Source organism: Triticum aestivum, chromosome 1D, assembly GCF_018294505.1.
Source record: "Triticum aestivum cultivar Chinese Spring chromosome 1D, IWGSC CS RefSeq v2.1, whole genome shotgun sequence".
Classification (NCBI taxonomy): domain Eukaryota; kingdom Viridiplantae; phylum Streptophyta; class Magnoliopsida; order Poales; family Poaceae; genus Triticum; species Triticum aestivum.
In genome coordinates, this window is record NC_057796.1 from 85,431,162 (window position 1) to 85,503,250 (window position 72,089).

The 72,089-nt window shown below is 44.7% G+C and overlaps 1 long non-coding RNA gene across 3 annotated transcripts; it reads left to right on the top strand.

Annotated features, from left to right (window-relative positions):
* The first annotated feature begins 25,605 nt into the window (after positions 1 to 25,605).
* On the top strand, positions 25,606 to 55,945 carry LOC123180486 (uncharacterized). 3 transcript variants are annotated; one of them, XR_006491070.1, is made up of 6 exons: positions 25,606 to 26,154; positions 28,151 to 28,249; positions 28,340 to 28,425; positions 41,273 to 54,250; positions 55,111 to 55,580; positions 55,762 to 55,945. It is a non-coding gene; the product is annotated as an uncharacterized lncRNA (long non-coding RNA). The 3 variants fall into 3 exon arrangements; XR_006491071.1 differs by having other exon boundaries at positions 41,273 to 55,580; XR_006491069.1 differs by lacking the exon at positions 41,273 to 54,250.
* The last annotated feature ends 16,144 nt before the right edge of the window (positions 55,946 to 72,089 follow it).

Here is a 72,089-nt window from a genome sequence, read left to right on the forward strand (position 1 = left end):
TATGAGATTATGCAACTCCCGGATACCGGAGGAATGCCTTGTGTGCTATCAAACGTCACAACGTAACTGGGCGATTATAAATATGCTCTACAGGTGTCTCTGATAGTGTTTCTTGAGTTGGCATAGATCGAGATTAGGATTTGCCACTCCGATTGTCGGAGAGGTATCTCTGGGCCCTCTCGGTAATGCACATCACTATAAGCCTTGCAAGCAATGTGACTAATGAGTTAGTTGCGGGATGATGCATTACGGAACGAGTAAAGAGACTTGCCGGTAACGAGATTGAACTAGATATGATGATACCGACGATCGAATCTCGGGCAAGTAACATATCGATGACAAAGGGAACAACGTATGTTGTTATGCGGTTTGACCGATAAAGATCTTTGTAGAATATGTAGGAGCCAATATGAGCATCCAGGTTCAGCTATTGGTTATTGACCGGAGTTATGTATTATGAGTTATGTGATTTGATATACCGAAGGTTGTTCGGAGTCCTGGATGAGATCACGGACATGACGAGGAGTCTTGAAATGGTCGAGACGTAAAGATCAATATATTGGAAGGCTATATTCGGACATCGGAATGGTTCCGAGTGATTCGGGTATTTTTCGAAGTACTGGAGAGTTACGGGAATTCGCCGGGGGAAGTAGTGGGCCTTAATGGGCCATACGGGAAAGGAGAGAAGGGCCTCAAGGGGTGGCCATGCCCCCCCCATGGCAAGTCCGAATTGGACTAGGGAGGGGGCGGCGCCCCTCTCTCTTTCCTTCTCCCTCTCCTACTCCTTCCATCTCTCCCCTCTTGGAAAAGGAAGGGGACTCCAACTAGGATTGGGAATCCTAGTTGGACTCCCCCTATAGGCGCGCCCCTCCTAGGCCGGCCTCCTCCTCCTTCCTTTATATATGTGGCCAGGGGGCACCCCAATAACACAACAGACAATCTCTTAGCCATGTGCGGTGCCCCCCTCCATAGTTACACACCTCGGTCATGTTGTCGTAGTGCTTAGGCAAAGCCCTACGCCGGTAACTTCATCATCACCGCCACCACGCCGTCGTGCTGACGGAACTCTCTCTCGGCCTCAACTGGATCAAGAGTTCGAGGGACGTCACCGAGCTGAACGTGTGCTGAACACGGAGGTGCCGTACATTCGGTGCTTGGATCGGTTGGATCGCGAAGACGTTCGACTACATCAACCGCGTTACTAAACGCTTCCGCTTTCGGTCTACGAGGGTACGTGGACACACTCTCCCCGCTTGTTGCTATGCTTCTCCTAGATATATCTTGCGTGATCGTAGGTAATTTTTTTAAATACTACATTCCCCAACAGTGGCATCCGATCCAGGTCTATGCGTAGATGTTATATGCACAAGTAGAACACAAAGAGTTGTGGGCAATAATAGTCATACTGCTTACTAGCATGTCATACTTTGATTTGGCGGTATTGTTGGATGAAGCGGCCCAGACCAACATTACATGACCGCGTTCATGAGATTGGTTCTACCGCCGTGCTTCGCACACAGGTGGCTAGTGGGTGTCTATTTCTCCAACTTAGTTGAATCGAGTGTGACTATGCCTGGTCCTTGTTGAAGGTTAAAACAACACACTTGACGAAAAATCATTGTGGTTTTGATGCGTAGGTAAGAACGGCTCTTGCTAGAAGCCCGTAGCAGCCACGTAAAACTTGCAACAACAAAGTAGAGGACGTCTAACTTGTTTTTGCAGGGCTTGCTGTGATGTGATATGGTCAAGACGTGATGATATATAAATTGTTGTATGAGATGATCATGTTTTGTTAAAGTTATCGGCAACTGGCAGGAGCCTTCTGGTTTTCTCTTTATTGCATAAGATGCAAGCGCCATATAATTGCTTTACTTTATCGCTATGCGATAGCAGTAGTTGCAAAAGTTATAGTTGGCGAGACAACCATGTAATGACACGTTGATAGAGATCAAGATGATGGAGATCATGGTGTCATGCCGGTGGCGATGGAGATCATGAGGGTACTTTGGAGATGGAGATCAAAGGAACAAGATGATGATGGCCATATCATGTCACATATTTTGATTGCATGTGATGTTTATCTTTTATACATCTTATTTTGCTTAGTTCAGCGGTAGCTTTATAAGATGATGATTGCATGTGATGTTTATCTTTTATACATCTTATTTTGCTTAGTTCGGCGGTATCTTTATAAGATGATCCCTTACTAAAATTTCAAGGTATAAGTGTTCTCCCTGAGTATGCACCATTGCGACAGTTCTTCGTGCTGAGACACCACGTGATGATCAGGTGTGATAAGCTCTACGTTCACATACAACGGGTGCAAGCCAGTTTTGCACACGCATAATACTCGGGTTAAACTTGACGAGCCTAGCATATGCAGATATGGCCTCGGAACACTGAGGCCGAAAGGTCGAGCGTGAATCATATAGTAGATATGATCAGCATAGTGATGTCCACCATTGAAAACTACTCCATCTCACGTGATGATCAGACATGGTTTAGTTGATTTGGATCACGTGATCACTTAGATGATTAGAGGGATGTCTATCTAAGTGGGAGTTCTTAAGTAATATGATTAATTGAACTTTAATTTATCATGAACTTAGTCCTGGTAGTATTAGCATATATATGTTGTAGATCAATAGCTCGCGATGTAGCTCCCAGTTTATTTTCTATATGTTCCTAGAGAAATATAAGTTGAAAGATGATAGTAGCAATGATGCGGACTTGGTCCGTGATCTGAGGATTTTCCTCATTGCTGCACAGAAAAATTATGTCCTTGATGCACCGCTAGGTGACAGAACTATTGCAGGAGCAGATGCAGACGTTATGAACGTTTTGACAAGCTCGGTATGATGACTACTTGATGGTTTAGTGCACCATGCTTTACGGCTTAGAACCGGGACTTAAAAAAAGTTTTGAACGCCACGGAGCATATAAGATGTTCCAAGAGTTGAAATTGGTATTTCATACTCATGCCCGTGTCAAGAGGTATGAGACCTCTGATAGTACTTTGCCTACAAGATGGAGGAGAATAGCTCAACCAGTGAGCATGTGCTCAGATTGTCTGGGTACTACAATTGCTTGAATCAAGTGGGAGTTAATCTTCCAGATAAGATAGTAATTGACAAAGTTCTCTGGTCACTATCACCAAGTTACTAGAACTTCGTGATGAACTATAATATGCAAGGGATAACGAAAACAATTCCCAAGCTCTTCGCGATGCTAAAATCGGCGAAGGTAGAAATCAAGAAAAGCATCAAGTGTTGATGGTTAACAAGACCACTAGTTTCAAGAAAAGGGCAAAGGGATAGAAAGGGAACTTCAAGAAGAATGATAAACAAGTTGTCACTCCCATGAAGAAACCCAAAGCTGGACCCAAGCTTGAAACTGAGTGCTTCTCCTGCAAAGGAAATGGTCACTGGAAGCGAAACTGCCCCTAGATACTTGGCGGATAAGAAGGATGGCAAAGTGAACAAAGGTATATTTGATATACATGTTATTGATGTGTACTTTACTAGTGTTTATAGCAACCCCTCGGTATTTGATTGTAGTTCAGTTGCTAAGAGTAGTAACTCGAAATGGGAGTTGCAAAATAAACATAGACTAGTTAAGGGCGAGGTGATCATGTGTGTTGGAAGTAATTCCAAGGTTGATAATATCACCATCGCACACTCCCTTTACCTTTGGGTTTAGTGTTGAACCTAAAATAAATGTTATTTGGTGTTTGCGTTGAGCATGAATATGATTGGATCATGTTTATTGCAATACAGTTATTCATTTAAGTCAAAGAATAATTGTTGTTCTGTTTACATGAATAAAACCTTCTATGGTCATACACTTAATATAAATGGTTTATTGAATCTCGATCGTAGTGATACACATAATATTGATGCCAAAAGTTGCAAAGTTGATAATGATAGTGCAACATACTTGTGGCACTGTTGTTTAGGTCATATTGGTGTAAAGCGCATGAAGAAACTCCATGCGGATGGACTTTTGGAATCACTTAAGTATGAATCATTTGATGCTTGCGAACCATGCCTCATGGCCAAGATGACTAAGACTCCGTTCTCCGGAACAATGGAGCGAGCTTATTGGAAATAATACATACTGATGTATGCGGTCCGATGAGTGTTGAGGCTCGCGGCGGGTATCGTTATTTTCTAACCTTCACAGATGATTTGAGCAGATATGGGTATATCTACTTGATGAAACATAAGTCTGAAACATTTGAAAAGTTCAAAGAATTTCAAAGTGAAGTGGAAAATCATCGTAACAAGAAAATAAAGTTTCTACGATCTGATCGCGGAGGCGAATATTTGAGTTACGATTTTGGTCTTCATTTGAAACAATGTGGAATAAGTTTCGCAACTCACGCCACCTAGAATACCACAGCGTAATGGTGTGTCCGAACATCGTAACCGTACTTTATTAGATATGGTGCAATCTATGATGTCTCTTACCGATTTACCACTATCATTTTTGGGGTTATGCATTAGAGACAGCTGCATTCACGTTAAAAAGGGCACCACCTAAATCCGTTGAGATGACACCGTATGAACTATGGTTTAGCAAGAAACTTAAGCTGTCATTTCTTAAAATTTGGGGTTGCGATGCTTATGTGAAAAAGTTTCATCCTGATAAGCTCAAACCCAAATCGGAGAAGTGCGTCTTCATACGATACCCAAAAGTAACTGTTGGGTACACCTTCTATCACAGATCCGAAGGCAAGATATTCGTTGCTAAGAATGGATCCTTTCTAGAGAAGGAGTTTCTCTCAAAAGAAGTGAGTGGGAGGAAAGTAGAACTTGATAAGGTAATTGTACCTTCTCCCGAATTGGAAAGTAGTTCATCACAGAAATCAGTTCCAGTGATGCCTACACCGATTAGTGAGGAAGTTAATGATGATGATCATGAAACTTCAGATCAAGTCACTACCGAACCTCGTAGGTCAACCAGAATACGTTTCGCACCAAAGTGGTACGGTAATCCTGTTCTGGAAATCATGTTACTAGACCATGACAAACCTACGAACTATGAGGAAGCGATGATGAGCCCCAGATTCCGCAAAATGGCTTGAGGCCATGAAATCTGAGATGGGATCCATGTATGAGAACAAAGTATGGACTTTGCTTGACTTGCCCATTGAACGGCAAGCAATAGAAAATAAATGGATCTTCAAGAGGAAGACGGACGCTGATAGTAGTGTTACTATCTACAAAGCTAGACTTGTTGAAAAAGGTTTTTGACAAGTTCAAGGTGTTGACTATGATGAGATTTTCTCACTCGTGGCGATGCTTAAGTCTGTCCGAATCATGTTAGCAATTGCCACGAATCTGGCAAATGGATGTCAAAACTACATTTCTTAATGGATTTCTTAAAGAAGAGTTGTATATGATGCAACCAAAAAGGTTTTGTCAATCCTAAAGGTGCTAACAAAATGTGCAAGCTCTAGCGATCCATCTATGGACTGGTGCAAGCATCTCGGAGTTGGAATATATGCTTTGATGAGTTGATCAAAGCATATAGTTTCATACAGACTTGCGGTGAAGCCTGTATTTACAAGAAAGTGAGTGGGAGCACTATAGCCTTTCTGATAAGTATATGTGAATGACATATTGTTGATCAGAAATGATGTAGAATTTTTTTCTAGAAAGCATAAAGGAGTGTTTGAAAGGAGTGTTTCGAAGAAAGACCTCGGTGAAGCTGCTTACATATTGAGCTTCAAGATCTATAGAGATAGATCAAGACGCTTCATAAGATTTTTTCAGTGAGTACATACCTTGACAAGATTTTGAAGTAGTTCAAAATGGAACAGTCAAAGAAGGAGTTCTTGCCTGTGTTGCAAGGTGTGAAGTTGAGTAAGACTCAAAACCCGACCACGGCAGAAAATAGAAAGAGAATGAAAATCATTCCCTATGCCTCAGTCATAGTTTCTATAAAGTATGCTATGCTGTGTACCAAACCTATTGTGTACCTCACCATGAGTTTGACAAGAGGGTACAATAGTGATCCAGGAGTGGATCACTGGATAGCGGTCAAAATTATCCTTAGTGGTATAAGGATATGTTTCTCGGTTATGGAGGTGACAAAGAGTTCGTCGTAAAGGGTTACGTCGATGCAAGTTTTGACACTGATCCAGATGACTCTGAGTCTCAATCTCGATGCATATTGAAAGTGGGAGCGATCAGCTAGAGTAGCTCCGTGCAAAGCATTGTAGACATAGAAATTTTCAAAATACATACGGATCTGAATGTGGCAGACCCGTTGACTAAACTTCTCTCACAAGCAAAACATGATCACACCTTAGTAATCTTTGGGTGTTAAATCACATGGCGATGTGAACTAGATTATTGAATCTAGTAAACCTTTTGATTATTGGTCACATGGCGATGTGAACTATGGGTATTAATCACATAAAGATGTGAACTGTTGGTGTTAAATCACATGGCGATGTGGACTAGATTATTGACTCGAGTGCAAGTGGGAGACTGAAGGAAATATGCCCTATAGGCAATAATAAAGTTGTTATTTATATTTCCTTATATCATGATAAATGTTTATTATTCATGCTAGAATTGTATTAACCGGAAACTTGACACATGTGTGAATACATAGACAAAACAAAGTGTCCCTAGTATGCCTCTACTAGACTAGCTCGTTAATCAAAGATGGTTAAGTTTCCTGACCATAGACATGTGTTGTCATTTGATGAACGGGATCACATCATTAGAGAATGATGTGATGGACAAGACCCATCCGTTATCTTAGCATTATGATCGTTGAGTTTTATTGCTATTGCTTTCTTCATGACTTATACATGTTCCTATGACTACGAGATTATGCAACTCCCGGATACCGGAGGAACACCTTGTGTGCTATCAAATGTCACAACGTAACTAGGTGATTATAAAGATGCTCTACAGGTGTCTCCGATAGTGTTTGTTGAGTTGGCATAGATCGAGATTAGGATTTGTCACTCCGATTGTCGGAGAGGTATCTCTGGGCCCTCTCGGTAATGCACATCACTATAAGCCTTACAAGCAATGTGACTAATGAGTTAGTTGCAGGATGATGCATTACAGAACGAGTAAAGAGACTTGCCGGTAACGAGATTGAACTAGGTACGATGATACCGACGATCGAATCTCGGGCAAGTAACATACCGATGACAAAGGGAACAACGTATGTTGTTATACGGTTTGACCGATAAAGATCTTCATAGAATATGTAGGAGCCAATATGAGCATCCAGGTTCCGCTATTGTTTATTGACCGGAGATGTGTCTCGGTCATGTCTACATAGTTCTCGAACCCGTAGGGTCCGCACGCTTAACGTTCGATGACGATTTGTATTATGAGTTATGTGATTTGATGTACCAAAGGTTGTTCGGAGTCCCGGATGAGATCACGGACATGACGAGGAGTCTAGAAATGGTCGAGACGTAAAGATCGATATATTGGAAGGCTATATTCGGACATCGAAAAGGTTCCGAGTGATTCGGGTATTTTTCGGAGTGCTGGAGAGTTACGGGAATTCGCCGGGGGAAGTAGTGGGCCTTAATGGGTCATACAGGAAAGGAGAGAAGGGACTCGAGGGGTGGCCACGCGCCCCCCATGGCAAGTCCGAATTGGGCTAGGGAGGGGGCGGCGCCCCCCTCTCTTTCCTTCTCCCTCTCCTACTCCTTCCCTCTCTCCCCTCTTGGAAAAGGAAGGGGACTCCAACTAGGATTGGGAATCCTAGTTGGACTCCCCCTATAGGCGCGCCCCTCCTAGACCGGCCTCCTCTTCCTCCCTCCTTTATATACGTGGCTAGGGGTCACCCCAATAACACAACAGACAATCTCTTAGCTGTGTGCGGTGCCCTCCTCCACAGTTACACACCTCGGTCATATCGTCATAGTGCTTAGGCGAAGCCCTGCGCCGGTAACTTCATCATCACCGTCACCACGCGTCGTGCTGATGGAACTCTCCCTCGGCCTCAACTGGATCAAGAGTTCGAAGGACGTCACTGAGCTGAACGTGTGCTCAACGCGGAGGTGTCGTACGTTCGGTGCTTGGATCAGTTGGATCACGAAGACATTCGACTACATCAACCGCGTTACTAAACGCTTCCGCTTTCGGTCTACGAGGGTACGTGGACACACTCTCCCCACTCGTTGCTATGCTTCTCCTAGATAGATCTTGCGTGATCATAGGTTTTGTTTTTGAAATACTACGTTCCCCAACAGCTTCAACCTGATAAGCTCGAACCCAAATCGGAGAAATGTGTCTTCATAGGATACCCAGAGGAGACTGTTGGGTGCACCTTCTATCACAGATCCGAAGGCAAGATATTCGTTGCTAAGAATGGATCCTTTCTAGAGAAGGAGTTTCTCTCGAAAGAAGTGAGTGGGAGGAAAGTAGAACTTGATGAGGTAATTGTACCTTCTCCCGAATTGGAAAGTAGTTCATCACAGAAATCAGTTCCACTGATTCCTACACCAATTAGTGAGGAAGGTAATGATAGTGATCATGAAACTTCAGATCAAGTTACTACTGAACCTCGTAGGTCAATCAGAGTAAGATCCGCACCAGAGTGGTACGGTAATCCTGTTATGGACGTCATGTTACTAGACTATAACGAACCTACGAACTATGAGGAAGCGATTATGAGCCCAGATTCCGTAAAATGGCTTGACACTACTGGAATCAGGATCTTTGTCGTCGGCCAGGTCTTTGCCGTCAGCTAGCTGATGGCAAAGATGGTCTTTGCCATCAGTATACAAAAAGCTGACGGTAAAGAAGGAGCTGACGGCAAAGAGCACGTTTGCCGTCAGCCAGCGGATGGCATACAAACTTTGCCATCAGCCAGCGGGCGGCAAAGAGGCAGGGTGGCCCACTAGTGAGAACCACCTAACGGCCACTTTCTTTGCCGTCAGCTAGCAGACGGCAAAGAAAGTGCTTAAACTGGCGTCCTGCAGGTAGGCTCTTTGCCGTCTGCTAGCGGACGACAAAGAACCGTGCCCTAACTAAAAATCAAACCCGCCCGCGCCCGACCACTCTCTCTCTCTCTAGTCCCCTTTCTCCTCCCCGAGCCCGAGCCGCCGCCGCCCCGCGCCACCCCCGTCGCCGGCCGCCCCGCCCCCGTGCCACCCCCGTCGTCGGCCGCCCCGCCCCCGTGCCGCCGCCGCCCCGCGCCAGCCGCATCGTCGCGCCGCCCCGGCGACCCCCTCTCCGCCCCGCGCCACTACCGTCGCCAGTCGCCCTGCCCCCGTGCCGCCGCCGCCCCGCGCCACCCACATCGCCGCGTCGCCCCCGCCCCCGTGTCGCCGCCCTGCGCCACCCACATCACCGCGCATCCCCAGCGACCCCCTCTCCGCCCTGCGCCAACCCCGTCGCCGCGCCGCCCCCGCCGCCCCTGTGACCCCGACCTCGACCGCTCCTCGCCCTCAAGTAAGTGTGCCCGATCTTCATGGTGCCCCAATTGCACTTTTGATGCATTGATTTGGTCACTGTCTCCGCCTAGGTTTCAAAATCTGTAAGCCTGCCCTAGGTTATCTCAATATCTTAGAAGAATATGCCCTATTTTGACATATGGTACAGTGCTAACAACTCTATGAACCATGAGCTCGAGAAGAACATATAATAGAAGAATGCATCGAGCTTTAACTATCAGTGCGCTACAACAATTCAATCCTATTGTTGAACATTGCTAAAATGCCAGTCAAGTTTCTAGTTTTCAAAGCAAGGGTTCACTGCACAAGTTCTAGTTAGTTTTTGTTTTTGGTTCAGATTGAATGCTCCCTCTTGATTGTAGTTGAAGATCCGCATCGGTAGTAATAAGTGCGAGAAACATAGAAGATCTGGTGGCTGTCATATAGGTTCAGAAATTAACAAATTCAGAGTAGTTTCAGACTTGTTTCAAAATTTTAGAGTATATTTCCATGTCAAGTTTTTTAGCTGTTAAGAGTTATGGTCTCGTTGAGGGTGAATACAGTACACCGGGCATAGTCGTGTATATGTTGTTCTTATTTTCATGGCCCTCAAGAAACCATGCTTTATTATTACAGTCAATCTCCACCACTCTTAGATCCTCATATCGTGGTTGTTCTCATGATCTCAAAGCAAATCATCTTGGTTGTGATGACTGACCGAAACTAAAACTTTCAGGTGATTGTGTGTTAGCAGTTCTGTAAGATACTAGATTATAGTGGGCACCCTGTTTTTGCTTTCCTTTCTTTTTGGTAACTCATTCTTGTACTGGGATCTCTCAACCAACACTCCTAGTTTCTTTCTTTTCTTTAGTTGAATGTTTTTATACTGTTAGTTGCCTAGGTTGTTGACCGAAAGAAGTTAAAATAGTTATTATACGAAATTCAACTAAAGTCAACATTTTTGTGTCTAGCCCGTGCGAAGGCACGGGTTGACGACTAGTGCTACTAATAAATCTTGTGCTCAGCTCTAGTATGTCAACCTAGAGCCATCATATGTCCACAAGAGCATTGCTGTTTGAATGTGAAATGATAACTTCGTGTAGTTGATTATCTTCTGCTCAAAACTTCTACTGCTATAATGTTGTATGATAATGTTGTAAGGGTAGTAATTGGTCTCTTCTGCTGCTTATCAGAGATGGGGGGAAGCCGCCACCGCAGGCTCCGCTCTGCCACACCGGAGTACGAGTTGGATGCTTTTGAGTTCTTCACTATCAAACTTGGGACTTCCTCCAAGAGGCAGGTATATAAAAGGAGAGATCTCCCCTTCACCCATCTCATTATGATAACTCTGCTGTTTGCTACATCACTCCTTGTCCCAAACTACAGAGGTTGCCTGACACTTTTATGACGATGCTGCACGGCCATCGGCCAAAGAATGTGAAGCTGCGACAGGCCGGCAGCGGGCTTCGCAGGCTTTGGGACGTGGAGTTGGTGATCAGGTACGGCCACATGTACCTATGTCGTGGCTGGGAGCAGTTTTACCGTGCCTACGACCTGCGGCACGGGTACTTCCTTCTCTTCAGGTACGACGGCGACGCCATGCTCACCGTGAAGTTGTTCAACACGACTATGTGTCGCATGCGCTACCAGGAGGACGATGATGCCAGTATGTTCTACCTCTTCTTCCTCTACATTTGGCTTTGTCTCACATCGATTGTTAACGGTCAATGTTGCATTTGCTCAGGCAATGGGAGCAGCAGCAGCGACTCTGGCTACACCCAAAGTAGTAGCGACTCTGGCTGCAGCAAAAGCAGCAGCGAGGATGATCCGGAATGGAGTGGGGAAGAAGAGGAGCAGAGTGGGGATGAGGAGGTGCAGGCTGATGTTGGGCAACAGATGGTGGTGGCTGAGGATGACCTAGCGATGGTCGTGGCTGACGATGGGCAAGAGATGGTGGTGGCTGAGGATGACCTAGCGATGGTGCTGCCTGAAGATGGCCTCGCGATGGTGGTGGTGCCTGATAATGACCTCGCGATGGTGGTGGCGCCGGTGATCCCATAGCCGGGCGACATGACCATGCCAATTGTGGTAGAAGACTACATCCCACTGCCTCCACCGCCTCGCCGCTCTTGGCGCATCAGGATGAGGAAGGAGAAGGAGAACGAGAATGAGGAGTGAACTATGTCAGGTATGTTAGATCTCCAAAATTATCTATATATACTTAGCTTTGTTTCCTCCGAAATGACATAAGTTAGCTCTAATATGCTTAGTTTCCTATGTTTGCTCAATAATGACATACACTTGGCTTACTTGTGTAAAAAATGGCATAATTATGCTTAGTTAACTCAAAAATGGCATAATTAGTTAAGTTAGCTCCAAAATGACCCATTTAACCTAAGTTAGCTCCAATATGATCCATTTTAGCTAGGTTAGCTCCAAAATGACCAAGTTTACCTAGGTTAGCTCCAATATGATCCATTTTAGCTAGGTTAGCTCCAAAATGACCAAGTTTACCTAGGTTAGCTCCAAAATTACCAAGTTTACCTAGGTTAGCTCCAATATGATCCACTTTAGCTAGGTTAGCTCCAAAATTACTTATGTTAGCACAAAAATGACCTATACTTACCTTATTTTCCTCCAAATTGACATAATAAGCTTAGTTAGCTAAAAATCGGCATAACTACCTATGTAAGCTCTAAAATGACACAAATAAGGAATAAGAAGAAGAAAAACAAGGAAGAGGAGAAAAAGAAAGAATAGAAGAAGAAAGAGAAGAAAAAGAAAGAATAAAAGAAGAAGAATGAGAAGGAAAAGGGTAAAAACCTTCTTCTTCTTCTTCTAGTCTTGTTCTTCTTCTTCTAGTCTTCTTCTTCTTCTTCTTCTAGTCTTCTTCTTCTTCTTCTTCTCCAAAATGACCTAAGTTAGCTCTAATATGCTTATTTACCTAGGTTAGCTCAATAAAGACCTATACTTAGCTGCTTTATATCAAAATGGCATAATATGCTTAGTTCACTCAAAGATGGCATAATTAGCTAGGTTAGCTCCATTTTACCTAAGTATGCTTACTTCTTCTTCTAGTCTTCTTCTTCTTAATTTTCTTCTTCTTCTTATAACTTTCTTATTTCCCATTTTGCAGATTTCATTTAATTCACGGAAGCTTGCATGGATGGAGTGCTTCTTTTCCCTTTCTACTTTTATTTTGTATCGATGAACTTGCATGGATGGAACTTGTTATATGGATGGATGGATAATGGTGTTGGATGAACAATGTGAAACTTTTGTAATATGTATGGATGGAACTATGTGTTGGTTATGTATGTATATATGATGAAACTTGTGTGTTGCATATGTCTTTTGTGAAATTTGTGTGTTAAAACTTGTGTGTTCAAATTGAATGAATTTAAGAAAAAACAGGGGCTATACAGGATCTTTACCGTCAGCTGGCGGACGGCAAAGATATTTGCCATAAGCCAGCAGACGGCAAAGATGCCACATGGCAGCTACCTGTACAACCTGGGGTCTGGCCTATTTGGTTACTTTGCCGGCTAGCTGACAGCAAAGGTGCAATGTTCTTTGTCGTCCGCTGGCGGACGGCAAAGCGCACCGTTAGCCCCCTAACGGACGTAAGCTACCACATGTGCCGTCCAGGACCTTTGCCATCAGGCGGCTGACGGAAAAGACCATTTCATCTTTGGCGTCCGCCAGCGGACGGAACAGAAGCCTTCGCCGTAGCCTATTCAGCCGGACCTGTTGGCGGACGGCAAAGGCCTTTGCCGTCCGTCAGGTATGCCTTTGCCGTCACCCATGGTGGACGGCAAAGTGCCTGATTCCTATAGTGTGAGGCCATGAAATCTGAGATGGGATCCATGTATGAGAACAAAGTGTGGAGGTTGACTTGCCCGATGATCCGCAAGCCATCAAGAATAAATGAATCTTCAAGAAGATGACTGACGCTGACGGTAATGTTACTGTCTACAAAGCTCGACTTGTTGCGAAAGGTTTTCGACAAGTTCAAGGAGTTGACTACGATGAGACTTCCTCACCCGTAACGATGCTTAAGTCTGACTGAATCATGTTAGCAATTGCCGCATTTTATGAATATGAAATTTGGCAAATGGATGTCAAAACCGCATTCCTGAATGGATTTCTGGAAGAAGAGTTGTATATGATGCAACCAGAAGGTTTTGTCGATCCAAAGAATGCTAACAAAATGTGCAAGCTCCAGCGATCCATTTATGGACTGGTGCAAGCCTCTCGGAGTTGGAATAAACGTTTTGATAGTGTGATCAAAGCATATGGTTTTATACAGACTTTTGGAGAAGCTTGTATTTACAAGAAAGTGAGTGGGAGCTCTGTAGCATTTCTAATATTATATGTGGATGACATATTGTTGATTGGAAATGATATAGAATTTCTGGATAGCATAAAAGGATACTTGAATAAAAGTTTTTCAATGAAAGACCTCGGTGAAGCTGCTTATATATTGGGCATCAAGATCTATAGAGATAGATCAAGACGCTTAATTGGACTTTCACAAAGCACATACCTTGATAAGATTTTGAAGAAGTTCAAAATGGAACAGTCAAAGAAAGGGTTCTTGCCTGTATTACAAGGTGTGAAGTTGAGTGAGACTCAATGCCCGACCACTTCAGAAGATAGAGAGAAAATGAAAGTCATTCTCTATGCTTCAGCCATAGGTTCTATCATGTATGCAATGTTGTGTACCAGACCTGATGTGTGCCTTGCTATAAGTATAGTAGGGAGGTACCAAAGTAATCCAGGAGTGGATCCCTGGACAGTGGTCAAGAACATCCTGAAATACCTGAAAAGGACTAAGGATATGTTTCTCGTTTATGGAGGTGACAAAGAGCTCGTCGTAAAAGTTTACGTCGATGCAAGCTTTGACACTGATCCGGATGACTCTATACGTGTTTATAATTAACGGTGGAGCTATCAGTTGGTGCAGTTCTAAGCAGAGCGTCGTGGCGGGATCTACGTGTGAAGCAGAATACATAGCTGCTTCGGAAGCAGCAAATGAAGGAGTTTGGATGAAGGAGTTCATATCCGATATTGGTGTCATACCTAGTGCATCGGATCCAAGAAAAATCTATTGTGACAATACTGGAGCAATTGCCTTGGCGAAGGAATCCAGATTTCACAAGAGAACCAAGCACATCAAGAGACGCTTCGATTCCATCCGTCATCAAGTGTCGGAAGGAGACATAGAGATTTGCAAGATACATACAGATCTGAATGTTGCAGACCCGTTGACTAAGCCTCTCTCACGAGCAAAACATGATCAACACCAAGACTCCATGGGTGTTAGAATCATTACAATGTAATCTAGGTCATTGACTCTAGTGCAAGTGGGAGACTGAAGGAAATATGCCCTAGAGGCAATAATAAAGTTGTTATTTATATTTCCTTATATCATGATAAATGTTTATTATTCATGCTAGAATTGTATTAACCGGAAACTTAGTACATGTGTGAATACATAGACAAAATAGAGTGTCACTACTATGCCTCTACTTGACTAGCTCGTTAATCAAAGATGGTTAAGTTTCCTAGCCATAGACATGAGTTGTCATTTGATTAATGGGATCACATCATTAGAGAATGATGTGATTGACTTGACCCATCCGTTAGCTTAACAATATGATCGTTTAGTTTATTGATATTGCTTTCTTCATGACTTATACATGTTCCTATGACTATGAGATTATGCAACTCCCGAATACCGGAGGAACACTTAGTGTGCTATCAAACGTCACAACGTAACTGGGTGATTATAAAGATGCTCTGCAGGTGTCTCCGATGGTGTTTGTTGGGTTGGCATGGATCGAGATTAGGATTTGTCACTCCGTGTTTCGGAGAGGTATCTATGGGCCCTCTCGGTAATGCACATCACTATAAGCCTTGAAAGCAATGTGACTAAATGAGTTAGTTGCGGGATGATGCATTACAGAACGAGTAAAGAGACTTGCCGGTAATGAGATTGAACTAGGTATTGAGATACCGACGATCGAATCTCGGGCAAGTAACATACCGATGACAAAGGGAACAACGTATGTTGTTATGCGGTTTGACCGACAAAGATCTTCATAGAATATGTGGGAGCCAATATGAGCATCCAGGTTCCGCTATTGGTTATTGACCAGAGATAAGTCTCGGTCATGTATACATAGTTCTCGAACCCGTAGGGTCCGCACGCTTAACGTTCGATGACGATTGGTATTATGAGTTTATGTGTTTTGATGAACCGAAGGTTGTTCGGAGTCCCGGATGTGATCACGGACATGACGAGGAGTCTCGAAATGGTCGAGACATAAAGATTGATATATTGGACGATGTTATTCGGACACCGAATGAGTTCCGGGGGTCACCGAATAAATGTTGGAGTGCCGGGGGGTTATCGGAACCCCCGGGGGAACTAATGGGCCAACATGGGCCTTAGTGGAGAGAGAGGAGGGCAGGCCGCGCCCCCCTCCCCTTGGAGTCCGAATAGGACAAGGGAAGGGGGGGCGGCGCCCCCCTTTCCTTCTCCCTCTCTCCCTCTCCTTCCTTCCCCCTCTATTCCCTTGTTGGAAACCTACTAGGAATAAGATTCCTAGTAGGAATCCTACTTGGGCCGCGCCCCAGGAGGGCCGGCCGGCCTCCCCCTTGCTCCTTTATATACAGGGGCAGGGGGCACCCTAGAAGACACAAGTTGACAGTTGTCTTAGCCGTGTGCGGTGCCCCCCTCCACAGATTTCCAACTCGGTCATATCGTTGCAGTGCTTAGGCGAAGCCCTGCGCCGGTAACTTCATCATCACCGTCACCACGCCATCATGCTAACGAAACTCTCCCTCGGCCTCAGCTAGATCAAGAGTACGAGGGATGTCACCGAGCTGAACGTGTGCAGATCGCGGAGGTGCCGTGCGTTCGGTACTTGATCGGTTATATCGCGAAGACGTTCGACTACATCAACCGCGTTACTTAACGTTTCCGCTTTCGGTCTACGAGGGTACGTGGACACACTCTCCCACTCGTTGCTATGCATCTCCTAGATAGATCTTGCGTGATCGTAGGAAATTATTTGATATACTGTGTTTCCCAACAAAAGAGAGCATAAATTTGTAGCAAATTTACCTATCACCTTGAGCAAAATATTGGTTCTATTATGTTTATACTTCTTACAAAACCTATCATCCCTATAAGGCATGTCTTCACAAAGTCTTTGCACTCCACAAAAATTGACATGCTTATAAGAAACATTTTTTTCATGACTAGTATTAGCATTTTGGATATTTATAGAATTCATACTAACGATATTGCAATCATGCTCATCATTCATGCCAAACATTTTATTGAATTCTTCTTCTATCAATTGAGCACAATTTTCCTTTCCATCATTTTCAAGAAAGACATGGTAAAGACGAATAACATGAGACCACCTCAAATCTATTTTTTGTACTTTTCTTTTTATAGACCAAACTAGTGATAAAACAAGAAACTAAAAGATTCGATTGCAAGATCTAAAGATATACCTTCATGCACTCACCTCCCCGACAACGGCGCCAGAAAAGAGCTTCTTTGACGGGGTGTGAGTGCCGCTTACCTAGCCTCCCCGGCAACGACGCCAGAAAAGCGCTTGATGTCTACTACGCAACTTTATACTTGTAGACTCGTGTTAGCCCTCCAAGCACAGATTTTTGTAGGACAGTAGCAATTTTTCCTCAAGTGGATGGCCTAAGGTTTATCAATTCTTGGGAGGCGTAGGATGAAGATGGTCTCTCTCAAACAACCCTGCAACCAAATAACAAAAAGTCTCTTGTGTCCCCAACACACCAAATACAATGGTAAATTGTATAGGTGCACTAGTTCGGCGAAGAGATGGTGATATAAGTGTAGTAATGATAGTAGATAATGGTTTTTGTAATAGCAACAATAAAAAACAGCAAGGTAGCAAGTAACAAAAGTGAGCACAAACGGTATTGCAATGCTTGAGAATGAGGCCTAGGGTCCGTACTTTCTCTAGTGCAATCTCCCAACAATGCTAATATAATTGGATCATATAACCATCCCTCAACGTGCGATGAAGAATCACTCCAAAGTTCTTATCTAGCGAAGAACATAACAATAAATTGTTTGTAGGGTATGAAACCACCTTAAAGTTATTCTTTCCGTTCGATCTATTCAAGAGTTCGTACTAAAATAACACAAACTTATTCTTTCCGTTCGATCTATCCAAGAGTTCATACTAAAATAACACCATATGACACGCATCAACCAACTCTAATGTCACCTAGATACTCCAGTGTCACCACAAGTATCCGTGAGTTAATTATACGATACACATCAAACAATTTCAGATTCATAATACTCAATCCAACACAAAGAACCTCAAAGAGTGCCCCAAGATTTCTACCGGAGAAACAAAGACGAGAACATGCATCACCCCCTATGCATAGATTACCCCAATGTCACCTCGGGAATCCGCGAGTTGAGTGCCAAAATATATATCAAGTGAATCAAATAATACCCCATTGTCACCACGGGTATTCATATGCAAGACATATATCAAGTGCTCTCAAATCCATAACAGTATTCAATCCGATAAGAACGAAATCTCAAAGGGAAAACTCAATTCATCACAACAAGATAAAGAGGGAGAAACGGCATATGATTGAACTATATTAACAAAGCCCCTGATATACCAAGATCGTGCCATCAAGAACACGAGAGAGAGAGAGAGAGAGAGAGAGATTAAACACATAGCTACTGGTACAAACCCTCAGACCCGAGGGTGGACTACTCCCTCCTCATCATGGTGGCCCCGGGATGATGAAGATGGACACCAATGATGATTTCCCCCTCCGGCGGAGTGCCGGAATGGGGTCTAGATTGATTTTTCATGGCTACAGAGGCTTGCAGCGGCGGAACTTCTGATCTAGGGTTATTTCTGGGGGTTTTGGTATTTATAGGATTTTTCAGCGTTGGAATCACGCGAAGATGGGCCACGAGGAGGGCACAACCCACCAGGGCGCGCCTGGGCCCCCTGGCGTGCCCCGGTCTTGTGCCCTACTCTTTCATCTTTTGATCCTTCCACGAAGCTTCGGGGGCCTCTTTTGTTCCAAAAAATCGTCAAAAAGTTTTAGCTCATTTGGAGAACTTTCATTTCTGCACAAAAAACAACACCACGGTAGTTCTGTTGAAAACAGCGTCAGTCCGGGTTAGTTCCATGCAAATCATACCAAAACCATATAAAATTGTTGTAAACATGGCATGAATACTTCATAAATTATAGATACGTTGGAGATGTATCACGGTGTGCCTGACCGCCCGTGTGGGGTGCGACGTGTATGCGACAGGCGTGTTGTAATTGTATTGCCTTTTGTTTTGAACTTGTAAATTGTAACATTTGGTTTTGCTCCTTGGCGTGATCTACCGATAGAATTCCCGGTTGAAAAGAACGGGGTGCGGGAGTTTAGCCTATTATCCAGACCACTATATATAGTGTCAAAATAACTTTGAATATTGGTTGTTGGATGAAATGGATCCAACGGTGGAAAAGTGGTAAATTCGAATGGTATTGGTCATTATCCTTCATTACATCAGATTTTGCCACGAGTACTATCTAGAATATTCCACTCGAGATGAGGGAAAGTCATAATATAAACAAACCTCAAAGCAAAGACACTTCTCGTTTGTTCTAGATTATTCCTTATTTTAATTCTCCAACTGTTTCAATTGAGAGAATCACCATTCATTTTTGTTATAGAGTATCATTTAAATTATAGAATATGCACAAAATACAACCACTTCTCATTTGGTCTATGCCGAGAGAGGTTGGAGCTAAGGGAAACCCTCCAAAACCTTGGTTCGAACACTTGGGGCCCTTTCCGCTACCTAGCAACCTGACAATGACCTTGGCGAGACTATGGATGAGCAGAGCACAACGGGGATGCACGCGAGGCACGACAGGGACACGAGGAGCTACCCAGGTTCGGGGCACTGAGCGGTGTAAAACCCTACTCCTGCTTGTCCGGGATTGCTCTGGGATGGTACACTAGTGTTACAAGGTAGGTGAAGGTGAAGTCCACCTCTAAGGTAGTAGCGTTGCCCCTTATATAGCTGCCTTGGTCCTCTTCCCCCAAAATATTGGCGGGAAGGGTTGCCACACAATGGCAATTCAAAGGAGGACAAGCGCTCAACCCTATCCTGACAAAAGCGGTCTTCGCCTGAAAAGACGCCATCCATGACGCGCCAGTGGGCTCGCCGATGACATCTGCCCTAGCGCGCCGTGTCATCATGGTCTTCTTGCACTGAAGTGGTAAGCTTTGGAACTTGCTTTGGGGGAGACAATCGCCACTACTCCTTTATCACCGAAAGTGGAAACCTTTCCTAACCGCACCTGCTGGCACGACCCCTGCCATTGTCGTCTTGGGTAGGCACGTCACCAACATGGTGGGCACGCAGCTACATGGCCAGTGCTGCATAGCTTCCCCGTGCAGAGAGCCTCGCAGGAGGCCGCCTCACGAGAGAGGCCTCGCGAGGCTTCTTGATGTAGGAGATGGTCCTTGGTAGATCTTCCTTCGCGGAGGGGGTCCTCGCGAGGCCTGGCCCTCGCGAGGTGTCTTATGTCCCGGCTCCCATGGCCGAGTCACCTCTTGAGCCCTTCTCCAGCTGTCGCTTCTTGGGCCGCAGGCAGAAGGCCCATGGTACCCTGGCTCCTACTAGGCCGACAGTCTAAACTCGTCTTCTAGTTTTTATCTTGCAAAGTACTTGGCATGTTTTTTTATGTTTTGATTTAAAGACACCAGAACATCTTCCTAGAGTCCAATACCATATATTATCCAAAAAATTGTAGTCATAATTTGATTTTTAATGTAATGAACGTTGATACTTAAACCTATATATTATATTTCCTTTTTGTTCTAAGAAAACTTTCGGTCTATTTATCATCTACGAAGGTAATACCATAAGTGAAAATTACATCAAGGTTCGTATATCACCTAGTGACGACTACAAGCATTCTGCGAGCCGAAGGTATGCCACCATCATCACACCTCCCTCATCAGCGTCGGGTAAACATTGTTATAGCACATAGTCGGGAAATCATCGTGTTAAGGCCCCGTATGACCAACACACAACGACAACAATTGTCGTTGATGAAGAGAAGTGTAGATTAGAAGGATCCAATCTGCGCACACACATACGCGGACAAACGAAGATCTGATCCAAGCGGATCCACCAAAGATAAACGCCGACCAAATCCCACGAGAACCATGGACGCCGCATCCGTCTGTGTGGGACTAGTACGTGGACACTAATTCGGGAGCTGAAGTCCAAAGCTAGCCATAGATGTCCAGTTACACTTCGTACGAAATTTGATGAAAGTGAACCAATTTGACGCAAATTTAAACAAACTAGATGATGTCCATTGATACTTGGATAATTTTTACATAAAAATGGATTATATTTCGTCCAGTGAGCTCAAACCCCTAAAAAAGACCAACTGCCCTATACATGATGGTGACCTCGTATATATAGTGTATGTGGATTTCCAAATCATGTTTCACACGAATTTGCAAGTTCAAAACGTGTCTTCTAGATATGAATTACGAAAGCCATGCATGGTTCCCAATTCAAATATTAGGGCTCTTTGATTCACAGGATTATGAAAATACATGAATAGGAAAAGTATAGGATTGGAGTGGCATATCCATTTAAATCCAATAGGATTAGCAAGGAGTGTTTTATGCCACGGGAAAAAAGGTAGGAATTTTAAAAAGACATCAAATGCCCGGCAAAACCCGCAAGCTTCCTTTTGACCGGCGGACATATTTCCTACCTATCTGCTTCATCATGTGTCGCGGTGCCGCACACCCAGAAAGTGCCACCACCGAGGAGACTGCGGGGTTGGCTGTGTCGCCGCCGGATGATATCGAGAAGGATGCGTCCAACAAGTGGAGGCGGGTCGAGCCAGAACCGCAAGAGCCTCCGGCGAGCCTGTGCTTCATCAGCAACCTCCTCGATGAGATGTTGCTCATCATCATCTCCCTCCTCCCCTTCAAATCTGGCATGCGGACAACTGTCCTGTTCTGACGGTGGCGCCCCCTCTAGCACTGCATCCCCCTCAACCTCATCTATGACACTGAGCTCCCCGACGGGGATGACGAACGTATGGATGCATTGTCCCAGATCATCACCACGCACGCTGGCCCAGCCAGATGCCTTGTCATCGATTGCTTCCATTCCAATTGCTAGGTCAAAGCCAAGTTTGACGAGTGGTTCAGATCTCTTGCCCTAGATCAACTCCAGGATCTCCGTTTTGCAACTGGACATCAGCGCTTGTTGACGTCGTCCGTGCTCCACACTCCCGCCGATGCTACGCCGCGCCAGGTTTATGTCCTATTGTTTCCCTGAGATTAATGTCGCACCTGCTCTTCTTCTCCCTCAACTCAAGCAGCTCAAGCTCTTCGAGTTCCGAATCTCGAATGAGGCTATTGAGCACCTACTCTGTTGTTGTACTACCCTTGAGTGCCTTCGTCTTGGGGAGATCCACGGGTTCAGTAGCCTCCACATCCCCTTGATGAATCTTCAATCGATTTGTTTGTCTTGCTGGTGCGGAAACGATATGGTCATTGAGCATGCGCCTTTCCTAGAGATTGGTTGTACTTTGTGAATAAGTCCATCAATACTCAGGGTCATTGGCGGCGCACCGAAATTACAGTCGATAGGTGTTTTTTCTTTGGATTCATTTGTACTAGTTTTCCACAATACCTAGAGGAAATAGAATTAAGTGTTACCATGTTATTTTATCTAGTTGAGCAAGAGCTTTGAGCTGAATATCTTTGCCTCATTAACACTTGCATAATAACCATGCCACCGCTACAACTATACTAAGTTTACATGTCAAGAAGAGGAGGGCTATCTAGGTGTACCGATCGTAAGTGAACCAAAACCTTCTCGTTATTTCATTTTAAACAACTGAGTTCCTATGATTTGGATTTGTCTCTATGTTGCTCGAGGACGATCATGTTTAAACTTCAGGGAGGTGATAAGTATTATTTTTACACTCCTCTAACCTGAGTTTAAAACGAAATATTTCATTAAAGCCGATATATTCGTATCAATATTGCCACTAATAACCAACGAACGCGAAGGATTCCAAATATCCAATCTTTATTTTGTTCCCCATGAAAAGGGCTATTTATGGACGAAATCAAGCCAATACACGGAAATGAGTAAAGTAAGGATAAAGGAGATCAAGTGGGAGGTGCAGCAGAGGCGCTAGAGAACAAGATGGTGTTCCATACGACCGCGCCTACTTGTATAGGCGGTCGTATGGAATGCCAACGGAGGCGTCGGATCCACCTGAACAACCTTTATAAAGGGCCCGACGCCAAATGAACAACATAACATAGGAGAACATCGTCATCTTCACATAAACCACCTCCATCAACCCTAGCCACCGCCATTTCCCATCTCCATAGCCACCACCTTCATCACCACCATACTTCTTAGCCATCTAGCCATACTTTTAATCATGCATCGCATTTGACACCTATTGTAAGGCATATTACCAATCAATCAATCTTTATGATGTGTTCTTCAATGAGTTCTTCATGTTAGCTGATCTCCATGTGTGAGTAGTTCGGAAAGGTCATGGGTTGAGGAAAGGGACTTTCAACCCGATGTATTTGTTGGAGGGATCAATGGAAGTACTTTGAATTAACATCATGTATGTGTAGCATAAAGTTATTCTGTAGTTTTATCTTGTCTCGTTCGCGTTCTTCATCCATGCACGTACCCAGGATCATGGAGAGCGAGCCACTGAAAGGCTAAGGGCAGGGAGACCGTGATGTGTTATTCTGAACACTAGTGACAGAGAAGTTTAGGGCTAGTTCTTTTGGTGGCTTTTTTGGGCTTCTAGAATAAGCTCCCCACATAAAGGTCTAGGGCCATTTCTTTTGGTGGCTTTTTTGGGCTTCTAGAATAAGCTCCCCAACCCAGCTTATTCTAGAAGCCCAACCAAAAATATTTTTTAGAAGCCTACTAGTCAAGTCTTAATGAGTAGGATTTTAAAATATAAATTTGGTTGGGCTTATCGAATAAGCTGGGTATAGGGGCGTCTTATTTCAGCTTATTCTAGAATGCAACGAAAGAACTAGCCCTTAATACGGTAACATGGATCCTATCTCTAGGGATACAAGAGGTGTAGTCCTTAAACGACCAATGATTTTGTTTAATTATTTCTATCTTAATTACCGGGGCAACACCGCGCGGGGGATAAGGCCTTCAGTTGGACAACTGACTCTTGATGAAGGACGTGTGTCGGTCAAGACGTAATTTGCACACGCCCCTCACTTCCATACATAGCGAGCACATCTCGATGGATGACTTATAGGGCACAATTTAATATCATAATGATCCCGACACAAACATATGGTTGTAAGCATAAGTTCTCATACCCATGCCTATTTTTATTATAAGTGTTTTCAGTGTCAGCTTGATTTACGATCTAGTCGAAAGCTACATTTAATCTTTTGCAAAAGTTTGTTAGAAACCCTTGCTTAAAGGGCACTGCCCTCGCGTGGGTTCGATAAATCAGGGTCACCTCTGGGAAAAATCCAAGAATCATTTATGCTCCTTTATCGGATCACTAAAGGGGCTAATCAAATGGAAGGTCCTCAGTAAGCAACAGGAGCGCGACACTATCAATGACTTATCAGTTAGATTCACTCTCTTGCTCAGTGTCTGATGCCACAACCTTCTTCGAATCCGGATTAGTGTACCCTCTATTTTAACTTATGTGTGTGGGTTTATTATTGAGCTGGTGCCCCCAGCAGACTTGATGTTGGTGTATTTGTACCTTTATTGTGTTTGAACTTGGTTGTTTGACATTGACTTTATCTATAAAGCGGGGCGAAAGCCTATATTCCAAAAAGATCTAGATCCCGCATCATGGCGTCATGTTTTTCCTTTTCTGACAATTCAAACAATAAAGCCCAATCATTCGGTGCCATGAGAGTAGCTACCGCGATCAATCTTACCCAAGATCGAATAAACCCGCTGACTTCCCTCATAATCCAAACCATAGCTCAGAAAGGCCGGAAGTCAAAGGAGAGTACGAGACCACCCCTTGGTCAGCCCGAATAAGACCGCAAATGAGAGGAGAAGAGATAAACACAAATGCCGACAAGAGCGATGAGAGAAGAGACAAACCCTAGCGAGAGGGAAAAGGCGACACCAATGAGTACTTATTTCGTTATCGTTCGACTGAGCTTGCGTAACAATCGGGGAGCTCCTAATTGACACCTTGACTGGGCCGACCCATTGGCGTGCACGCTCGTTCGCCTTGCTGGTACTGTAGTGCAACCCTTGGTCAGCCCGAACAGGACCGTGGATGGAAGGAGAAAAGATAAACTAAAACGCTGGCGGAGCAACGAGAGAAGAGACAAACCCTAGAGAGAGGGAAAAGGCGACACCAACGGCCACTTTTTTCGTTGTTGTTCGACAGAGCTTGCATTACAACTGGGGAGTTCCTATTTGACCCCTCGACTGGGCCGACAAATTGGCGTGCACGCCCGTTGGACCTGTTGGTACTGTAGCGCAACGAAAATTCACAAAAAGCAGTGCACGCACAAGGAATCAAACTATAGACCTCTCACTGGTTAAGGACTGTCCCTAGCCAAAGTTTGAAATTTCAAAATTTTGTTCATGTTGTTCAAGAAATGTTCGGCTTTTCAAACATTATTTGTCTTTTGAAAATTGTTCATGATTTCCAAGAAATTTTCGAAAAAAATATTTGAACCACGTGGATTTTGAAAATGCATGAACAATTTTTGAAAAAGTAATCATTTTAAAATTGTTTTTCTTAATTTTTAATTTTTTGAAACTGTGAATAATTTTTACAATTCTAAACTAAATTTAAGTATTGAGCATTTTTATTAAAAAGTGAAGATTTTTTGAAATACTCTTTTTAAAAAGTGATCATATTTAAAAAATACGAACGACCGTCATATAGGAAACTCCTTACAATTGGTCGTCCGCTGCGGTTGTCGCTTGGTTGGGCCTGCGATTCACTTGGGCCTCCTCTCGTGTCTACTAGCTGCTGTAAATCGGCCCGGTTTTCTGCTAGGTCGATTTTCTGTAAAGGAAACCGTCGGAGCCCACAACGCAGGATTCTACTCCTGAGTTGTTCCCCTCCTTCCTCCCAGTCCCCACCGCCACCACGAACTCTGCTCCGACACGAACTCTGCTCAAGCCCGCTTCCATGATTCCGGTCATCGGCACCTCTCGCATGTTGCGGAAGCCGAAGGCACCACCTATAGAAAGGACTCGAGTCCCTCGATCGAAATCCCTGATCAGACAGGATTGCGGCGGCGCCACGACAGGTTGCCGGCCTGCAGTCCTTCTCACGGGACAAACTGCATTCGTGGTGCGCTCTCGCTGCCTGCCGGCTTCGACGGTGTGGGCCGGGGCGCCACCCTTCGGCAGATCCGCAATCGAGTCGCGCGTCCGATCTGCCGCCTCCCCTCGACGTCCACGGCTCCGTGCTCTTCCGTGTTCTCTCCTAGCGCAGGCTGTGGGGGCGCTACACCGCTATCTGCCAGCTCCTCATACAAGAGCGATGGACAAACTGAGCCCTGTGGGAAACAATCGCATCAGCTCAGCGACGTCCAGCGTTTCTCCCCGTTGTTTCTTTGCACGCCTATCTCCAAGCACGAAGCCACGACGAGATGTAAGTTTCATCATCATTGATCTGTTTTCTTGGTCATGACTTGATTCCCTCTTTTGATCTGGATATTCTGATTACTGCATGCCATTGCTCTAAATTTCTTGATTACTGCATGCCGCTGGAGTTGCTGTGTATAGGTGGTGATCCAGAATACATGTGTGTTATGCCTTCCACATGTTTGACGTAATGCCCGACCGAATTGCGCACACAAAATTCGATGAAAACAGAAAGCAGCATGGCTTCCAGCTGTCAATCTTCGAGTTTCTATAAATTTTAAGCCCAAAATGTTCCTCTATGTCCCCGTTTCTTACCTCCTCACTCACCGAGCAGATCAAGAAGCAGCACCGAAGTCCCCCTGATGTTCCAATCTCCCATCTTTCCATGTTTGTCTCTCCATCTCTCTGAAAAAATTAACAAGAACTAGTCCTCTCTATCTTTCTTTCTCTACATAAGGTCCAGTGCACTATTGAAGGATACATGTCTTGACGGAGAGATAAAACTCACATTATGCGTTGTAATTCAAATTATTAGTTATTTTTATTAGGTGGGTCATCAGCCTAAGGAAACAAGCCAAGAATCTTGAGGGGAGAGAATTTGACATCACAAATGATTATCTCTAGTAAGACCTTTTTCCTTACATGTTTTTTGTCAATTATATTTCAACCTGCACCTTTCAAATATTATTTCTCTGTGTCCTTACTCCTTATACTAAGTCTACAAAAACAAAATACTAAGTCTAGCAAATCTAAGTATGCTCCTGAAGGTGCCTACACTAAATTTCTCCAAGATTTCTAAAGAAAGCAAAAATAAGAAAATATTTGCCCTAAGATTTCTCCAAGAGATGCATACCACGAGCAAAATTAATATATTGATGTAGATGACTTTAATCTTCATGTAAGGTGGATCAACTGCCATACAGGAGGGTCCAGGTACATGCTCATAAACTTGGCTCATGTTGCCGTGGCTAATCTAGCCTTATTTCTTGCTGCCGGTTTCTATGAACAAGAAACCAACAAAACTAAAGTTCACTTTAATATAAAGTTTTAGCTGCAGCCAGAAAGAATTGCCAAGCTCTTGTATGTTTAGTCGGTGGACTTTAAAGAAAAATCATGGATAAATGAAGAAGCTGGATCTGGCCATATAGTGCAAGAAACAAGTAGTGAGTGAGTCAAAAGCTTAGTGATGAGAAAATAATACATTGGTATTGAAGACAAATACCAGGGAAGCCTTAACAAATCGACTCTCACCCTTTCGGCGTCCGCCCAAGCAGGGACCATGAGAACTCCAAGAACCTCGCTTGAACCCATGGCTCATGTACAACTGGAGTAGTTGCTGCACCTTGAGTCCTGCCACGGTGCCTCTGTTCGATACGTTGGGAAAGAAGGTGGAGATGAAGGTTGTACGTGACATAGAAGATGGCGAGCTACATCTTGCATCTACAAACGAGGGCGACCTAGGCTCGTGTTCAACACTGCAGTTTTTGGTTGGTGTGTCAGATAGCAACCCGGGCAGCGGTGTGAGGCGGCAACGGCTGGACCCGATAGTAACCCTAGCTGTGGTCGCGCTCGCTCTTAACGAGAGAGGAGGAAGAAATCAGATCGGGGCTAGCGGGTTGATGAGGCAGGGAAGAGAGCTGGCGGGTCCACTCGTCGACGAGTATTTGTTTGAGAGAGGAGGCGAGGAAGCGACACACGAACATGCGAATCGACGTACCACAACCTACCATCACAACCGCACTCCCCTTTAATAGTAAAGATAGTAGGAATAACAATAGTTTCTTCCTTCAGAGGTTCATGAGCTCATCAACAAGTGAAGGATTTCTATTGCTGGTTCTTTAAAGACCGTTGGCTAATATCCTTTATTTTCATACCGTGGGATGGTACTTCCAATCGGTACAATGATTGTTGGATTTGATGGAACTGCGAGTGGCCCTTTGACATATGTTAGTGTCATTAAGCAGTACTTAGGTCTATGTCTAACAATTCTGCTCTTTCTCTAGGGTCTGGTCTTGGTATTATGTTGATAGTGAGGGTGCAAGGCTGAAGGGAAGCAGCTGGTTCTGTAGTTCTTTGTATGCTTATGGTATCTTGGATGAGGGGTATGTTTTTTTATACCTTTATATGTTGCTTTGCTCACAGTTCATATTATCTTGAAGTTGCATCCCTTATGTTTGTGCTTTACATTTCAGTTACAAATTCAGCTGCTGAGTTAGCATGGCGGGCTTTTATCACGCAATATTCTGTGACAGAGCTAGTGGTGGCTGTGTTCCTGGTGGTATGCATTCTGTTTCTTAGTTTCTATCCTGATATTTGTTTTGTTCACACTCAATAAGCACGATACAACATGCATGCAGATTTGTGAACATTGTTTTAGAATCCACGACCATTTTTTGAATTCGATGCGAACATTTTAACAATTTTTCGTATTCATGTACTTTATTTGAATTCATGAACTTGTTTAAATACATGAACTTTTTTTAATATGTGATCATTTTATTAATACGTGGACATTTTTGGAATTCACAAAAAAATTTAATCCGTGAACTTTCTTTGAATACGTGAACTTTTTTGGAATTGGCAAACATTTTTCGAATTCGCAAACATATTTTTTGAATTTGTGAACATTTGATTCGCAAACTCTTTTTTTTTCAAATTTGCCTTAGATGTTAGTAGATTCGAAGGATATGGTGTGATGTATAAAGAATTATGGTCAATGCTATATTTAGTGTTTGGGTCATTATTATTTGGAAGCAGGGTAAAAAAAGAAGATTATCATTTGGGCTTGATAGAGTATGATTATATCCCACTCAAACGCGTGTCCCACCTTGGTAGAATACACCAACCATTTTGGTAGGGGGCCTATAACTAAAAAAAAGGCAGCCCGGTGCATGTAGCTCCCACTTGAGCAGGGTCCGACCACTTTGGGCGAGCCTATAACTCATCTCTACAATTCTGTTTAGGCCTTGTTCCGCTAATACGCTAGGCATCATCTCCTTTCCCGTATTTCTTTTAGTCTCACTCCCAAACACTTCACGATCCAACAGAGGGAATGACAACATCCATGGTGACATTGTCCCCTTTGGTCGTTCATGCCACTTGAGAGGATGAAGGCTCTAGCAACATCATGCGAGAGGCATCAGCGCTAGTGATTTTGCCACCATCCTGGCCACGACGACAATGCCGCAGAGCATATAGTGGAAGGTAGAGTAGGAAAGTGGAGCGACGGCGCCGCGGGAAGAGGTGCACTCGAACGGGGGGCACTGCAGTTTGTTTCTTCTACCGGGCGAGTGTCAGTCAGATAGACAAGACTCCCAACAAAATGTTGATAAAGCGTTAGATTAGACAATGGATCAACATCAGTAGTAGGGAGGTGAACATTGAGCTCCATGGGAGCCTCAACAGTGCGCTCATCAGTAAGAGCAACACGAGTAAGAAGATCCTGGATTATTATTTTTGAGCAAGAAGGGACCTCAGTTCCAAGAAAGTAGTAGAGAGGGCCAAGATAAGACATAAGAAACTGCATAACATGCCTTCACAAAGGCAATATGCTCACGGTCTGCGTCGATGATGATCATGTCATCAACATGAAGAAGATTCCTACCAAGAGCAGAAAGGAGGGCAAACAACGTCGGATCTTGAGCACTCGCTGAAAACCAACAACATCCACCATCAAGGCAAAACGCTCAAACCAGGCGCGGGAGGCTTGCTTAAAGCCATAGAGAGCGATGAAGACGACTAAGCATGTCATAAGGAGTAGAATACCCAGGTGGTGGTTGTATGTAAACCTCCTCACGCAGCTCACTATTAAGAAAGGCATTCTTAACATCAAGCCTAGACATGAACTGGTGGCGAACAAAGGCCACAAGCATATGGTTTTGCAGGAGCAAGAGTCTCATCGTAATCAGGATCAAGCTCCTGATGAAAGCCATGACCCACAAGTTTTTCTAATGCTCAAGAGAACCATCAGAGTGAGTCCTAACCTTGTAGACCCACCAAGTGATGGGACGAACACGAGGAGGAACAGAAACAATATCCCACGTGCTGATGCACTCAAGAGCAACAATCTCCTGTGTCATCACAAGGTGCCATTTGGTATGAACAACATCACAACAAGAAGTCAGCTCAAGAATAGCAGCGCCAACGCTTGGAAGACCAAGGCGGTCATCAGGCCGAAGCGGACGAGGACGCAAGCCATAAGTAGGCCAAGACGGGGAAGATGGCACATCAGTAGACGCATCGACAACACGCAGACGACCTATCTAGAAGTTAGGATTTTTTTTTGGAAGAATACGAGCTGGAATCATCGAGGGATAAACTCAGGTGATGGAGACAAGGAAACCACCGGTGATGAAGGTGTAGAATCATGTGATAAGCGAGGTGAGGAAATCATAGGAGATGATGACGTTGGTTCTACAATAATCAGAGAAGCATGAGCAGTACGACGATTGGATAAGGGTTCAATAGGAGTGGTAGGAGTGTCGGGAAAATTGTGAGAAGAGATATACTCCACTTAAAAGGCCAAAGAAGATGGACGTGGGTAGAAGGGAGGAGACTCTACAAAAGTCATATCCTAAGAAATAGGCATTCGACGACCAACATGATCCCAACAATGATATCCCTTATGCTCATCGTTGTATCCTAAGAAGACACACTCAACAAACTGAGAAGTCAGTTTGGTGCATTCACGAGGGGCAAGAAGGACATAGCAAACACAACAAAAAAATTGAAGCGCCGAATAAACGATCAAATAGACGGTTCGAAAGGAGCGTCACCCTGCAGAGCAGTGGATTGCTGAAGGTTGATGAGATAGATGGGAGTGGAGACAGACTCGACCCAAAAGTGCGGTGAAAGAGAGGCGGTGACCATCAATGGACGAGCCGTCTCAAGAAGGTGATGATGCTTGCGCTCAGCCACGCCATTTTAAGCATGAGCACCAGGATAAGAGAACCAAAGTCTGCTCAGCAAGGATTCCACGCAACAGCTTGGAGATATACTCTCCACCAGAGTCACCATAGAACACATGAAATAGGCGTAGAGAATTGAGTGTGAACCATGGCAGCAAAAGGCTTATAGATAAGACCACACTACGAGAAGAAATAAAGTATATATCCAAGTGTGTTGAGAGAAGTCACTAGCGGAGGCAAAGGGAGATGATCTCTCGAGATCAGAGTGAACAAGGTCTAAAGGATGCTGAGACACTGTCTCGCTATGAGTACAAGGTAACTGGACCACGTATTAGAGACATCATCGGAGACGGATCCAAGAAGACACGTCGAACTAAGGATGAGAGATCATAAGATCATAAGTGACCCAAGGTGATGATGCCACTCTTGAACATATCTGGTAGACAAGGCAGAGATTGGCGGCACTGGCGGTAGAGGGACTTTGATCCGATATCCCACTTGCATGTCCACTCTTCGTACCCCGCTGATCTGGCTGGGTGTTCCTTTCATGTTTGCGGGTTGTGTGCCACGTGCTTGATTAAGCACCCCAGGTTCTCCTACTGTGCGCCCTTGGCCTCGACTTTAGGTAGCGCCTGTCCTCGGCTCGTCCCGTGTATAATCCAGGTACGCGTCGACTGTCCGAGCTCCTGCTCACCATTGGTGGTGCTCGAGCATGCGGTTATGGTGTCACACATAAAGGGAACACGGGATGTGGGATTGAGACAGTGCTTGTAGCAACCCGCAGCAAGGCAAAGGATGCCATCCAGACTGGCAGGGAGCGGAGGTGGTCACAAAGGTGGGCGTTGACTCCATAGGAGTCTCAACAGTGCGCTCATCAGTAAGAGTAGCACGAGTAAGAAGATCCTGGACATACTTCTCTTAGAAAATAAAGAAGTCATTAGAGGTAGAAGTACCGAAGAGGACCAAGATCGGACATAAGAAATTCACTATGATGAGCCTTCACCAAGGATGCACTTAGTCATTGCAAGTGATGATCGACATGCAGAAGAAGTGTTCGGCACGAGTTGAATGGTGGACCGAAAGTGTAGGCTAATGAGCACTCGTCAAAAACTAGCCACAATCACTATTGAGACGAAGCGCTCAAACCAAGCACGAGGGGTTTGCTTAGGGCCATATAGACAACGGCGAAGACAACAAACCATGCCATTAGGAAGAGAACCTAGGTGGTGCCTACTTGTAGGCATTCTTGACATCAAGTTGAGAGACAGACTAGCGGTGAATAGAAGCCACATTGAGAAATGTGCGAAGAGTGGTCAAGTGGGCCATATATATAGGATAAATGTCTCTTCGTAGTCATGACCATGTTCTCACCACTAAACGAGCTTTGTAACGCTCAAGAGTATCATGAATCTTAACCTTGTAGAGTCTTAACCTTGTAGACCTACTTACAAGTGATGAGACGAGCATGAGGAGGAAGAGAAATGAGATTCCACGTGCCGATGCGGGCAAGAGCATCAATCTTCGATGCCATCACATGCGGCCATTTGGGATGAACAACCTCACGGCAAGAAGTCGTGTCGGGAAGAGCTGCGCAGTAAACATAGCGGTCAATAGGCAGAAGTGAGCGAGCTCGGAAGCCATAAGTAGGCTAAGCTGGACGCGGTGCGTTGCCAACGAAAGAAGATATAATAGTTGAGGGAGATGGCTTATCATAAGAATCCACAACACGCGGACCACCACTGTAGTAAAGTTGAGGAACATGAGCAAAAGAAGGAACATATAAAAAGTCAAAGTGAGTCATAACATTCCCACCAAGTGATGTGAACACGAGGAGGAAGAGAACAATATCCCATGTGCCGATGTGCTCAAGAGTAACAATCTCCTTTGCCATCGCAAGGTGCCATTTGGTATGAATAACATCACGATAAGAAGTCGGTTCAAGAACACCAGCGCCAACGCTTGGAAGACCAAGGCGGTCAACAGGCGGAAGCGGAGAAGGAAGCAAGCCATAAGTAGGCCGAGAGGGGAAGTGACACATAAGTAGACACATTCAGAACATGCGGACGATGTATATAAAAGTGAGGAAAAGATGGAAGAATACGAGAAGAAATCATCGGGATAAACTCAAGTGATTGAGACAAGGAATCCACAACTCCACAACTGATGAAGGTGTAGAGTCGTGTGATAAGCGAGGTGAGGAAATCATAGGAGATGATGGCATTGGATTTGCAATTATCGGAGAAGCGGGAGCAATACAACGAATGGATAAGGGAGTGATAGTAGTGTTGGATTTTAAAAAAAGAGAGATTTCCTCCATTGAAATGGTCGAGGAAGATGGACGCGGGTAGAAGGGATGACACTCATCAAAAGTCATATCCCTAGAAATAGGCATCTGACGCCCAACATGATCCCAATAATGATATTCCTTATGCTCATCGTTGTATCCTAAGAAGACACTCAACAGACTGAGCAATCAGTTTGGTGCGTTCACCTGGGCATGAACGGCATAGCAAGCACAACCAAACAATTAAAGCGAAAGCATCAAATAGACGCTCGAAAGGAGCGCCACCCTGCAGAGCAATATATTGCTGAAGGTTGATGAGATAGATGGAAGTGGAGACAGACTCGGCCCAAAAGTGCAGTGAAGGAGAGGTGGTGACCATCAATGGAGGAGCCGTCTTAAGAAGGTGACGATGCTTGCGTTCAGCCACACCATTTTGAGCATGAGCACCAGGATAAGAGAACCAGAGTCTGCTCAGCAAAGATTGCACGCAACAGCTTGGAGATATACTCTCCATCAGAGTCACCATAGAACACATGAATAGGCGTAGAGAAATGAGTGTAAACCATTGCAGCAAAAGGCTTATAGATAAGACCTCACTATGAGAAGAAATAAAGTATATATCCAGGTGTGTTGAGAGAAGTCACTGGCGGAGGCAAAGGGAGATGATCTCTCGAGATCAGAGTGAACAAGGTCTAAAGGATGCTGAGACATTGTCTCGCTATGAGTATAAGGTAACTGGACCATGTATTAGAGATATCATCGGAGACGGATCCAAGAAGATCACGTTGAACTAAGGATGAGAGATCACAAGTGACCCAAGGCGATGATGCCACTCTTGAACATATCTGGTAGACAAGGCAGAGATTGGCGGCACTGGCAGTAGAGGGACTTGATCCGACATCCCACTTGCCTGTCCACTCTTCGTACCCCGCTGATCTGGCTGGGTGTTCATTTCCTGTTTGCGGGTTGTGTGCCACGTGCTTGATTAAGTACCCCAGGTTCTCCTACTATGTGCCCTTGGCCTCGACTTTAGGTAGCTGTCTTCGGCTCGTCCCGTGCATAATCCAGGTACGCGTCGACTGTCCGAGCTCCTGCTCACCATAGGTGGTGCTCAAGCGTGCGGTTATGGTGTCACATAAAGGGAACATGGGATGTGGGATTGAGACAATGCTCGTAGCAACCCGCAGCAAGGCAAATGATGCCCATCCAGACTGGTAGGGAGCGGAGGTGGTCAGACTCCATAGGAGTCTCAACAGTGCGCTCGTCAGAAAGAGTAGCACGAGTAAGATCCTCGACATACTTCTCTTACAAAATAAAGAAGTCATTATAGGTAGAAGATACCTCAATCTCAAGGAAGTACCAAAGAGGACCAAGATCGGACATAAGAAATTCACTATGACGAGCCTTCACCAAGGCAATGTACTTAAGAGTCATTGCCAGTGATGATCGACATGTAGAAGAAGTGTTCGACCACAAGTTTTATGGTGGGCCGAAACTGTAGGATAATGAGCACTCGCGCAATCACCATTGAGACGAAGCGCTCAAACCAGGCACGAGGGGTTTGCTTAGGGCCATATTGACAACGACAAAGACGACAAACCATGCCATTAAGAAGAGAACCTAGGTGGTGGCTACTTGTAGGCATTCTTGACATCAAGCTGAGAGACAGACTAGCGACGAATAGAAGCCACATTGAGAAGTGTGCGAAGAGTGGTCACGTGGGTTACATATATAAGAGCAGATGTCTCTTCGTAGTCATGACCATGCTCTCACCACTAAACGAGCTTTGTGTAACGCTCAAGAGGATCATTAACCTTGTAGACCCACTTACAAGTGATGAAACGAGCACGGGAGGAAGGGAAATGAAATTTCACGTGCCGATGCGGGCAAGTGCATCAATCTTCGATGCCATCACATGCAGCCATTTGGAATGAGCAAGCTCACGGCAAGAAGTCGTCTCGTCAAGAGCTGCGCAGTAACCATAGCAGTCAATAGGCAGAAGCGGGCGAGCTCGAAAGCCATAAGTAGGCTAAGCTGGAGGCGGTGCGTTGCCAACGGAAGAAGATATAATAGTCGAGGGAGATGGCTTATCAGAAGAACCCACAACACGTGGACCACGTGTGTAGTAAAGTCGAGGAACATGAGCAAAAGAAGGAACATATAAAAAGTTAAAGTGAGTCGTAACATTCCCACCAAGTAATGGGACGAACACGAGGAGGAAGAGAAACAATATCCCACGTGTCGATGCGCTCAAGAGCAACAATCTCCTCTGCCATCGTAAGGTGCCATTTGGTATGAATAACATCATGATAAGAAGTCGGCTCAAGAACTTCAGCACCAACGCTTGGAAGATCAAGGCGGTCAACAGGTGGAAGCAGATGAGGAAGCAAGCCATAAGTAGGCCGAGAGGGGAAGTGGCACATCAGTAGACACATTCACAACACGTGGACTATGTATATAAAAGTGAGGAAAAGATCGAAGAATACGAGTAGAAATCATCGGGATAAACTCAGGTGATGGAGACAAGGAAGCCACAACTGATGAAGGTGTAGAATCCTATGATAAGCGAGGTGAGGAAATCATAGGAGATGATGGCATTGGATCTGCAATTATCTAAGAAGCTGGAGCAGTACAACGAATGGATATGGGAGTGATAGGAGTGTTGGATTAATGAAAAAGAGATTTCCTCCATTGAAAAGGTCGAGGAAGATGGACGCGGAGGGATGAGACTCATCAAAAGTCATATCCTGAGAAACAGGCATCTGACGCCCAACATGATCTCAATAATGATATCCCTTATGCTCATCGTTGTATCCTAAGAAGACACTCAACGGACTAAGCAGTCGGTCTGGTGCGTTCACGTGGGCAAGAAGGACATGGCAAACACAACCAAACAATTGAAGCGCCGAATAATTGGGAGGGAATCAAATAGACGCTCGAAAGGAGCGCCACCCTGCAGAGCAATGGATTGATGAAGGTTGATGAGATAGATGGAAGTGGAGACAGACTCGGCCCAAAAGTGCGACGACCTTCTTTCGACGCAAAGGAAGATGGACCCTCGACATTGTCTCGCTATGAGTATAAGGTAACTGGACCTGTTTATGATGGCGACAACCTTGATGGTTTAGAGACATCGTCAGAGAAGGATCCAAGAAGGCCACATCGAACTAAGGATGAGAGATTTCAAGTGAACCAAGGCGATGATGCCACTACTGAAAATAGTTGGTAGGCAAGGCAACAAAGTCTGAGATCGGGGCGGTGGCAACAAAGGGACTTGATCCAACATCCCACGTGCCTGTGCACTCTTCGTACCCTGCCGATTTGGCTTGGTGTTCTCCTGTTTGCGGGTTGTGTGCCACGCACTTGATTAAGCACCCTAGGTTCTCCTACTATGCTCCCTTGGTCCCGGGTTTAGGTAGCGCCTTGTCCTTGGCTCGTCCCGTCCATAATCCAGGTACACCTCGACTGTTCGAGCTCTTGCTCACATTGGTGGTGCTCGAGCGTGTGGTTATGGTGTCGCGCAACAAGGGAACACAGGATGTGAGATTGAGATAGTGCTCATAGCAACCCGCAGCAAGGCGAAGGACACCCATCCAGACTGACATGGAGCGAAGGTGGGCACAAAGATGGACGTTGACTCCATATCCATAGGAGTCTCAACAGTGCGCTCATTAGTAAGTGCAGCACGAGCAAGAATCTTGGATATACTTCTCTTAGGCAATAATGAACAATCTCAAGGAAGTAGCGAAAAGGATCTAAGATCAGACATACGAAATTCACTATGACGAGCCTTCACAAAGGCATTGTACTTAAGAGTCGTCGCCAGTGATGATTGACATGTAGAAGAAGTGTTCAACCACGAGTTGAATGGTGGATTGGAAGTGCAGGATCATGATCACTCGCCAAAAACCAGCCGCAATCACCATTGAGAAAAAGAGCTCAAACCAGGCACGAGGGGTTTGCTCAGGGCCATATAGACAGTGACGAAGACGACAAACCATGCCATCAGGAAGAGAACCCGGGTGGTGGCTACTTGTAGGCATTCTTGACATCAAGCTGAGAGACAGACTAGCGGCGAATAGAAGCCACATTGAGAAGTGTGCGAAGAGTGGTCGTGTGGGCCATATATATAGGAGCAAATGTCTCATTGTAGTCATGACCATGTCCTCACCACTAAACAAGCTTTGTAACACTCAAGAGTATCATAAGTCTTAACCTTATAGACCCACTTACAAGTGATGAGACAACCACGAGGAGGAAGGGAAATGAGATTCCACGTGCCGATGCGGGCAAGAGCATCAATCTTCGATGCCATCACATGCAGCCATTTGATATGAACGACCTCACGGTAAGAAGTCGTCTCGGGAAGAGCTGCGTAGTAACAATAGCGGTCAATAGGCAGAAGTGGGCGAGCTGGAAAGCCATACGTAGGGTGAGCTGGAGGAAGTGTGTTGCCAACAAAAGAAGATATAATTGTCGAGGGAGATGATTCATTAGAAGAATCCACAACATGCGGACCACAAGTGTAGTGAAGTCGAGGAACATGAAAAGTCAAAGTGCCAAAGAGTGCCTTTACTTTCTACTAGGAGGGAAGTACCATCAGCAGTAAGAACATGGATAGGAGAATCTGGATGTGGATTGGAGGACAAATTGGAAGAATCATAAGTTGTATGACCAAGGATACATGGAGGTGTACCAGATATTGTAAAGTGGTCTCTTGGTACCATTAGAGTAAGTAGCAAAACCTTGAAAACCTGTCAATGGAGAACCAAAAGAAGCAGCTACCAGACACTGACGTCGTATAATCTCTAGCGTAGTCAGGGCTCAATTGAAGAGGTCGATGAAGAAGCATTAATTTTCTAGAAGCGGACGGGGATTGGGGATCGTTCCAACCAGTTTTTTAGTTTAATCTTTTATCTGTTTTTCTCTATCTTTTTGTTTTTTTGTGTTCGTTTTTCCTTTTTAATTTTGTTGAACCTTCTTCAAATTTGTGAACAATTTTCTATCCATGAACTTTAAAATTCGTGAACAATTTTTTAGTGTTTTTCGCATTTGTGATTTTTGATTTTTTTTAAAATTCCCTATTTGTGAAGATTTTTTTTGAAGATGTGAACATTTTTTGAACACGTGACGTTTTTGGAATTTGCATACATTTTTTAGAATCCATGCACAATTTTTGAATTCACCATGAACAATTTTTGAATTCGTGAACATTTTGGAGTTTACAATTGTCTTGAATACGTAAACATTTTTCGAATATGTGAACTTTTTGGAATTTGCGAAAGTTGTTTTAGAATCCACATATATTTTTTGAAATTGACTTGAGCATTTTATGAATTCACAATATTCTTCAATATGTGAACAATTTTTCGTATTCATGTACTTTTTTGGATTTGACGAACTTGATTTGAATACATGAACATTTTTTCACAAACTTTTTTTGGAATCCGTGAACAATTTTTAATTTGTGAGCATTTTTTAATTCACAAACTATTTTTTGAATACGTGAACATTTTTGGAATTGGTGAACAATTTTTGATTTTGCAAACACATTTTTTGAATTTATGAACATTTATTTAATTCGTAAACATATGTTTTGAATTTGTGAACATTTATTGAATTCGCAAACTCTTTTTTGAAATTTGCCTTGCATGTTAGTTGATTCTAAGGACATGGTGTGATGTATAAAGAATTGTGGTCAATGCTCTGTTCGGTGTTTGGGTCAAATTATTATTAGGAAGTAGGGGTTAACGTTTGCCAAAAAAGTAGGAGTATGACTATCCCACTCGCTCCTGTTTGCATGGCCCGCTTTGGAGAAGAATACACCAACCATTTTGGCAGCGGGCCTATAACTCATCTCATCAATTTAGTATAGGCCTCATTCGTCTAATATGCCAGTCATCGAGTCCTTTCCCGTATTTCTCTTAGTCTCACTCCCAACCACTTCATGATCCGAGAGAGGCAAAACGCTCAAACTAGGCACGAGGGGATTGCTTAAAGTCATAGAGAGAGCAATGAAGGGCAAAAAGCATGTCGTCAGGAGTACACTACCCAGGTGGTGGCTGCATGTAAACCTCCTCATGCAGCTCACCATTAAAAAAGACATTCTTAACATCAAGCCGAGACAGACTTATGGCGAACAGAGGCCATAAAAGAAGTGTGCAAGAAGTGGTCATATGGTTTGCAGGAGCAAAAAGTCTCATCGTAATCAGGACTCGTAATCAGAACCATGCTCCTGCTGAAAGCCACGAGCCGCAAGACGAGGTTTGTAATGCTCAAGAGAACCATCAGAGCGAGTCTTAACTTTATAGACCCACCAAGTGATGGGACGAACATGAGGAGGAAGAGGAACAATATCCCACGTGCCAATGTGCTCAAAGAGCAGCAATCTCTGCCATGGCAAGGTGCCATTTGGTATGAACAACATTACTATAAGAAGTTGGCTCAAGAACAACAGCACCAACGCTTGGAAGATTAAGGCGATCAACGGTTCGAAGCGGAGGAGGAAGGTAGCCATAAGTAGGCTGAGACGAGGAAGATGGTACATCTGTAGACGCATCCACAACACATAGACGACGTGTATAAAAGTGAGAAAAAGATGGAAGAATACGAGCAGGAATCATCGGGATAAACTCATGTGATAGAGACAAGGAAGTCACTGGTGGTGAAGGTGTAGAATCATGTGATAAGCGAGGTGAGGAAATCATAGGAGATGATGGCACTGGATCTGCAATAATCGAAGAAGCAGGAGCAGTACAATGAATGGATAAGGGCTCAATAGGAGTGTCAGGAAATTTTTAAAGAAGAGATATCCTCCACTGGAAAGGTAGAAGGAAGAGACTCATCAAAAGTCATACCCCAAGAAATAGGCATCTGAGGACCAACATGATCCCAACAACGATATCCCTTGTGCTCATCGTTGTATCCTAAGAAGACACACTCTACAGACTGAGCAGTCAGTTTAGTGCATTCATGTGGGGCAAGAATGACATAGCAAACATAACCAAACAATTGAAGTGCCGAATAACCAGGAAACAATCAAATAGACGCTTGAAAGGAGTGCCACCCCGCAGAGCAGTGGATTGCTGAAGATTGATGAGATAGATGGAAGTGGAGACAGAGTCGGCCCAAAAGTGCGGCGGAAGAGAGGTAGTGACTATCAACGGACGAGCCGTCTCAAGAAGGTGACGATGCTTGCACTCAGCCATGCCATTCTGAGCATGTGCACCAGGACAAGAGAACTGAGCAAGATTACCTTGCTCAGCAAGGACTACACGTAACAGCTTGGAGATATATTTTCTCGAGCAAAGTCAGCATAAAACACATGAATAGGCGTAGAGAACCGAGTGTGAACCATGGCAGCAAAACACATATCTAGATAAGACCTCACTACGGGAGAAATAAAGTATATCAATGTGTGTCAAGATAAATCATCTATATATATTCTCCAGTAGAGTCAGCATAGAACACACGAATAGGCGTAGAGAACTGAGTGTGGACGATGGTAACAAAATGCTTATATATAGATAAGACCTCACTATGGGAGAAATCAGGGCCGGGCAAGCAAAATCAGAGTCCCTGTGCGAAACTCATCCCCGCAGTCTATATCTATATCTATACCTACTAATAAAGCAAGGTGATATTCTTGGTTTCGTCCCGCTTAAACAATATTTTCCTACTTGAGGTGGTACTAAAAATTCGTCCATCTAGAATAAGCCGTAAGTTGTTTTCGTGACGCTCAAGCTGGGCAGATTTTGGGCCTAGCAACGAGCGAGGCAAGTGGGCTTTCTACTGAAGTTTTTTTAATGGGTCGTGAGCACGTGAGTGGACTTTTCAAAATCGGTGTACATGAGTTGTTTGAACCGAACTCACGAGCTTTCGTCCTGTCTCACCTCGCTTCTTTGGATATAATTTTGCCGGTTCATATACGTAAGCTGTTTGGAGGATCAACAAGCAGGAAGGAGGCGAAAAAGAATTAACCCCAACACGGAACGAAGGAACACCAGAATCGATCGAAAGGAGCAACCGCCGGATCCGGGGGAATCCTGCCCGTTCCGCGAGTGAGTGGACGGCGGACGCGTGGCGGCGGCGGCGCTGGCGCCATTCCGGCGAGGCGAGCTGGCAGTGGGATTGGGCGCTCGGGCGCGGGAGTGAGTGGATGGGGGACGCGGGGCGGCGGCAGCACTCCGACGAGGCGAGCTGGTGGCGGGATTGGGTGCTCAGGCACGCGATCTCCCACGAATCCACTGGGCCTGCCCCATCATCCGCGCCGCAGCGCGACTCCACCGGCATGGAGGCCCGTGCCTGGGCAGCCGCCGCCTCGGCGTTTCGTCTCCTCCGGAGGCACTGCGAAGGGGGCCATTGATCTCGGTGTAGCTTCACTTTATGCATTTCGGGTGGAGTTTCTCTACAAGAGGTCGGATAAGTACTTGGCAGTTGGCATGGCGGCGTGTCAGGCTGGTTGCAGCGGTGCGGAGGGAGACCTTGACCTTCGCCGCTGGCTGATCTGGGGCGGTGCAGAAGGAGAGTTCAAAAGCAGCTCGCGGCTGCACTACGGCTGGCCAGAGGGAGCTGGGCAAGAGATACTGAGGGGCTCTACTGCCTCGAGCATGGCATACAACCCGATGGCATCATGCCAAGTTAGCTTTTTTATCTTTCAATTCTTTCACTTGTTTGTCTTTTACTTTCAGAGCTTACAAAATCTTAGATGTTGCTTACAAAAAATTCAGATACAATATTTTGATTGCAGACTGCATATATTCAGCAAGTAGATGCCTTCTCGACTGAATTGTAAGCCATGATCGAAGTTTAGTGGTATTGAAACAGAAAGGCAGATGACGATTAATTTTGTTATTGCCAGTCTCAACTTTAATCTCAGAATCTAGCCGGTCAGTGTTTGTGTCCAGCTTGGGCTAGCTAAACTCAATAGTGTTTGTCCGGCTTGGGCTGAAATTTTAATCAGTCTAGCTAGCTCTTGCTACGTACTTGATCCAGCGTACGGATCAATTAAGGCATTTCTCTGAATTAATTTTGCATCCACCGCAAAGCAATTCACTTGATGTGTTTCTTCGTCCAAAAGTACCGACTGCTAGGATCACACATCGTGCTCGTCAAAACGTATACTACGTGTTCAGGTGTGCGCCAACACTAACCAAACACATACGACAACACCGACGCCACCTTGTAAGATTCGAGGACCCGGTGAAATCAAGCGGACAAAATGGGGCGGCCATGTCAAATGAAGTCCAGCATGACTTGGTTCATTGTGTACGTGTGCATCTACTCACCAAAAAAATAAGGTTGCTCGGCATACTAGCTAGCAAGCCTCTCAGAAATTTCATCCATTTTGCCTTCTTCCAAAATCATGTACACGTGTGTACATTGTTGTGGCCAAAAACATCGACCAGCAAGTTTGTCCGGGATACTTCGGTACACAACGACATTCGGGGCATCACCAACATGGCAAACAAGCAAATCCTGAACTTCTTTGAACAACAAAGGGGCTATATTGAGGAGGTGTGGTGCGAAGGCCACACACGATAAGTGCGGGGAGCTGCGGGGGCACACAGCAGAGAGGTTGAGGAAGAGCTCGTGGAACGAATATGTTGATAGGGTAGGCAAACACACAACGCGCTTCACCTCTTCCACGAGACCTTGCGGTTTCTACTCTAGCCGGGGCTCCACGCCGATATTTTCGAGTTGAGGTCAGCATCATGGACAACTGTGGTCATGTGACTGTTAGAAATACTATCCTGCTCACTCTGTCAACCGCATAGCCTCGCCGCGGGTCGAGATTGTAATTGCCACTTTGAGGTCGAGACATCTATTTTGTATCTGGGAAAAAGGATGAAGCCACGATAATGATTGGACGTCGTGTTGATCTCCCGTGGCAACGCACGGGCATGTTTACTAGTAGAAAATTAAAACATGTGTAGTGTATATATCATAGTGTCTTACATAGCAAGGAATATATTCAAGAATCATACCTATTCGAAGCTTGGTTGCATAGTCTTTACTTGAATAACAACATTCTTTTAGTGTTCTTTGAAATGAAATCTTCAATATCCTCGTAATCAATGTTCTCCAACACTTCACTCTCAAGTGCTATTGTGGCCAAATCAGTAAGCCTTTGTTGTGTCATTGTAGTACACAAATACGACTTCAATAGCTTCAATTTCGAAAAGCTTCTTTCTGCTGATGCAACAGTCACAGGAATGGTCAATAGAACTATGTATGCAACACCTGCATTGGGAAAACAATCATGTCACTCTAAAAACTTTAGAATTTCAACTGGCCCATATCATCCTTTGGAATGGAATCTTTAAGTAATGTAAACTCCACTACAGTCATTGGCATCAATGTTAGATTTGCCATTTTTTAAGGGTTGCCTCAAGATTATCACAAGATTTCAAGCTCTCATTATCCAATGACTGCAATGATTTGGAAGTAAATAAAAAACGAAAATCTTTTTGCTAACCTCATATTGTTCAAATCTGATTGTAAGTGACATAATTGCTTGATCAACAATAGTTGTAAAATAACCGTTTCTAAATGATTCCTCTGCAGACTGTGTGGGAACATTTGTGTCATCCGGGTTCTCATCAAAATGTCTCTTTCTTTTAATTCCCCGTCTTTCATGAAATGTTGTGCTAATAACCATATCAAGTGCAATTTTTTTGGCTATCTCCAATGCTTCTAAAAGCCACTTTCTCTATACCCTTCGAAAAAAATCAACCCTTTCACTTTCTCAATAGCAACATCTATAAGCATATCCTTTGCTTGCAAGTGTTTGCTTACTAAATTAACAACATATAATACCTCAGACCAAATTACTATTGCCACTATAAGTTCATACTCCCTAGGTTCATTATTTGCCAAACCTTTGCCTTGCTGCTCGTTTTATTTTTTTCGAGAAAACGCAAAAGATTTGCGTTTCATTGTATTGAAAAGAGGGGGTTTGTTACAATCCTCCTAGAAGGCGAGTTGCAGGGCAAATACAAGGGCATTAGTGAACATCCCAGGTTTGGGGCAGGATGACGCGGAGGCCAAGGGCCCCAGCTCTGGCCCAAAGAGCAGCCTCGGCCTTGATCGTGGCGATCAGGGAGGTGACCGAAGGGCGGTCTCTCTCGAAAACGCAGCCATTGCAATGTTTCCAAATCATCCATGGCACGAGCAGAGTGGCGGAGGCGAGGCCTTTGTGCATCGGCTTGGGCGTGTTCCGTTTAGCCAAGCGCCACCAGTCGTGAAGCGAGGCGTCGTTGTTGGGTGGCGGACAAGGGAGGCGCAGCCACGAGAGGATCTCATGCCACACCTGGCGAGCGAAGGGGCATCCCAGGAGAAGGTGGTGCAGTGTCTCTGGGGCCTGATCGCAGAGCGGACAGCAGGGTGGGCGAGGCAGGTTACGGCGCGGGAGGTGGTCGGCAGTCCAGCAGCGGTCGAGGTTCGCAAGCCAGTGGAAGAAGCGCACCCGTGGTGGTGCCCAACACTTCCAAGTAAGCCTCCAGGCCTGGCAGGTTACGATGCTGCTCGTTTTATATCATTATCAGTTTCAGATACCTAAAATGAAAAGAAAGGAAATATATGTTATAGTTGGAGATAGCCAAAGGAATTACATAATAATCAATATAAAAATATTTGGTACCTAATAGAGCCTCCCAAATGGCTGCACATTGAAATCTGATAGCTTTAACACTGTTGACACAACTCTCCCAATGTGTTGCTGATACTAACTTGAGCGTCACTCCTATATATGTTATCTTTTAGAATTGCATTTCTTCGTAAAAATTGCAGAAGTTATATAAATGTCTTGGATGATATCACAAAGTGTTAAATTAAGGCTATGGCAACCACAAGTAGAATAGATCGCTCTAGGATTTACATTCAAAACTCTCCTTTGTACCCCATGATGTTTTCCTTTCATATCTGACCCATTATCATGCCCTTGTCCTCACATTATCTATATCAAGATCAAGAAGCTTAAGTTCATTCTCTAGCACTTCTAAAAGTCCTTGCCCAGTCGTACCATTTACATCTAAAAATCCTAGAAAGGATTCTTCTACACAAACATGACTTGAAGATGAATCCACATACCTAACAATTGAAGATATCTGTTCTTGGTGGCTTGCATCAAGGTACAATCAAGTATGACCGAGAAATATTTGCACTCTTTATTTTCTTAACAATCTCAAACTTAATAGCTGAAGCAAGCAAGTGTATCAACTCATTCTAAATCTTGTGATCAAGATGATGAGCATGAGTTTCTTCATTTGTAATACGACAAGCATGCTCTTGAATAACTGTGTTAAATTCAGCCAACATCTCTACTAGATCCAAGAAATTCCCATTGCTATCTTCATACAGTTTGATGTTACTACCACAAAAGGCTAGATTATGCTTGGCAATAAATTTAATAATGTAAACAATTCTGGAGAAAAAAATTCTCCGGTGCTCCTTTTCATTCTCAAGTTGACCTTGAGCATCTTTATCAATAGTTTGATGCTTTTGCAATCTAGTAGTAGAGAGCTCATACCAAGTGGTCATATTCAAAACATGATCTACACTTGTCTCATGCTCTTTTAAGTGTATTGCCAAGATGTGTCCAATCATCACTGCCAACTGACCTTTTCTATGCCCTTTTGTAAATAATTTACAACCAAAGCAAAATAGTCTATTCAGGTCCTTAGAATAGACAAGGTAATCTCTATCGCAATGCTCCCCATTTGACATAATTCTAGTATAGAATAGTGCAGAAAACCCTGCTAGAATATCTATCCTTAGGACCTTTCTGAAATTGTGAGTCTCTTTTAGGGCCCTTTTGTGCTAAATTGTCAATCTGCTTAGGATCAAGACAACCCCAGTTTCTTGGATCCAATATATCAACATGAAAAGAACCACCGACATCCGCAACAGGTGAAGTATTTGAGTTAACATCAATACTAGTTGTCCTGATGTCATCACCATTATTATGCATATCAATATTTGTGTTACCAATAAGATCATCATCAACCTCATCATTATTTTCTTTATTTGCTTGTTCATCTCTATGATCATTGTCAACATTATTATCAACCATGAGGCCTTGATCCTGTGATTGATTATTAGAGGACACGTGTGGTTCTTTTGCAACAAACTTATCCATGGCTCCTTTCTGTAATCGACCTAACTTATCTGTTTTTTGTTTTTGTCAAACGCTTTTGGTAACCGGATTCATGTTCTCTATCCTGAGAAGACATGACTTGGATCTTGAAACATGTAGAGAAAAGATGTAAAATAACATAATTAACAAGCTATTGGCATATATTAAAATTGCTAGATGGAATGCGATCTGCGGAACTCACGGATCGATGGCCGACAGCTGATAGAAGCACATGCTGAATTGGATGGGGATGGATCGATGGAGGATCGCCGAGCTTCAAGCGTCGTATTGGAAAAAGAGGAGAGGAGCCGAACAGACAAGAGATGAGGGTAGGAGGCGGCGTTGGAGAGGACTTGTCCACTCGACTTGGTGTCCTCGATGGCTCAATGCCTTGATTGCTCGTCGCCTGGGCTCCATGGGAGACTCTATGCAGCCTAGACGCGCTAGCGCTAGCGGGGCGGCTTACGGGCCCATGCTGGATATCGAGCAGCAGGCCTGTTGGCTGCTGCTTGCTATGGGCTGCCTTGTGCTAGGAATTTCATGGCCCCTGGAAATTGGCCATGTTCCGTTGCACGGACTACACGCCCATGGGCTCAGGCCTGGAAGAAATCAAGTATATGCATGTGTGTTAAGAGAAATCATCTATAAAGATAATATACTAGTGATGACCTCCTTCCAAGGCAAAGGGAGATGGACCCCAGACATCAGACTGAACAAGGTCGAAAGGACGCTTGCTCGTGCTCCTGCTCGCCGATGGTGGTGCTCGAGTGTGCGGTGATGTGGCCACCCAACAAGGGAAGACAAGATGTGGGATCGAGGCAACACACATAGTAACCCACAACCAGGCAACGGATGCCCAGCCGGACTGGTAGGGAGCGGAGGTGGATACAAAGGTGGACTTTGAGCTTCATAGGAGTCTTAATAGTGTGCTCATCAGTAAGAGCAGGAAAATCCTGGATATACTTCTCTTGGGAAATAAAGAAGCCATTAAAGGTAGAAGAAACCTCAATCTCAAGAAAGTAGCGAAGAGGACCAAGATCAGACATAAGAAACTCACTATGACGAGCCTTCACAAAGGCAATGTACTTATAATGTTGTCGGTGATGATCGACATATAGAATAAGAGTTCGCCCACGAGTTGAAATGTAGACAAAAAGTGCAGGATCATGAGCACTCGCCGAAAAACCAGCCGCAATCACTATTGAGATGAAACGCTCAGACTAGACACGAGGGGTTTGCTTAAGGCCATATAGAGAGCAACAAAGACGACAAACCATGTCATCAGGAAGAGAAGCCACAACGAAAAGTGTGCGAAGAGTGGTCATTTGGGCCATAGGGGCAAATGTCTCATCATAGTCATGACCATGTTCCGACCACTAGACGAGCTTTGTAATGCTCAAGAGAACCATCAGAGTCTTAACCTTGTAGACCCACATACAAGTGATGAGACGAGCACAAGGAGGAAGGGAAATGAGATCCCACGCGCCAATGCGCGAAAGAGCATCAATCTCCGATTCCATCACATGCTGCCATTCGGGATGAGCAACAACGTCATGATAAGTCGTCTCGAGAAGAGCGGTGCTAGAATAACCATAGCGGTCAGTAGGTGGAAGCAGGCGAGCTCGAAAGCCATAAGTAGGCTAAGTTGGAGGTGGTGCGTTGTCTAACAGAAGAAGACAGTAGTCGAGGGAGATGGCTCATCAGAAGGTTCACAACACGCGGATGACCAGTGTAGTAAAGAAGATGATGAGGGGGGATCAATGGGGAAGCCTCAGGTAATGAACGAGGTGGGGAAGCCGCAAGTGACGGTGTGGGGTCTACAACAGTAGTATGGGAAGACAAGGTGGGATGGGTGGACGAGGGCAATACTTGAGTGATAGGTGTATTTGAAAAAGTGAGGAAATAAATATCCTCAATGGGGGAGGTCAGAGAGCATGGACGTGGATATAAAGGACGAGACTCATCAAAAGTCACATCCCGAGAAATGTGCATCCGACGATTGGCAGGATCCCAACGCAGATAGCCCTTGCTCATCATTGTAACCTAAGAAGACACATTCAACAGACTAAGTAGTTAGTTTGGTGCATTCATGGGGGGCAAGAAGAATGTAGCAAATGCAACCAAACAAATGAAGTGTTGAGTAGTCAAGAGAACAACCAAAAAGATGCTCGAGAGGAATGTCAGTCTGTAGAGCAAAGGAAGGATTAATGTTGATGAGATAGGTAGAAGTAGAAACTACCTCAACCCAAAAGTGAGGTGGAAGAGAGGCGACAATCATCAACGCACGAACCGCCTCAAGAAGGTGATGCCGCTTGTGCTCAGCAACACCCTTCTGAGTATGAGCACCAGGACAGAGAACTGAGGAAGTGTGCCCTGCTCAATAAGGAATCCACCCAGCAAATGGGAGATGTACCTAAGGATCCTGAAGCCGTTGAGTTCCACATGAAGCACACCTTGCTCCAGGCCACCATGCATTGCCCGTCGTTGACTATGTCGGTCCCGCTCTAAAGGAAAACGCGAATGTACTTCTCGACCGCCACAACGAAAACGCGAATGTACTTCTCGACTATGGTGATGGCTTGATAAACTGGAATGGAGAGAAGTACTAATTTGACAAGCATGAGCCAGCCTCCCATGTTTAGTAGATTCTCAATCCAAGTGGGGATGCAGTTGAGAACTTTGTCTAGAAGAGGCTACATGTGGACTGTGCGAATCTTGCACAACAAGGGGAGGCTAAGGTAGGTGCACGGGAGCGCTGGGAAAGCACATGCGAAGCTTAGCTTATAATCAATTAAATCTCGGTGATGCTGCAATAGATTGGTGCAAAGGAACACTTGTCGAAGTTGGTGCATAAGCTCGATGTGCCACCAAGATCAGGTTGCCGCACGTCGAAGACAGGACGACAACCATGTCAGCATTGTACACTAACATGAGGTGCTTGACGCCATGCCAACACGATGGCTCTAACATGACAATGCTCTTCGCATGGACCAACAAGGAGTTGAGCACCTCCAGCACAAAGAAGAAACAAAGACAAAAGGGGGTCACCTTGCCACAGGCCATGACGGTGAAGAATATGCCTCCCGGGCACCCTATTGAGGGTGTCTACTGTAGAATCATCCACACCAACTCGTTGAATCCGTTGCCAGTGCCGGCGTGCCATCAGACCATATGAGGAAGGGCCATGAGACTGAATCGAATGCCTTCGCAGTGTCAACCTTGAGCATAAGGGTTGCGATGTGTCTAATGTGCAAGCCCGTAGTGGTGAGCATGAAGGAGCTCTGGTTTTCCTTGATCAGTTCTGGGAGCCGAGGCATGATGTGGAGAGCAAGCAACTTCGAGAAAAGCCTACCAAAGGTATGCAACAAACAGATCAGGTGGAATTGTGCGAGCTTATTCGAGTTTTTCTTCTCTGCACTAAGACAATGAGGGCATCATTAGGCTCGACGAGGCAACCCGGTATAAGCAAATAGAGCTTGTGGACGACTACGGCAAGCTCATCTTTGATGATCTCCAAAGCGAGTTGGTAAAATAACTCTACGAGGGATGGCGCACCCCATGATGGACGAGTAGTCTGCAGCGTCTACTCCTTATCCTCATGGGTCAAGGCGACAATACTGTCACGGGCAATGGTAACCATGTAATTTTTGCAGTGGCAGTGGCACACATGGATGTAGAAGTAGCACGTGTTTGCGTCTCCCTCGGCTAGCTAGTGGAAGCGGAGGGCTGGCGTGGGATGATGCACTTGAGGGAGGCCAAACCAAGCAACTTAAGCTTCAACTCTTTGCGTAGATTAAACTCCTTTTGGGACAGCTGTCGGGACTCCTGCACCACGTTGAGCTGAAAAATGATTTCCTTAGCCATGAGCTGTTGTAGCTTGATGCTGCCAATATGCCGGTTGCTCCACAGCTACAATGTGTTGTCCATATGCTCCAGCAGGACACCCAAACACTAGAGTTGGCGAAGGTGCGACGACACATGCTAGGCATCAGCAACCACCTGGCGGAAGCCATCAAAATTGGGCCAGATATCCTTGAAGTGGGACTGGTGAGCCCTAGGCATGAAAATCTTGGTGTACACGCTAAATCTAATGCCATGGAGTATCCGCGCGGAAAAGCAACTAGGATGTCATTACCCCCGATTCGTTGAACAGAACAAGCGGTCTGGCTGCACCAACGTTGGTGACCGTCGCTTGTTGCTCGAACTGTAGCGTCGCCCGATGAGGTTGATCTCGCAAAGCCCAAGGTCAAGGAAACGGTGAAATCTGCCCATCTATCTTCTTTCTAGGTTAGCGTTATTCTTACCCGCCCCCGCCTGCTAGATCAAGTTGAAGTCACCGGTAACGACCCAAGGACCAGGTTGCGAGGAGCGCAACGCAGCTTTTGGAGGAAAGCAAAGTGATTTGCATCAGCTAAAGGACCACATACGGTTGACAATCACCAAGGGAGTGCCTAAGGCAAACACAGAGGGCAAAGGTTCGAGTCAGTGCATTAAGGCCTCACACGTTTCAAGAAGACCACGCCGAACTAAGGATGAGAGACGAGAGTAACACAAGTAACCAAGGCGATGCCCCCACTGCTAAAAAGAGCTGGTAGACAAGGCAACAGAGGTGGAGAGACCGGCGGCGGTAGCAACAGAGGGAAAGTGAAGCCAGTCAAGCTCCCAGAGGCCCTGGGAGTTATGACATCGGGGTCCAGCACCAAGGACAACACCAGTGTGACGGTCCGAAACAGTGCATGAGTCAAAGTCGAGAATTACCCAACAACCAGAGTCAACAATCTGACCACCAAAAATGAGCTGCATGGTATGTTGAGGAACATGAAAGGACAAAGTGCTAAGAAGCCTTTGGCTATTAACAAGGAGGGAGGTACCTGTTAGGATATATGCAACTGTATTTCCAGGTGGCCATATGCCATTGTATACACGTACAAGTGTTTTACAATATGCAAAAAAACCTTTATAGAGTGGGGAAAATACAAAGGGGTACACGACTAAATATATAACTCTTAACTCCCCATCCCTCAAACTCATGGTGGATCAACAACACCGAGCTTGGAGAGATAGATATAGAAGTCATGTTGTGCTCTAGTTTGGGCCTTCCTAAAGAAATGTTCCAACTGTAACTCCGAAGGCACATACTGAGGAGCCATAATCCGAATTTTGCACACAAAAAAAAGCATCAAAGCCAATATGCTTGGTGAGTTCATTCTTCGTTGGGTCGCGCGCAACACTACGAGCACATGTATTGTCAAATAAGAGCAAAGTAGGTGTAGTGACAGAAATACCAAACTTCTGAAGTAACCACTGCAACCAAGTCACCCCTGCCGTCAAAAGAGCCATAGCTCAAGGCTCAGCCTCTGCACTCAAACGTGAAATTGTAGTCTGTTTCTTTGTCTTCGAGGCAGTGAGAGAATTAGTCCACATAGCATTTGAATAGGCCTGACGCTGTAATGAACTAGAGCAGGGAAAGAACATACGGTGAGAGATCGTGCCACGAAGATATCAGAGAACACAAAGGAGAAGGAGGTGACTATAGTGAACCAATGTGGGTGCAAAGACAAACTGACTCAAACTATGCACGGGATAGGAGATATCTGGATGAGTAACATCTAGATAAACAAGACTCCCAACAAGATGACGATAACACGTCGGATTAGACAAGGGTCACCATCACTAGCACGAAGGTGAACATTGAGCTCCATGGGAGTCTCAACAGTGCACTCATCAGTAAGAGCAGCATGAGCAAGAAGATTCTGGATATATTTTTCTTGGAAAATAAAAAAGCCATCAGAGGTAGAAGAGACCTCTATCCCAAGAAAGTAGGCGAAAATCAGACATAAGAAACTGCTCACTAAGACGTGCTTTCACAAAGGCAATATACTGAGGGTCGTTGCCATTGATGATCATGTCGTTAGCATACTCAGGGTCGGCAGAGACGCTCAGGGTTGTAGGGACGGTCATTAGGCTAGCGGCGGATGGAGCATCGAGGCCCAAGCTCTAGGCGGTGCATGCATCGCGGGTGGAGGAACGGTCGGCGTGGGGCGCAAGGAGCAGCAGGTGCGGAACTGTGGGGCTTTATCTCCCCTTGTCTAGCACAGGCTGCTGTAGAAGATGAAGGGAAGTCAGGGCGCCTCAAACGGCGGCAGCTCCCCTCTGGCTTGGACCAGAACCCCGGCAGCCACGGAAGTGCAGAGAAGCAAGCATAGCAAATGGCGCAGCCGCCTCCTCCCCTTGCTTGCTTCCTCTTCTTGGAGCCCTGTTCCAGCTCTCTCTCTCTCTCTCTCTCTCTCTCTCTCTCTCTCTTTAATATATATTACCCTGGATGAAGAATAACTTATTCTTCATCCCGGTCAAACGACCCACCAAGTCGGACTCCCTTCGTATCCGCTCGGTTGCCCCACCAAAAGAAAATAACAATTCCCACCACGGCTGGCAGACAATGATTTTTTTTATGTTAGCGAGGAAAAGAAAACTCCGCCTATGTTGTCTCAACATAGCCGGTCCCAAGCCCGGGTAAAGGAGGAGGGTTGTGATGGGCTTGGCGAGCCAATGTAAAAACTCAGCCACTCTTATGGAGATGAAACCCAAAAGATTTTCGTTGGGGCTTAAGCGTGCAAAGAATCTCAAGAGAGGTCGGGGTAGACCGAATTTGACATGGGAGGAGTCTGTTAAGAGAGACCTGAAGATTGGAGTATCACCAAAGAACTAGCTATGAACAGGGGTGCGTGGAAGCTTGCTATCCATATGCCAGAGCCATGAGTTGGTTGCCAGATCTTGTGGGTTTCACCTGTAGCCTACCCCAACTTGTTTGGGACTAAAGGCTTAGTTGTTGTTGTTGTAGCGAGGAAAAGAAAATTTGGTCGTGGGTATTGCGAGCTAGCCTCCCCGCAGTTTCTGGGAAGCGCGGGCTCCACTACCAGCAGCATCGAGGTCGGAGGCGAGGGTTGATCGTTTCGGCCGCGAGCGGGCGGTTTTGCGTTGGGTGTCCTCGTCGGCGCTTGGCTTCAGCCACGGAGGAATCGGGGCCTCGGCTTCGCGGCGACACATTACAGCGTCCCTACTGTTGTGCTTCTGCTCTCGGTTGATTCGGGGGTGGGCATCAGCGTGTGAAATCGACTGCAGAGGATTAGGGCCTGGGGCATCGCATCTTCCTGCCGGTGGAAGGCCTGCGTCCCCTCGAGGCTGGTACGTATTCTGGCAAGGACAAAGTTTTCTCAGCCCTTTTTCATTGCGTGTGCATTCTTTAGAATCACGTATATTCTTCAGTAATGCTCCCAAATCTCTGCTCACTCCAGAAGTCCAGATACAGTGCATCACGTAATTTTCTTGTTTAGTTGCCATTAGCCAACTTCACAGAATTCAAGTTGGATTTATTTGAACGGCAATGTCTCGAGCTTTTGGGGAGCAACAGTAATTACAAGCTTAGCTAGCGCCATACCAACACTTTGCCATTGTGAGGATTTGCATCCCACCTCTACCCCAATGTCACAAGTAAAATTATTGTGATTATCCATCTGATGACATGAGTAATTTAACTTTTGTTCTGTGTTTCATGTTGTCTGGAGCAATGTTTGGTTCCTAGCAGTTTCCAGATGGATTTATTTCCATTGCAATGAGAACGACTGTCAATATTTGCTGAATTTTTGGTCAAGACTCAACCCACAAACCAAGAGGACTTAACCCTCTTCTCCTTGATCTCCTTGATAGTCCAGCAATCAGCAAGTTGAAAAGATTTAAATCAAGGTTCCATGATAATTCTTTTGAATCTTCCTGTAAGGTAGGCTTTTCAGATATTCCATTTCAAACTAAAGGTGCATTCCTTTTACTTCCGGTAATATAAACTATGTATTTTTAATTGTCTAACCTTGTGTGCATAGGGTTTCTTTCACACGAGAGGTAAAGATGTTCCTTGTACAATATTTAGGTTCTGCAGAAAAATATTGTTTTAATTGGTTGTTGTTTGCCTGTCAGTCACACAAGCCTTTATTTATATTAGGCCTTAGATGCTACTCCCTCTGTAAAGAAATATAAGTGTTTAGATCACTACGGAGGGAGTATCAAGTACTATCTGTTATCCCTTTGTAATAGAAGAGCATAATTTCCACTCCCTAGTTGTTGATCATATTTCTCTGTGCCACATTCTAGTTCCAAAAATGCATGTTGATGGTCCACCTTGTTGATTGCCTGCTGATATTGTGAGATATTTGATTATGCTTGATAATATTAGCAGCGAAGAGTGCCTCATTAAAAATCTTAGTTGGAGAGTGAAATTTGCGTTAGTAGTATGTACTGAATTTTATGGCAGTCATAAGATGAAATTGTTCCTGTGAAACTGAGGACTGAAAGAGCTGATTCTGGTGCTCAACAGTATGATATTTTAGCCCCTGCATAAATTGTGGGAAATCCCACATGCATGGAAAATGAAGGACTCAAAGGTTAACATAATCCATTTTATAAATCATCACACGTGCATCTTCATTATGTATGAGATTATTCTGGGATACCGCCTCCATTAATTAATTATGTATTAAAGAGGTAATTTATCTTTTGCGATAAACTGAGGAGGGGAGCAGTTATGTTTGTCCTTGCAATTGTGACGTGTATTTCTACATCTGACGTACAGTGTAACTATTTCAGGGCTTGACAGACCAGTTTTTATCCGGAAGAAAGGCCTTTAGCGTGTGTTTGGATCTGAAGAACAAAGCAAGATATGGCTGTCATTCCTTCTAACTTGGCTAGTTACTAGTATCTCCTTGATCCTTTGATAAGGTGGTCTTGGCGTGTGTGTGTGGGCAATAGAGAACATAACTTGGCAATTTCTGTACATGTTTACTGTATTCATTTATTCAGGATTAGAAGCTTAAATTCTGAATTTTATAGTTCAGGAGTAGCTACCTCCTGATGTACCGGTTTAATTTAATGGTTTCATCGAATGTGAATCAAAAGTATATGTTGTTAACATAGTTGGGTATACATATCATGTCATCTTTCTTTTCTAAGGTGTTTGATGAGTTCAATGCGATGAAACAGATGCGCTGAATATATTCAAGGTTTCTAGCGGGAATCACTTCTTCATGGCCATTCTGGTGACAATGGTTGTACTCCAGGTAAAAAAAACAAATAGTATAATTCTTCTATTCCACATATATAGTAGTTTTGGTTATTGTTATATGTTGTTTCCTTTGTATATATGCAAGCTCTTATCATCGAGTTTCCTTGGCAAGTTAACTTCAACAATCATGTTAAGCTGGCAGCTATGGTTGGTACTGATGTTAGTTGCTCGTTTAGGTGCTGATGGTCCAAGAATTGTAAAGATAAGGCGGGGGAACCTTATTTGTGTGGTGGATGCAATTATGTTATGAGGTCAATTTGTAATTTATTATACTGCAGTTATGGACCAAGCCATGAATCAGTACCAAAATTCAGGATTGGTGAGAAGAAACGTGAACTTAAAATGTTTTTAGTATCCTAATCTTGACTTGTCGCTGATGGACCACAATGTTCAAGCTCGGCAGATACTACCTCCGTCCTGATTTATTGGTCCCATCGTATTTTGTGTTAATGTTTGACCATAGATTTAACTAACAAAATACTAATGCATGTCACAAAAATTATATCGTTTGCTTTGTATTTGAACATAGTTTAAGATGATATTATTTTTGTTATGTATAACTTATATTTATTAGTTAAAATCATGGTCAAATTATGACATTGAATACAAGGGGACTAATAAACCAGGACGGAGGTAGTAATGTTGAACAACTAAAATTATTGGATCTCAAGACAGTTTAGAGATGTGTCCAGTCTTGGCATTCCCAAGTAATCATTGGTGTTCATTTTTGAAATACTGCTTTGTACTTCCTCCGTAACAAAATGTAAGACGTTTTATACCCTATGCAAACCAAAAAAAGATCTTACATTTTGGTACAAAGGTTGTAGTTTTATTTTCCTGTAGCTGGTTATTGAGTGGCATGTAGTAGATTGAGATGAAGGATGTGAGTGAAGATTTGACATGTGAGAGGCAATCAACGATGCAAGTCGTGAGAGCAGTTGATGTAAAGTGACAATCATCATGTGCGGAGGTCACGAGAGGAGTCGTTAAAGAGCGACCATGAAGGCCAGCAGAAGACGAGCACCAAGCATTACAGAAAGGTGTATGCGAGACGGAGCCTATGTAAGGGACACCGCCAAGAGTTAGTGGGCAGCAAGGGAGATGTGTATCGGATGAAAACAATGTATTTATTTTTATTTTTTTTATTTTTACCTAAATACTTCATCGTGTGCGCGCACGATTTCGCTAAACCGAGCGGCCGCGCCTTGACCGCTCGTTGCGAGCATATCGCACGACCCACGAGCGCCAGGTGTTTCCTGGTCGGGGTGAGATGCAGTTCTCTCACGCGCTATCCGACAAAACACAGCGCCACCGCCCGCGCCTTATTCGCAGCGTCCCTTTAGCTGCCGCCGTTGGACCCTCGCCGCCCAGCGCCCCTCCAGCTGCCGCCCCACCCTCTAGCGCGTCTGCCGCTGCACCTACACAGCCGGATGCAACCCCGCGCTTTTCCCGGCCGGCGACCCCACCCATCCGAGGTCCTCCTCCCCCTCACGTCGCCCGCGACCCCGTCCTCCTGCTGACCGCCGCTATCCGTCTCTGGCGCGCCGCCGTGCGGGAACCCGAACCGATTCGAGGAGCTTCACGCTGGATCCGCCCATCCCACGGCTTCCTGTGGAGCTCCGCCGTCTAGACGCCTTGCCGACGCCGGTGAGTCCTGCGCTGCCACCCCTCGTGCCACAGCCGCGAGGCTCGGATCTCGCCCCGTCTCAACACCATCCATTTCATCTTCGGCGAGGACTGGCCGCTCATGGAGCTCCGCGTCTTCCAGGAGGTCTTCTCCAGGGCGCCCGCACTGGTGGAGGCTTCTGGGTTCACGGGGAAGCATTCGGGGTGGTCGTGATGTTGCTGCTTCCCGGTGCTCACTTCGTACAGATGTGCCCGGAGGCGAGCCTCAAGGTCTAGCCGCCTCCGCTGTTTCGCGGCGACCACATGGTCAGGTGCATGCCGGAGGAGGCCTTGTCATGGAAGCGTCAGGCGTGTGTGCATTATCAAATCACAGAGGTGATCCTTTCGATTTGGATATCAACGTGAGTATTTAGTGCCCAGGAGCATGGTGCTCACCCGAATGCTAATAAAAGATTTTCAGTGTGCTTTGCGGCTCTCAATGTCCTACTGCCAAGGCTTTAGGTTAGTTGATTATAATTCCTGCACGGCGGCACAACCAAGAATTCAAATCTTGGTTGAATATCATGATCTTACATTTTGTAGTGCTTTTTCTTGAGAAAATTATCAAATAGTTGTAGTTGTACACATAATAGTTTTTAGTTGTATATAAGATTTGGGAAGTTGCGCAACACGGTGATACTATGTTGGCTTGACGTTGTTTTCGCTTAAGTTGATCTATTTTCACTAATCATATTTTTAGTTGGCATCCGCAGTAGTTATAGTTGCACACATACTAGTTTTCAGTTGGATACGACCATTAGAAAGTTGCACAACACGACAATACAAAGATGGTTAGACGATGTCTCGCGCTTGCATTGCTTACTCAAGTATAGCTAGATGGGTAACATTGTAAACTCGATCAACTACTGCTGCACACTGGAAGACTGTCGCACATGCATGAGCAAAGAGTTGCACAGTCTCATCGGTATAGTCGCACATGCACGGCCGCGAAGATGCACACTCTCGTCGGCATAATAGCTCATGCATGACTGCGGGAGTTGCACATGCTCCTCGGCATAGTCACACACACACATGGTCATGGAGCTGCACACTCTAGTTGGCATAGCCACTCATGCATGGCCGTGGAGTTGCACACATTCATTGGCATAGTCGCACACACATGACCACAGAGTCGCACACTCTCATTGGCATAGTCGCACACATGCGACCGCGGAGTGACACACTCGTCGACATAGTAGCTCACGCACGACAGCAGGAGTTGCACACATGTGCCAACTTAGTTGCACACGCACGACCACTGAGTTGCACACTCTCGTCGGTGTAGTAGCTCACGTATGACCGCGGAGTTGTAGACTCTCGTCGGCATAGTCACACACGTGTGACAGCGGAGTTGCACAATCTCACTTGCATACTCGCACACGCATGGCCGCAGAGTTGCATACTTTCGTCGGGCATAGGTTCCCACTCTCTTTCACTGCGGACGTTGAATTCTCGTTGGTATAGTAATTCATGCAAGATTGCAGGAGTTGCACACGCGAGGCGGCATAGTCGCGCACATAGGACCACGAAGTTGCACACTCTCGTTGGCGTAGTAGCTCACGCACGGCCTCGGAGTTGCACACTCTCATCAGCATAGCCGTACATGTGTGGCCGCGGAGTTGCACACCCTCGTCCGCATAGTCGCACACGTAATACTGCGGCAGGTGCTCACGCCCGACCGCGGAGTTGCACTCTCGTCAGCATAGTCGCAAGAGCGTGGTCCGGAGTTGCACACTCCCGTTCGCATAGTCGCACATGCACTGCTGCGGGAGTTGCACATGCACCATGGGTAGTTGCTCACGCGCAGCTGCAGAGTTGCACACCCTGATTGACATAGTTGTTCACACACAGACTGCGGGTTGGCACACTCTTATAGGATAGTTCCTCACGCGCGACTGTGGGGGCTGCACACACGCGGCGACTACCAGACAGTTGGTTAGGGTAGTTAATCGGGGCAACAAACGAAATTGCACATTCACTATTAGGAAGTAGTATGGGGTGGTGTCATCGGTGAAAACTGCATGCCCACGGTTAGTGAGAAAAGTTGCACATCAACTGTCAGCTAGTTGCACGTCAAGGCTAAACAGTTGCACCAAATGGGGAGTAAATTGCACACAAAAAATTTCGTCGAAACATGTCCATGCGGGATTTAGTTTCGAAGAGCACGTCGCGAGGGTTCCAGCGGTGAAAATGGATCTTAATTCTGACGCCTGATTTAAAAGTTATGACATTTTAAAATTTTGAAAGCTCAAATTAAATGCGTTCACACTTGTTCATATGATACTTTTGTAATACTTTTATGTTTACACGGTACTTTCTCTAATAAATGGATTAGGATTTTTTTTCTTATATCAATCAGAGGGGGAAAATTATTACCCTGTATAGATTAGGGACCAAAATTTCTATTTTAGGCCGGCCGTTCGAGAAGGTTACCGAGCAGCCGGCCGCCCGCAAGACTTGTCCTTATTTTTATTACTTGAAGATCAGAAGCAGTCGGCGGAGCGCACCAAGTGGTCAAAGCAGCGAGTGAGGCATGATTGAGCGACCTTCACGGTAGGATCCAGCAGGTAGCGCCGAACTGAAGGTAAGGTGGAGCGATGCACAACAGGGGAAGGAGCGGACTCCTTGTGCTGCCACCACGTGCATGTGGGTTGCCGTGTTAGGATCAGACAGTGAAATACTTTCACCCAGCTGACTCTTTTGTGTAGCGCCCGACAGGTCGGCTCTACATTACACTGAGTAGCGTCGAACTGACTGACGCTACACACCTGGTCAGCGTGGCACCCCCGGGCTAGGTCCGGCCCCAGCATAGGTCGTGCAGCGCCCAGAGCAAAGGCGCTATAGTTCGAAGTGTAACGCTTAGCCCAAAGGTGATGCACTTCGACTTAGTAACCGCAGCCGTCAGGCCCTCCCCCATCCTACCCATTCGCTTCAAACAAAAGCTTCGGCGTTGCGGCTCTCTTTCTCTCCCCCTCTCAATTCCCTCTCCAAATCTCGCAGATCTGACGTTTTTTTCGTGGATTTCTGTCCTAACCTCTCCTAGAAGGTATTCTCCTTCAATCCCCTTCTTTTTATCCGAAAAATCTTCCCCATTGTTCATGTTTGTGGTGAAACCCTAGTTTTTATTGATTCAAAATTTCTATGAGAACTTGAAATAATGTGTGTTGATTTAGCCTATGTAGATTAGTTGTAGTCATTGAGGAACTTTTGTTGTTGTTGATTTGTAGTGTAAATATCCATTTAGTTTGGCCAACTAGATTGATTTATCTTTAGCTGGAGTGGTGCTTTGTGGTAGCTTCAATCTTGCGGTGTCCTCAGTCTGTGACAGAAGGAGTAGCTGTGACAGAAGGAGTAGCGAGACACGTATTTGTATTGTTGCTACTAAGGGTAAAACGACGGGGTTTGATCTTATTGGTTGGTTTTATTCTACTTACTCTTCGTTCCTAAATATTGTCTTTTTAGAGATTTCAAATGGACTACCACATACGGATGTATATAGACATATTTTAGAGTGTAGATTCACTCATTTTGCTTCGTATGTAGTCACTTGTTGAAATATCTTGAGACAAATATTTAGGAACGGAGGGAGTACATTACATTAGTTTGATTTCACACCTATCCAGGAGGGTTGTCCCTAATATAAATAGGCTAGCCCTTCCCTTCGTGGGGGACTTTTGCCATTTCTATCAAAGACCAAAGACATAGACTCCTCCTGAGATTGGAGAGCTCTTGTTATCCATATTCTCATGATTCCTTGAGAAATTGCTTCTAATTCGCGCTCCACGATGATGTCCCACAAGTATAGGGGATCAATCATAGTCCTGTCGATAAGTAAGAGTGTCGAACCCACAGTACTAGGGAAAAGACTAGCAGTAGCGCGGGGTGCCGCGCTATTGATACGGCAGTAGCGTTGGTCTAAACACGCTACTACTATACGTACTTAGTAGTACGCGTTTTGCAGAAAGCGCTACTGGTAAATACTAGCAGCGCGCCTCTATGCCCGCGCTACTACTATTATTGCGTATTCTATTTCTTTTTCATTTTATGTCGTATTCATACACCAATATACAAGTTTTCATGCAGTAGCAATTTAGAGATTGTTTTTACATCATAAATAGTTATTACATCACTGGGTGAAAGCACCGTGGATTAGTTTCAAGTGGATGGATCCATATACTTGAAACTAATCCGTGGTTCTTTCACCCAATGATATAATAAATCATCATCATCATCATCTCATTAACAACTTATCATCATAATACATCATTGTCATATAAGAACTCCTCATGATCATCATTTTCGTCAATGAGACATCATATACCATGTTGGTCACTAGTCATACTCACAACTCCTTCTCCTCATCATTCAATCTAACACATTGTAGCACATAATAACACATTGTACCTAGGACTTACTCCTCTCTCATAGGACCTACTACCCTCTCTTAGGTAAAATAACATAAAACAAGATAGGTCCTGACTCTCCATTATGGAGAATGGAGATTATCCTGTCTCCAATTCTTGCGCTTCGCACAATGTTGCTTCCAAGTAGCTCCCTATGATTGACCATACATTTTTCCAATCTTTGATTGTCATGTCTTCATCGGTTTTAGAAATCCGGTATGAACAGCAGTGATGCGTAGGATGACCTGGCCGTAAGCTCATAACATCAAGGCGACCTTTCGGAAACATCAGATGAGGCACACAATCCTTCGGGATTTTTGTTGAAAAACATAGTAATAACTTCATAGTTAGCAATGTAGTTTAGTTTTAGAAGAATTTATGCAAAAGATGCACGGATGTCGTAATAGTAAAAAATCTTACAATGCCATCTCCATGGATGTTACCATAGTTCAACACGTGCACTAGTGACACGTATTGACCATAATGTGCAGGATTTTGATAATAGATATTGTAATTCTTAAGATCATTCATAAATGAGATTAGATGATCTTTCTCCTAATAAGTTAATTCTGCGCCATCGGTGTAATAGGTTCTGTCTACCATCTTCCGCACATTTTTTGAAGAATGAAGATAAGCTATCAATGGAAATAAGCTGTCAACTATTTTGAAATAAACAATATAAATTACTTAATAACTATGTTTGAGAAACTCACATTGCGGTAGAATTGGAAGCGTATCAACAAGGAACCAAATGTCCATATTTGTCTTCGTCGATGTCAGGATCACCAAGATCCATGGTGATAAGCATACCCTCATGAAAATCATACGTCTTGCAAAGTGCTCCCCAATTCAGGCAACCAAAATGGGATACGCTCTCAGAATTGTATAGATTTACAGCAAAATCATATCCATGATGGGTCCTTAGATGAACTATCTTTGTTTCCATACTTTCATGATCTTCAAAATCCATCCTCTCCAAGAAATAGCCTCTTGCATGGCATGAGATAAGCTATAGTCGAATTGTAAAATATGAAAATTACACGTTGAAGAAGCAGAAGGCGTGCTTAATTACAAAAAAACACTTGTCGTCATTGCGTACCGTTTCAACAACGAAGGTCTCCTAGAGCTTAATGCTGAAGCGCCGACCTTCTACCAGGTGAGGCCTGTCGCACAAACCCCGGTAGTCGCCACACCAGTCGCATTCCGGGAGACTATCATCATCCGATGACATTTCTTATGTTCATAATTCAAAGATTAAACTTCTAAAATTAAATATATGTACTATAAATCCGGGGCACTCGATATTTCCTACATATTCTAGCACAAGTCATGCTTAAATTCACGGGAAAATCCAGCATGTCCTTTGCTAAAATAGGACATATCGAGCGCCTGAAATTTGCCGGAACGGAAATGAATCAACACTCTGGCAAAACATAGGCCACTCGAATTTTCCCTGTGATACAAAGATGTCCATACACATACAACGATGCTTAAACTTGAAATTCCATCCAGATCGATTATCATAAGCATTCGCACATGAGCTCAACGACTAAATACCCTAGTTCTACTGTATTCAAAACACCGAGGAGTAGAGAAGGAGGAGGTGGACTTTTAGCTCACCAACTCGGGTGTAGAAAAATTCTATTACTAAAACATTTTAATATATTACTAAAATTACAAACTATATCTAAAACATCCTAGTTCTAGCCCTAACATTTACTAAAAATACCTTAGTGAAACCCTATGTCTAAAACATCCTAGTTCTAGCTCTAACATTTACTAAAAGTACCTTAGTGAAACCCTCTGTCTAAAACATCCTAGTTCCAGCCCTAATATTTACTAAAAATACCTTGTTCTAACCCTAAATTATCTTATATATAAACCTAACATAACTAAATTAAGCACTTACTAAATAAACTAGTTCTATTAAGTACTTACTAAATAAACTAGTTCTATTAACCACTTACTAAATAAAATCTACTCTATTCAAATACCTACATTGAAAATTTTCTATTCCATGCAAATAATCTACATTCTATTGTATTGAAAAAACAGTAAAAAACTACATTATCAGTGAGGAGAGATGGAGGGAGGCAGGAGGAAGGAGGGGTGGGAGGAGGGAGAAGGAGGAGGGAGGAGAGAAGAGAGGGGGTGGGAGGCCTAGGGAGGAGGGGGTGGGAGGAGGGAGGAGGGAGGAGAGAGGAGGAGGGAGAAGGAGGTGGGAGGAGGGCAGTGGGAGGAGGGAGGAGGAGGGAGGCGGGCACGACCAGAGAAGGGAGGAGGGCGCGGTAGGAGGAGGGAGGAGGGCGGTGGGAGGAGGAGGAGGAGGGGTGCCGCATACCGAGGAAGGAGGAGCAAGGGCGGCGGCGGCCAATGCGGCGGTGGGGGAGGGCCGAACGTCTGCGACGGTGGAACGTACGGGAGAGTGAGAGTGGGAGTGGAGAGGGTAGAGTGAGGGGCGGCCGGTTGGAGAAGATAGGATGAACTTAGTAGTAGCGCATGTTAGGACAAAGCGCTACTGCTAAGCTCAATAGGAGTAGCGCGTTTACTAAACAGGCGCTACTGCTATGCCTAGTTTTGTGGCAAGGTCGTGGGAGTTATAGTAGTAGCGCTCTTTCCTCCTAACGCGCTACTGCTATGTGGAAAACAGCAGCGTGTTTTGTTGTCATGCGCTACTACTAAGTAGCAGTAGCGCCTTATTTTAAACCGCGATGCTGATAAGATTCTGTGTATAAGGTTTTCCCTAGTAGTTCCAACGAGGAGCAGAAGAAAAATGACAAGCGGTTTTCAGCAAGGTAGTTTCTGCAAGCACTGAAATCGTCGATAACAGGTAGTTTGATAGCAAGATAATTTGTAACGAGCAAGTAACGATAACGGTAAATAAAGTGCAGCAAGGTAGCCCTATCCTTTTGTGGCAAAGGATAGGCCAAAACGGTCTCTTATGATAAGCAAATCGTTCTTGAGGGCACACGGGAATTTCATCTAGTCACTTTCATCATGTTGGTTTGTTTCGTGTTCGCTACTTTGATAGTTTGATATGTGGGTGGACCGGTGCTTGTGTGTTGTTCTTACTTGAACAAACCTTCCACTTATGATTAGCCCCCTCGCAAGCATCCGCAACTACGAGAAAAGTATTAAGACATAAATCTAAACATAGCATTAAACATATGTATCCAAATCAGTCCCTTACGAAGTAGCGCATAAACTAGTGTTTAAGCTTCTGTCAGTCTAGCAACCCATCATCTAATAACTACACAATGCATTCCTTTAGGCCCAAGTATGGTGAAGTGTCATGTAGTCAACGTTCACATGACACCACTAAGGGAATCACAACATACATATCATCGAAATATCGAACACATATCAATCTTCACATGATTACTTGCAACATGATTTCTCCCGTGGCCTCAAGAACAAAAGTAACTACTCACATATGATATTCATGCCCAAGATCAGAGGGGTATTAAATAGCATAATGGATCTGAACATATAATCTTCCACCAAATAAACCATATAGTAATCAACTACAAGATGTAATCAACACTACTAGTCACCCACAGGTACCAATCTGAGGTTCTGGTACAAAGATTGAACACAAGTGATGAACTAGGGTTTGAGATGAGATGGTGCTATTGAAGATGTTGATGAAGGTTGGCCTCCCAAAGATGAGAGGGTTGTTGGTGATGATGATGGCTTCGATTACCCCCTCCGAGAGGGAAGTTCCACCGGTGGAATTGCTTTACCGGAGGGCAAAAGTGTTCCTGCCCAAGTCCCGCCTTGAGACGGCGGCGTTCCGTCCCGAAAGTCCTCTCCTTATTTTTTCTAGGTCAAAAGACCTTAAGTACCAGAAGATGGGCACCGGAGGTGGGCCGGGCTGCCCACAACCCACCAGGGCACGCCTGGGGGGCCTGGCGTGCCCTCGTGTCTTGTGGTCATTAGGTGACCCCCCTCCAGTAGTTATTTGCTCCAGTATTTTTTGTATATTCCAAAATAATTCTCTATGAAGTTTCAAATCATTTGGAGATGTGCAGAATAGATATCTCTGATGTAGCTTTTTCAGGTCCAGAATTCCAGCTACCGGCATTCTCCCTCTTTGTGTAAACCTTGCATATTATGAGGGAAAAGGCATTACAATTACTCCATAAAGCATTATTATGCATAAAAACAATATAAATAACAGTAGGAAAACATGATGCAAAATGGACGTATCACACGACTAGATCGTGTTTTGTGGGTTAGAGTTCATGGTTTCCCTTGCGGATTGCACCTATCCCGCGCTCCATGGCTTGAGCGTGGTTGTGTGGGGTAGTATTGCGGATTGTGGATCGGAGAATGTTCGGATTGCAAGCTTCGGTGAGTGCAAGCTTCGGTGAGCATCCTCCTCGTCGGGTCATAATCTCTCATTTTCCGTTTTCTGGCTGCTTGCAGCTAGTTAACCCCATCCTTTATCGATCCTACGTCGTGAAGATCGGACCGCCCCTTGTACACCCTCTTCTCCAAAGATGGTGTCGCATCATCTGGTATTCAGAGCAAGGTTTACACGGTTGGATCTTTATCTTTGTTGCTAGATCTATCGATTTTAGTTTGGTTTTCCCCATCCTAGAGTCCAAAGCCAAAAAGGCACAAAAAAAGAATCCAAGCCTTTGTTTGCTGAGATCTAGTTGTTTGCTTTCCTCTTTGTGTTTGCACCAAGTTCTATCCAAAGTTGCTGCTGTTTTTCTTTGAGTCTGGTTGTTTGATCTATTGTGCTGCAAAAAAGCAAAAAAAAGAGAGGGAAAAAAGCAAAAAAAGAGAAGAGACAGTGTTGAGCAAGTGTGCAATCATATTTAGTTTGGTGAAAATTTTCAGAAGTTGTAGTGACAAGTGTTGCAGCTCAAACATGGTGCAAGGATCTAGAAATATTTCTTGTGCATTTGGTTTGCATTAATTGGATCTCAGCACTAGCCATCCTCATTCACTACAAGAAATATGTCAACTTGTGACCACCACTATTGGTCGCTGAATGGTCATTGTTTTTCATTTGCGACCTTTTTATGACCAAAAACAATTGGTTAAAAGCTGACCGTCTTTAATGAAACTTAACGACCTTCTCTGTGGTATGGTCATAGAAGGCAACGACCAAAACAAAAGGTCGTTGGTTCAACGACCAATTGTTTTGGTCGCTGGTTGTCTGCCCAGGCCACGTCGGATCCAACGTGGCAAGTTGACGTGGCAAAATTTCGACCAAATGAAAAGTTCGTTGATTAGAATCAACCCGGTCCAATTCAACGCTTTACTTGGGCCAAGCCCACTAATTCAGCCCATTTAATATTATTTTTCCTATTAATTCTGGTCAGCCACATGGTCCAGGCCAAAAAATTCGGCCTTTTTATTTTATGGGCCATGGCCTTTTAGTCTACTGATTTTCTATTTTCAACCATTATATATTCAAGCTGGTCCCACTAGTCAGATGGATCCCACTTATCATGTTCATCTCTCAAATTGGTCCCACATGTCAGAAATGTACAAATTTGACAGATTATTTTCATAAGTGGCCCCACTGGACATGTTTCCATTTCACAAGTTTTCAAATCACATACATAATCAATATTTCAAATAGAACAAAGAACACATAAAATTCATCAAATATACCACTAAATAAATCTATTACAATCTTTACAACACAGATATGCTACAATATGTCACTCTTCACTGAGTTGGACTTCATGGCTTCACACTTGGCTTCACACTTCATGACTTCACACTTGCTTCACACTTCACTACTTCACACTTGAGCTTCTATAAAAGAGGAACCACCACAATTTTAAGTCTACAATACAACAATTGATACTAATCAAGGATAAAAACAAAAACAAGTAATAGACTCAAATGTGAAGGCGGCATGGAACTAGTGATATGACAACATACAGAAAACACTACAATGTAATACTGTTGTAAGTTTATATCAGCGCAAAATCAGCACTGCACAATGAAGCACATAACAATTGGTACCAAGCAAGCTGACAGACTCACAGTTTTATCAACCCTCATAGATAAACAAAGTTGAGTTATCCATACAGCCATCCTCCAATAGACCATCGGACTAACACCACACAGAATAAACAAAAAGAGAAAACTCAAATCTCCATGGAGAAATGGACACCAACTCTGCATTATCACAGTAGTATAATGTGGTCTACGGGATTCAACTCTACTCTGAACAAGTTGACCATTAAAATAAGGATCGTGTGGCCTCCAGGAAAACTGGAGCTGCAGTCTTCAGATCTACTTCAAATTTTGACACGCAGCATGCAAGTAATTCACCATAGAGAACATATATATGGGCATGGGGATCTGATACTCGACGATGACAGCAAACTAAAATCTTGGCCCAGTAATTAATGTCGGAGCCAATCGGACAAGCAGAAATTGTGGCGAGTAGGCTGAGATTGCCCCTAGAAAATTCAATTTTTTGCAGGTTTCCAGAATCCATGAAGAACCCATCAATTCCGCGCCGAAGCGGGAGATGTGCAGGCAGATCAAATAGTAGATTCGAGCAAGAAGGATGTACTACCTGAAATAGGAAACGAGGAGGCCGATCCGACGAGTCCCACCCAAACTGTGGAAGGAGCAGCAGCAACAACAACTACATAAGGACTTGACGGCCCAGACGCCATCGTGGAACTAGTAGGTGACGACGATGTGGTAGTGGTGGAATCCGTCGTCGAGGCCAACGGCGCCTGCGGTGTCCTCGTCGTCCTTGAAGGCGATGACGACGGAGGGGTCGGCGTCGAGCCGGTGGTCGCGGCTCTGGTAAGAACTACAGGAAACTTAATTACTTCTCAATGTTGTGGAGTCACGCTTTAAGAAAACATGTCTATGTATATACAAACATGAAAGATTAGCCGTGCAAAGGTTCAATGGATCCAAATAATCGTGCACATCAGAAAACTAGAGGAATAGACAGTCAACACGTATATATCTAGTCAATAAAGTATGCATGCAAAGTTGTACTAATGTAGACATGCTTTCACATCATAATTCAGAAACATCAAAGTCTCGCCGCATCTCAAAATCAAGCCGATCTAACATGTAGGTACTGGTTAACAGATCCAATAATACTACTGCAATTGTAATCATACGACAGAACAGATGTGACCACCTCAGACAACTATGTACTGCTAGTTCAATTTATGCTCAGATCTGCACTGAGACAACCAGAAAGCATCATGCATGCAAACAAGGGTACAGCCTTTTGGTCAAGTCTTCATGACATACAAACATGTTTATACAATGTTCAACATTTCTAGTGCACGCATTGTACAAAGCAAAACAAATTGAAACCCAATAAGACATACTCGTGCACAAGAGTCAACCTCTATAAAAGAGAGTGTAAATATTTCCTCATGGGTAGGTAGCTAACGAAATGACCATTTACATGCATCAACAGGACTTCGTTAAATACCAGATCAAGCAATAGCATTTGCTATGTGCAGCTCCAAGACATTAATTCTATAGTACCATATTCTAGATGAATATATTGGAAGAATTCAGACTTCCGTACAAGTACTGTCACTACAAAAAAATACACTTCCGTGATGATACGTGTTTGTCATAGTAGGTAACATTTTCTGTCATGCATGTACATCCATGACAAATTTATGACAGAATCAAGATAGTCATACCTGTGCTGTCGTAGAAGTGTTCCATGACATTACCAAAATTATCAACATGGAAGTGTCCACTTCCATGACGATAAATCGCGCGTCGCAGAAGTGCTTTCGTCATGGGTGACCGACACGTGGCATCCACCGTAACGGAACGCCGTTAAGCTATCGGGTCCGGTTTTGGATCCAATAACCCGTTAACAGCCCGGACCAATGGGGATTTTCCACGTGTAAAATCATCATTGGCCAGAGGAAACACGTGTTGCCTCACCGTTGGGACAGATGTCATCCACTCATTGGACAGGAGGCGCCTATGATAGGTCGACACGTGGCACGGCCCAACAGTGGCCCATTCCGGTGAAAAAGGCCGGGCTAGTAAAAAATAGCAGGCCGGCCCATATAAGGCCTACTTGTGTCAGGTCCATTTAAGCCCACGGCCCATACAAGATGTGCCAATTCGGCCCGTCAACGGCCCGTTAAAGATTTGACACCATTGTAGCCCATCGTTAGTTCGAGCCCGTTAACAGCCCGCTATATATTTGGGCTCAATATCGGCCCGATGAGATTTCGGCATGTTAACGGCCCATTCAGTGGATGGGCCAATTTTCACAATGTACATCTTTCGGCCTTTTAGCGACCCATTTAAATATTGGGCTAATTTCCGGCCCGGTGTGTCTTTCAGCCTGTTGACGGCCCATAAATCAGTTGGGCCATTTGTAGTCGGACCTGAGTTTCGGCCTTTTAGCGACCCATTTAAGTGTTGGGCCAATTTCCGGCCCGGTGTGTCTTTCAGCCTGGTGACGACACATATATTTGTTGGGCCATTTGTAGTCGGACCTGAGTTTTGGCCTTTTAGCGACCCATTTAATTGTTGGGCCAATTCCCGGCCCTGTGTGCCATTCAGCCTGTTAACGGACCATAAATGAGTTGGGCCATTTGTAGTCGGACCTGAGTTTTGGCCTTTTAACACCCATGCCCTTCATGGTCCAATACCAGCCCGGTTTCTCTTTCGGCCTGCTAAAGGCCCACAACATAGTTGGGCCATTTACAATACGACCTGACTTTCGGCCTCTTAGCGGCCCATGCTCTTCATGGTCTAGTACAAGCCCGCTGTCTCTTTCGGCCTGCTAAAGGCCCACAGTATAGTTGGGCCATATGTAGCCCGAACTTAGTAACGGCCTGTTAACGGCCCGTGAAATCAATTGGGCCCACCTGTTGCCCGCTTTGATGTCAGCCTGTTAACGACTCGGGAGTTAAGAGGGCCGGCCATTAACTTTCGGCCTGGTAACGGCCCATTAACTTAATGGGCCCACTAAAGTTCGTACATGTCATTAGGCCAAATTAGATAATTTGAGCCCATTACGACGAGCAATTATGCACAGGACCAAAACCGATCAAGCAAAGGTACGACATCCAGGGGAAAACGTTGCACATCCAGCATATATCACATGAAATTACATCCACTTGGCAATCAAAGATTGATGGCAGTGCAAATAAATGAACAGAACCTAACGATCTCCAACGTCACAATCTGCAACCTCAGCACGGATGACGCCCATAAGCATGTGGGCAAGTTCTTGCTGCTTTGCTACACCGTCTCTGAAAACATTGATCAGTTGTTGTGTCGCACGACTCTGCACCTCTGATTCCTCCACCATTTCCATCATTCCTTCAGCCATTAATTGGTTCACTGTAACATCCCAAATTTTCAATTTGGAATGTTATACGTTAGATCATCAGGCATAACATATTTTATTGCATTTTGTTTTGCGATCCTAGAAATTCTACGCAACTCAAGGACCCACGGAGCGAGTTCGGGATTTCGTTATTTTCATATTTGGGTTTTCTCAAATTTTGAAAATAGGATAATTTCTTTTAATTATTTTCTCTTCGAAAATATTTCATATCAAAATATATGAGAGGGGATAATATGACTTCTCCAAAAATAATGAAATATCGGAGGAAAAATATTAAAAACAAATATTTGATTTTATATGGATTTTATTTGAATTAGGAAAAATATGCGTTTTTCAAAATTGCATTTTAGCCCAAATAAATGTTCATCTTGTTCTAAATATTTTATTTTAGACGTATAAAATTTGTTTTGGCATTTTTAGATTTTTATTTATTTTTCTAGGATTTATTTAAGTTTTGGCGAAATTGATTTTTTTAAATATATTTTGCCCGCGGACCGAACTGGGCCGAAGGCCCAGCCGGCCCACCTGCCCGCGCCACCTCGCCCGAGCGTGGCCGACCCGGACTCCCACCGGAGTCCGGGTCAGCGCCGCCGCCGCCCGGGGGTGCCCCCTCCCCCAAGTCGGACGCCCCGACCCCTTTAAGTACCCCGCCCCGCCGCCACCTCTTCCCCACCCCGAGCCGAGCCGCCCCGCCACCGAACGCCGCCGCCCGCGCCGCCGAACGCCGCCGCCGTCGCCGTTCCGCCGCCGCCGCAGGGAGCCGCCGCCGCCCGCCCTCACCGCCGCCCCGCCGCCCGACGCCGACCCCGCCGGAGCCCGCCGCCGGAGCCGCCGCCGTCCCGCGCCTCGCCGGAATCCCGCCGGACCCGAGGTAGCCGTCGCCGCCGGTCTTTCTCGGAAAACCGATCGGGTTTCTTTTATAAAACCCGCGGTTGTTTTTTTATATAGATCGGTTTAGTTTTTTTTCGGTTTATTTATTTTGCGAACGTTCGATCGTACGTTCGTTTTAACGAACGGTTTTCGTCGTTTAACCGCAGACAGCGGACGTTCGTTCGTTTGCCTGTTCGTCAGTTTTTCTTTTTCTCGGATTTTT